General features: G+C 46.3%; 1 protein-coding gene and 1 pseudogene across 1 annotated transcript; both read left to right on the top strand.

Moving 5' to 3' along the window:
- Positions 1–30,052: 30,052 nt before the first annotated feature.
- On the top strand, positions 30,053–54,578 carry LOC123405725 (probable fucosyltransferase 8). The gene is made up of 3 exons (XM_045099306.1): positions 30,053–30,347; positions 52,584–52,907; positions 53,009–54,578. Exons 1-3 carry the CDS (start codon positions 30,053–30,055, stop codon positions 54,505–54,507), a joined length of 2,118 nt encoding a protein of 705 aa, XP_044955241.1. The 3' UTR covers positions 54,508–54,578.
- Positions 54,579–55,738: 1,160 nt separating this feature from the next.
- LOC123405724 lies at positions 55,739–57,637 on the top strand (annotated as a pseudogene).
- Positions 57,638–72,089: the final 14,452 nt, after the last annotated feature.

Here is a 72,089-nt window from a genome sequence, read left to right as displayed (position 1 = left end):
TAACCTGAATTTATCCAAGCCTTGCAACATTTTTTTAAAAGCACTTTGTGAACTGTTTTAGTAAAAGCTAGTATTTATTTATTCCTTTCTCGAAGGTAGAATTACCGAGTGACGGAGGATCCGGAGCGGAAGACCTCGAAGACCCCGGATACCTAGCTGACCAAGGCAAGCATGCCCTTTTGCCATGACTTAAGTAAATAAAATGATGCATGCTAGAATAGCAAGTATTTTTTGTTGCATGTGATCACGATGCCGGTTCATGACCGATGTGATGGTACCGAAGGCTTCTTTGAAGCACTTGCATTATAGTTGTGATAGTCACATGGCTCCTCGGAGCACAAACATGATGAGCTTGATCCTACCATCTACGAGGATCTTGCTACTGTCATGTTGTCTAGTAGAGTTAATCACTGCATTGAGCTTGACCCCGTGAGGGTCATGATATTATCATGTTGACAAGTAATAATAAAGCATTTTATCATGAGCATGATGATGAGTTAAATAAAGAGTTTACGAAAACCCCGTCGGGTGCCACTAATGCCCGAGGGTGATGATGAGTTGGTGATCACTTTTGGTGAAGTGATGCACCGGTGATTTTGGTGTGAGTATGGTTTCGGAAATGGATTAGATTTATGATGTGTCGACCGTCCCAACCTTACCCAGTACGACCACGATACCCCTTTATGGGACGGGGCTTTGTTGATTACTCTGGTCGGTGCTAGCAAAGAGCCACATTACTAGTGGCGCGAGTGATCGGTGTCACTCTCGTGATGGGGTCGTGCCAGGTAGGACGACTATGCCATTATTATGAGTTCCAGGCACATCGTTGGTCCCTGCATGGTTGATACAGTCCAGAGTTGGTGCTCGTAAGACGTACAACATGTGGGCTGGGTACCAATCGAGTGGACCTCTTTGTCTAGTATCGTCAGGGGAAAGATGATGATCGGGTACTTACCTCGGGTATATGTGATATACCGCGAGTCGTGGATGACACGGAAGTATTCCGTTTCTCGTGGGTCCAGCGTACTACCTCTGCAGAGTGTAAACTATTCGAATAGCCGTGTCCATGGTCAAGGACAGTTGGGTGGTGCTGCTTAAACTACGTCCTGAGTTTCCGCATAAACCAAGTGTGTGTGCGTGGTGTTAAAAAGGTGTTATTATAATCATGATAATCACAATAATATGATCAAGTTCGGTGACTTGACATATAGGGTAAACCCGGATGGTTTAGCCCTCATTAATACATTGAGGTTATGACAAGTCCGATGACTTGGCATTTAGGGTGAACCCGGTGTGTTCAACCCTTAGCAGATATGATGATATCTGTAACCTGTTCTTCAAAAGTAATTCTTTAACCTGATGCATATACCTGATCATTCCACTCAGATGAGTTACACTAAAGATGCATGTTACTGTTAGTCTTCGCTATAAATGTTCATGTCATGGGCTGTTTGCGAGTACATTCAAAGTACTCATTGGCTTGCCACTGGTTATGTTATTGACCAGACATGGAAGGACCGGAGTTTGGCGATGAGTACGCCGTCAGAGACGGACCTGCGATCTAGGACGCTTCCCAGTCAGAATGCCTGTCGGTGTAGGCTTGATGGCATGGGCACCGCTTAGCCCTTACGAGTTTCCGCTACTCGATGTATCCCTTTATTTGGCTTTAGGCCTTGTTCTTGAACCCGACCTTCTGGTCATTTGATGTAATAATTTGGTACTTGGATGTAAGACTCTATTATTCAGTATCTGTGTTCAGTGAACATTGATCCTTGGGGTCACTGGGCACGGCGAACTCGACTTGCTAGTCGGGGTCCCCACAGAGGCGGAGGCGGCGGACGGCGCCAACATTCGTGCGCCGGAGTGCAGACGAGGCCAGAGACAACGACAGTCCGCTTTCTCGAACGGGAGCTGAACCACCGATCGAAACTACCGAGGAGATCGTGTGCTCCCTAATTTTCAATATGAGTATTTTTCCTTTTTCTCTACTTCATGATCGATTCATGTATTAATGCGTCTGTTCCTACAGGAGAAGACAAACTCATTGTGAGACAATTCATTGTCGAACGAATATATGGAATGGATACTTCCCTGATCCTTTTGAATGGCGCGAAGGTCGGAATTCCACCAGACGATCTCTCTCGCGAGTGTCGTCGATCTGCTGCCAAAGATTGAACAAAAAACGATTTGCATCATAGCTCAATAGACGCCATGCCCCACGGTGGGCGCCAACTGTCGTGGTAACGATTCCGACAATAGAAAGGGGGTGAGATAACGGAGCATGATCTATCAAGATGCACATGGGTGACACGGTGGTTTTAGCGAGTTCGGGCCTCTCACAGTGGAGATAACAACCCTAGGTCTCGTGCTCTGGAGAGGCTTTATTTTATCAGTCATGGACATGAGTTACATGGTATAGAGAGAGCTAGAGCTCCAGGGAACGAATGAACCCGAGGGGGAGAAGTTGCCCCTTAGCTATGTGGAGGGGGGGTGGCTTATATAGAGTGAGCCACCTCCTCACCTCTTATGTTACAAGATGGGGCATTGATGCCATAATGTCAGCCCACTACAGATGTCTTGCCGACTGTTGGTATTTGCATGACCGAGTGAGTCATACGACCGAGTGGTTGACTGTCATCCGAGTGGATGGAATGTACTTGTCTGAGTGGATCCGTACCTAGTGGATTAGATGTTGTCACGATCCAGTAGGAATTTCCCTTATAGTCCTTGAACTAATAATGAGGTGCCCTTGGGTAGGACGTATTGGTCAGACTTATGACCCTACCCTAGGGCTATATCCCCGTCAGGTTACATCATGCTGTACAAACAAAATTGTTATAATTAGTATCATACCGTGGATGTTCCTTGCCTGATTATATGGTTGTATGTGGATCGTATGCATGCGACCAAGGAAGATCAGCGGTAGCCTCGCCGCTACTCCGTTGCCACGACAAGCCGGCAACTAAAGAGGTGTTCGGTGATCCTCCAGCTCTCTGAAATCGAAGGATCTAGGGAGCACCCTTTCCCCTGCTCCACGGTTTTTAACTGCTGCTCCACCAACTCCGGGAGTGGGGTTGCGGAGCCGGAGGGCCTCCGAACAGACCCTAAGTTCAAGGTCAGCGACCTAGGACCTAGCGCGATGGCGGCGAGATAGATGGATCTACCGATATGATCGTGAGGCGAGAATAAACCAAACGAATGACCACATAGATATCTGATGATGGTATGAGGTAGATGGTTTTTTTTTCATCGTGGGCTTCGGTGTGTGGACAACTACGTCACTTTGGGCTTCTAATTAACTTGATCATGCAGTTTTCTCCAGCCATTAGCGCATACACATCCACGTATTAGTACTGACACCTATTATATTTCTTTGAAGGGGGCCGATTGTTGGGGGGAGGGGGGTCTAGCCCCTACTCACCCTCTCTCCGTCTCTCGAATCCAGGATGGCCTGCTGCTCCGTCTTCTTCTTGGTTTGGGCGACGACAAATTGCTTCGGTTGCTCCTCCTCCTCCTCCTTCGTTTTCGATGAGTCCGGAGGAAGAGCCGCAGCGATGCGGGCGTGGCGTCGAGCCAGGATCTCCGCCTTGATCTGGATCCCACGCTCCAGCATGAGCCGAGCATAGGCGGTGATCCTACGACGGACCATACTGAGGACGGTCAGCGGGGGAGAGGATGCGAATGGACTTGGGTTGCGGCAGAGGGAGGGAGGAGGTGGATGTGTTAGGGCTGGGGGATGCTGACCGGCGTAAAGAGCTGGTTATGGCCTCGGGCAGCGAGCCGGAGCGGCGCCACGCGACATGCACACCGCGGCGACGGTCGAGGCACCTATCGGATTTTTTGCTTTCCTTGCGAGTCCGCGTGGGGCTACACCATCATGCCGATGTGGCGGACATGCCAGTTAGCTTAGGAGCTTGAGACCCATTTGAGGCGTCCGGTTGGATCAATTGTTTTTGACCGGTCAGTGATCGGACGACCTGTCCACACGTTTGAGGCGAGTATAAAGGGTCCGACTGTAGATGCTTTTACCAAGGTGACTCCTTGTTTCCATGTTGCAATCATAATAAATCCTAAAGAAACTATTGCAAATTTATGACAATCTTTTTACACAACATGACAATTTTATTTTAAAACATGGAAAATCTTTATACAACAACATGTTAAATTTACAATGTCAAATTTAAGCTAAAATTATGTTGAATTTATCTCTTTCGCATGGCAATTATCAAGGGTTCCCTTGGAATGTTTTCTTTAGCGAACAAAAATGTTTGTTCGTTCCTACTTGACTGGAAAATGACCCACTCGCTCGTTTTACCCCAGGGAAGATCGCATTGGCGAATCTAAGGGGGTGCTTCAACAAGCTTGAGCCCCCCTCCACACATTTCTTCCCTTTCCTTTTGGTTTCTTCCTCTCCTAGTTGTCTCCTCCCCCGATCTCTACGTCGTGTAGCTCGAGAGGAGAGGGCTTCATGGATACGCGACCATACACCACTAGTTGTTGCATCCTCATCATAGGGAACACTGCCCGTTGCTGCGAACAGGAAGAGGCGACGTCTGCCACCCCCGTCCACCATCACCGTGATGCTGCTCCTAAGGAGGAGGCCGGAGGCTCGCGCCGCTCGTCTCTGGTGTTGTAGCACAACATGGGGAGGCCGGAGGAAGGCGTCGCTTATCGTCGGGGGGAGCATCGTTTCCGTGGATATCGCCACAGCGGCGGAGCTACAGTGCAGCACAAGAGGCGTCACTACCCCCATCGAGTTCGCCGGAGGCGGTGCTGCAATGGATCTCTCGCAAGCGGCTTTGCCGACGGTTGTCGAAGCTCCACTGCAGCGCTCGATGCTCCTATGGAGCTCGCCAACGGCTCTTGGAGCTGTAGTGCAGCGCTCGGTGCTCCAATGGAGCTCCCGCCGGCGAACTCGAAGCTCGGTGCTTTAATGGAGCTCTCGCCAGCGGCTCCCGGTGCTACGTTGCATCACTCGTCAACGGGCTCGAAGGTCCAGCGTAGCATTTGGTGCCCTAATGAAGCTCTCGGCGGTGATTCCTGATGCTGCGTTGCAGCACTCGTCGGCGGCTCTGGTGTTACAATGTAGTGCTTGCCGAGGGCGGCCATGAAGCGTTCGAGTGGCAGCGCGTTGCTGCCTTGCTAGGGCTAGACAGGGAGCAAAGCAGGGGATGGCTGAGGCGACGTGGGAGAAGGATATGTGCGTTGACTTTTTTCCGAATGGCTGAGATAAACGTTTGATCTCGCGAACCGACTGATTTCTCTTAGAAATCAGCCGATTGATTCGTAGCAGCCACCAAACACAAACCATCGTAGAAGTTTCTAGGACGATATCAGAATCACAGCTATTCTAGCAAATTTTGAGTCACCACTACTTGTACGTACATGAATCGTGCAAACTCGGATATATGGTGGTTAAGTCGGAAGTCTACTTTGCCACCGCATTCTTCCTCATGCCGATGTATCGGCACGAGCTTCACATGGTTGTTCCGAAAAAAGGAGGACGTGTTCCACCACCTCTCTCGAACCTCTATGTCTTGTGCATTCTTTTTCTAGAAAATTCTTGGGAACTAAATTCTATAGCATTATCTATTCTAATAGATTTATCCCATACTCAGGATGATTTGTTGTCAAATTAATGATTCGATTTCAATATGGTACCCATCGAGACAGAATCCTCATCTCCATCGTTCAACCATATCCTTCAATTTCCGTCCGTGAACCAAAGGCGCATCCAAAAAGGGGGTTTATCCCCATTCCCAATGGTGATAATAGTGAAGGCATAGAAAAAATCGTTATCCTCTTAGTCACATGGGTTGCTCAAGCCCACCCACATGTTAGATGGCTCCATCCGTTCAAACCATATCCAACACAAGCGTAGTGTGCACACGTGTTAGCTTGCCGATGCCTCCATGCTCGTAGTGATGATAAACCAAGTCCCAGCTGGCCTTGCATTTTGTTTCGGTGGTTTTGTCTCAGCGAGACCACATAAAAAAAGCGCGTTGAAGGTTGCTTGTGTTATGAGGGAAGAGATGTGATGTTGTGACAGCCCGAGACCGACGCCCCAGAAGATTTCCCCTTTAATTCGTTTTCGTCGTGTGGCTTATTTGTCTGTCGCATTCATCATCGAATCATTCGCATCATCTGCATTGCATCGGCATCCCGTTGCCGCCAGTTTTCAAAATTTTCATACGTTATTAGTTGTCGATTCTCTCCGTGTTCGTCGTTGCCCGTTCTGAGCCCAACCACACACGCACGCGCCCGCAGCGTCGTCAAATCCTTGTTTTTAAAAGTATGTATAAAACTTTCTCTGATTGGGTTGAAAGTTGGCGTGCGGTCTTATTTTAATATAGGTAGGCCGCCTGTCAATTTTCGTCGCAATCGGAGTCCGTCTGGTACCCGAACGATCGACCGTAGCGGCACCGTCTTCGGTTATTCGCCACGCGTTTTTCGGTATTTTAATTCGCGTTGTCACAGGCCACACGATTTCCCTCTCGTCCCTACATAGCCCAATGACACATCCCACTAGACCCATCTAGCTACTTCCTTCGTTCGTGGTCGTCGGATCGCGATCGCACGGAAGAGGTCCAACCCACCATTGCCCAACCCTATGTAAGAACCACCCCATGGAGAGACCTCTCTCACTCCACTAGGGTTTTCCCCTAGCTATTTTGCAGCCACCCCCCTAGAAAATCCCACCTTCTAGCCCAAACCCTTAAAATCCCGCAACCCTAGCCTCATAGCCATTTCAGCCATCAGATTTCGATCCAATGGCCCCAATTCGTCCAAAACCCCACCTACCGGACATGTCCATGGCCAACTCGGACATGTCTGGGTGACCGCAGTGCAACCGAGTCATGGCCGCACCGCACCGCGCCCGATCCACCCATCGTTGACGCGCCACCGCTCGGGGCACGGCTGCAGATCGACGCTGGTCTTCCCGCGCCGTGCCTCTCCTCTCCCCGCGACGTGCCTCGCCTCTCCCCGCGCTGCCCGCCGCCATGGACGCCGGTGCCAGCTACCGTTCCGCCCCGGTTCTATTCCCTCGTCGCCGGCCGTCCCTCGGCCAGATCCGGCCCTGCGTGACCGGATCCAGCGTGCCACCGCCGGACGGCCTCCCTGCCGGCTGCCTGCCCCTTCTCCCCGCCGACGCTCGCCTCAAGTGCCCCCGCCGGAGTCTGCGCTGCGCTGCGTGAAGACGACCGTGTGCGCCGCTCGCTCGCGACCGCGTGGGCTGCCTCGCGCCAGCAGCTCAGCGCCCAGGCCAGTGCGCAGCCGGCTTACCTTCCCCGACCCGATTCCTCTCCACGCCGCCCTAGGCCCAAGGTGAGCAGCCCCCCTTCCTCTATCCCTCGCTCCCGATGAGATTAATTATTTAGCGCTGCCCGTGTTCGGCCCACTAGCTGCAGATTCGGCCCGTGAATTTTTTTAGAATAATCTGCGATTTAATATATTTCAGGATTTTGCTAAATATTAAAACACCCGTAACTTTTATTTTGTGTATCGGATCAGAACGAATTATATATGAAACTTGTGTAGTTTTTCACGTAGATTCATAATTTGCAAGTTGCATACATGTTTTAAGTGATTTGACTTGCCATATGCCTAGAAACTCGTGCTGTCCTAATAGGTTGCTTTTCCCGTATTAATTTTTTTGCGTGTCCGGATTGCTCAAACCCCGTAAATGAAATGCTCATGTTTTTACGGACCTTTTGCCATGTATTTTAGAGTAGTTGTTTGCATTTTTGCATGTAGGTTCCGTCGCTAGTTTGTTATATCGTGTTTAGGACATATTCTCGCATATACGTGTGGCGATATTATTATTTTGCAACCCCGCATATTATATATGTTTTTGGGGTAGAAAAATCCATAGAATTTAACTATGTATTTAGTTTTAGCTTTTGAGCAAGTTAGTGCGCGTGATATTTTGCCATGTTGCCCTTTTGTCTATTTTGTGTGATTTAATCCATGCATGATATGAATAAGTTGTCAACTAGAGATATGCCCTTGGATATGTATGCTAGCCCCTGGTAATTTTGGTTGCAATAGAAATCAATGTTTAGGTGTTATTTGCGTGCTCTTAACATGCTAGAAAATATTGCTGATTTGGAGATGCTGAAATATTTCTTAAGTCTAAAATCTGTTATATTTTGTTGTGGTCTTGTCATGAGTTTATCTGGTGATCTGTAGCTCTTTTGAGGTTGGTGCAATGGAGTTAGTTGTAGTCCTTGAGATTCTCTAGAATGCTGTCAATTTTCATGCCATTTGGAGACCTGTAGCTTATAGTTTTGCTGCTGTAAACATGCCTTCAGATTGAAAACTGCACTGTCATAAACTGATATTTTCACTAAGTCTGAAACTGTGTGTGAGATGCCATTTTGTGAGTTCTTTTCCTAGTGATCCATGCTTTCATGCAAAATGTTATTAGTAGTATGTTGTAGTGCATCTTGCCCTCTACTGTCTGATGCCTTGGTGGAGCATTTTGGATTTGTGTAGCTAGTTGTTCGAGGGCGTATAAAATGCTATGTGGCTGATTTTGGCAGATTATAGTGATTTCTTGTTTAGCTTGTAGTTGTTGAACCGTTGCTCCGTTTTGATCTTGTCCTATATGAAACTTGCTTAGAATCTCGTGTAGTTTCATATTATCTTGCTGGTTGCAAGTTTGAGATGCTTGTGACTGTCGTTGCACACATATTGCATGCATGCCATCATATCTTGCGGTGTTCGTATCTTTTGAAACGTAGCTCCATTGGAGATGTTCTCTATGTGTAAGTTGATTGTAACGACGCGTATAATCATATGAACCTATTTATTTTTCTGTTTAAAAAATATTTAAATGTGTTAATTCAGATCTGGACAGAATTACAACTTAACATATGAGGTCAGTTCGGAGATGCTATATGTCGTGTCCGACCTCATTTAAAATGCCTAGATAGATAGTTTAATTACGATTCACCTTTTGCCATGTTTAACCACATTTAATATTGCCGTGTATCTAATCGGGGTAGAACTAAATAATTCGTATGTGGAGTTTCGTCAATATGCAACTCGTTGAATATTGAACTTCACTTAACGTGTAGTGTTTGATTGTTGTGAATTGTCATGCCATGTCTTGCATATATTCAACTGATCATGCATCATACGTGGGTTTGCATCTTGTCGTGCATGTGTGTGGTGTATATCGTGTGCTGATACTTGTTTCCAATTTTGAAAGTGCAGTCATGCCCTTAATCGTGTTTTGGTGTTGCTGACACTTCGGAAATCCGAAACCTTATACCAGAGTCAAAGTCTCGGACATCCGGCTCCCTCCGGACGTCCGAGGGCCGGACGCCCGACCACTTCGGAAAAACGGAACCTTATACCAGAGTCAAAAGCTCGAACATCCGGCTTCCTCCGGACGTCCGAGGACCGGACGTCCGACTCCTTTCGGATATCCGGAGCCTTGCACCAGAGTCAAAAACCTCGGACTTCCGGCCTCCCCCGGTCGTCCGAGGGCCGGACGTCCGACCGCTTTCGGAAATCCGGTGCCCTTGAACAGAGCTGAACTCTCGGACATCCGACCCTCTCTTCGGACGTCCGGTCCCTGTTCGACTACATAGTGGCCAACTGATATGAACACTCCTTCGGTCGTCCGACGCCTGTCGGACGTCCGGAAACCGTCGCACGTCTGACCACTGTCAGACTTAAGTGACCCCAACGGTTACTTTAGTCTCCCCACTATATATACCCCTTCCCACTTCGTGAGAGGGGGTCCAACACAACCATATCTTCATAAGAACACATTTGTACCTCACACACATTTGCTCACAACAAATCTTAGATCCCAAGAGCATTTGTGAGCCCCTTTGAGAGTTGTTCCAATCAAAAGATAGATCGTCTCCCTCTCCTCCTCTCAACCCAAGCTATTTGAGATTTGAGCAAGTTTTGAGCACTCCCCGTGATCTTGTTACTCTTGGAGGTTGGAGACTCCTAGGCGGTAGGAGTTCTTCGGAGAGGAATCAATCCGTGTGATTACCCTCGAAAAAGTTTGTGAGGGTTTGGAAGCCACCTCAAAGGCTTACCACTAGTGGTTGAGAAACGCCTTCGTGGTGTTACCTCAAAGGGAGAATAGGGTGAGCTTTCGTGGCGTTGGTGTGCCTTCGTGGTAACATCCACCTCTCTAACAGTGACCAGCTTCCCTCCAAGGAAGTGAACATCGGGATACATCTTTGTCTCAATGACCTTGGTTATCCCTAACCCTAACTCCTTACTTGTGGTTTACTTGTGTTACTTGAGCGAACATACTTTGCATATTGTTTGTGCTCATTATATTGTGTTGGCTATTTCTGTGTACAAGATTAATCGTTCAAGCATACCCTCTATATCCACACGTTCACACTTGCAGCTTTTCATATATCGTGTGCTATAGTGTGATCTAGTATCTTGTGTCGTTCACCTACTCGTCGTGTGATATAGCTCAAGTAAGTTTGTGTAACTTACTTGTGCTTGTTAGTAACTGTGTTGTGTCCATCTTGGTAGATCGTGTTGTTGGTGCACGTTGCGGTGCCTATTGCATTAAGGATTTGTGCTTGAAAAGTATCCTCTTAGTTTATTTCCGCATTAGGTTTAAGCCAAATCCAAAGAAGTTTCTAAATAGCCTATTCAGCCCCCCTCTAGGCGTCATCGTGGTCCTTTCAATTGGTATCAGAGCAAGGTCTCTCTTTAATTAGGTTTCACGACCTAGAGAGTATCGATGTCGACTATTGGACTAGTGCACAATGACACCTTTGACTTTGATGGCACAAATTATACCCGATGGAGAATTCGTATGCTCCATCACTTTTGGGCCATGGGCCCAAATACTTTACGAATTGTTCTTGTAGGGATTGCCGACAAAAAGGATGATGCATCTTCATCTACTAATGAAATGTATCTTGATTGTGAGGCTTTTCTTGCCATTCATCGAACCATAAGTCCTGAAGTGTTTAAGTCTATCTCGACTTGCAAGTCAGCTCATGAAGTTTGGACTAAACTTGAAGATATATATGGTGGGTCCAATCTTGATGAAGACGATATTATGATGAAGGAGTTGGTGCATGAGCTCTTCACTCTTTTTGATCATAAAGAATCCACCACTACTTCCATATCCGATTGCTTGCACACCTCAGCATCTTCAATCTCACAAGGTAATGACATGGTGAGTGAAGAAATATATGTTGATGAAAATGTCATAGCCTCTATGGACACGAGCATATCTAGCACCACACATAGTGTAAATTATTGTGCTGATAGGTCATGCATTTCACCTAAAGATCCCTCGACAAATGTCTGTGGTGATATGCCTGCTTTCTCGTGTCCTCTTGATCAAAATATCTTGTTTCTCCCTAGTTGCTCTATGAGTAATCATTTAGGGGAAATCAAGAAATATGAAGTACTTTTGACTAATGAAGAATCTGATTCACCAAAAGAATCATCATCAACTCCTCCAGTTCACATGTGCCTCATGGCAAGAAGTAATAATGAGGTATCATCTTCTCTCTGCAATAACGATGATATTTGCGATGAGGATGATGATAATGACTTGACTGAAAATATATATGTGATCAGTAAAATTCTTCATAAAGCTAAAAATAACGCTCTTCAAAGATTCCAAGATGTTCTTGCTTACTTTGAAAATTGTAATGATTCACTTAATCATGAACAAGCTAAAAGTGAACAACTTGAACATGAACTTGAGAGGAGTCATCAAGCATGTAGAGACTTAAGATCTTCAAAAGGAGAGATTGAAGTTGCTCATGATAAACTTAAAAAGGATTTTGAGGTCCTTCTCCTTGAATGCAATAATGTCAAGGGAGAGCTCATCAAAACCTCTAAGATCTATGAGGAGCTTCAATCTACTCATGAGAAGTCTCTAATTGCTACTTACTCCTCTCATATTGTTGATGATACTTGTACATCTAACTCTACCTCATTTGAAGTATCAACATTGAAGGAGAATGTTGAGCTACGTTCTCAACTTGATCTACTAACTAGCAATTATGGGAAGTTGGAAGAAAACCATGTAATGCTCACAAGCTCTCATGCCGATCTTCTAACATCCCATAATGTGCAAAAGTTAGCTCATGAGGCTATCATCACCAAGGTAACATCAAGTGAGCCTCATGTGGACAAGGGAACTACTTCTAGTCAAAGTACTATATTTCCATGTGCTAGTCCTCGTAATTCGTCTACTCATAATGTTGCTACCTCGTGTGATGAATTACTTTCCTTGCCTTGTTGCTCTAACATTGAAGCTTACACTTCCTCTAGTACTTGCGTTGATACTAACCGTGTAGAGGAAATCGAAGAGCTCAAGGCCCAAGTCACTTCTTTGAAGAAAGACTTGGAACAGTGTCATGAAGGGATGTCCACACTCAACAACGTCCTGTGTGAGCAAACATCTCCGAATGACAAAAATTATGTTGGAGTAAACTCAAACAAGAACAAGAGGGGCCTAGAACAAGTCAAGAATTCGGCCAAAATCATTTGCTTTAAGTGTAAAGTTAAAGGGCACCATGTTAGATCTTGCCCTCTGAAGACGAAGTCTCAAAGCCACAAGCAACAAGGGAAGCGGCCACAAACTCAATCACATACTCAGCTACAAGTTGAAGGAAGGCATCTTCCCAATAAGACCCAAGCCAACACTCCCCGAGGTGAGAAATCAACTGGGAAGAAAGCAAAGGGTAGATGTTGCTACTTATGTCATAAGAAGAGTCACGTCACTTCGTCTTGCACGAGAGGTAACTTATCCAACCCAATCACTATTGATGATATCTATTCCCTTGGGAAGGATAAGGTTGGCAATGTGTTTGCCAAGTTTGTTGGTACTCAAAATGGTGCCAAGAAAAGAACCTTTTGGGTTGCGAAGCCTATTGTGACTAACCTCTTAGGACCCAACGTAGTTGGGGACCAACAAGCTCAAACTTGATCAATAGGTGACTTTGGAGGACATTGGAGACTTGGATACACAATGAAGATTTGAGGACTCTTCATCATTTGTATTATCTCAAGCCAAGTCATTTGGATTATCGAGCTCATATCCCATATCCAATGTGCCTCTTTGCGGTAACTTGTACTTAAATTGTTTACATTGAAAGTTGCCTGCCCCACTCCTTCTCATGTCTAGGTTTGCTACCTAGCATGTACTTTGACATGTTGCGCCTACTAGTATGATTGTTATGTGTTATCTATCATGTGTAGGTCGTTATGTATGTCATATAGTTGTGTGTAGTCCTAATCATTACTTGCATCCTAGTTGCACCGTTGCGTGAGTCTTTTGAGATGTTAATGGCTCATCACATTAAGGGGGAGTGTTCTGCTCTACCCACATCACTAACCCAAAATGTGTATATATGTATTGGACTCCATCTAGTATCCATGGCGCAAGATTATCCAATCATTTTGTTTGATGTCAAAGCCATCCGAAGTTCAAATTGACATCCACTTATCAGCTTAGTTGGATGATTGATTGCCTTGTATGGTAAATACATGGATTATCACATTAAGGGAGAGTGATATGCTTTGTGCACGTTACAACCCTTGGTAAGATAAACGTCCGATGTATGCCACTCAGAATCTACCAAATGGGGTTATTCTATAACTGTGTGGCGTGTAGTGCTCCACGTGACTTAATTCGCATAATAACCCTTTTGGTGTTTAAATCTCTTAGATGTGCGTGAGTATGACATTCTACTACACCTATACTCATGGCTTAGTCGCTAGATCGTACTTAAAGGAAGGGCATATATGATGCAAGCCTTTCAAATTATTTCTCTACACTATGATCTAGCTAATTGGGATGTTAACGTATGGTATCTAAACATTATGCTTATGGCTAAACTCCCATACCACACTTGTGTGAGTATAAAACGATCTGTGTGCTCGTTTGGCATCTACCACCACTGATAATTCCAAATACCATTGTGTTCACTCACACATGGTATCTCTTGCTTGGTAGTGTTTTCATGGTCATTCTATTTCGGTCTTTCCTCCATATGACCTACATAACTTGCCAAGAAATTCATGTGTCTTCCGGTAATATCCCATGCATGTGTTTGAGGTTGTATTATTTACTTTATAATGTTGTGGGAGTTATAATCGTATTACCTACACTGATATATCTACTGGAGTGAGACATGCATGTAAGTTTATGCAAAATGCATACCTTACATGGTTTGATGCTTTGACCGGTTCATGTGTTGAAGTTGGGGTGCTATCATATGTTGATTTGTCACCATGATCCATCTTGGACAACATGAATGTTGTGTAATTAACAATTATGTGTTCATTTGTCCAATTTGTATATTCTTGGTTTTTGATAGGCTTGTGTAGGCATATTTACTATGTGTAGATTCACATGCCTTGTCTATCGTATCTTTGATCCAATATATGTATATGGTAAATCTGACATATCCATTAAAAGGTTAAGGTGTGCATGAAAGTAAAAGTTATATCTATATGCACATAATTAAGTGATTTTACCCTATATATATTGTAGTTGGACTAACTACTTCGGACCCAATGAGTTTGGGGACCATATTGCACTTGAATGGTGGTTTAGGTACTTTGGAGAAGCATTGCTATCTTGACTTATTCTCAGAAGAAGTTGGTGGTGCTGGTCACGAAGAAATTAGAGTCAAGGCAGGACTCCGCTACTTCTACGCCATATCAATGCTTTTCGGTAACAAGTATTTACTTCATGCATGTATAACATTAGAGTCAACCCTGTGTAGGTTGCATCATCGCATGAACATAATACTTTTTCCACTTTGTAATTTCCTGCATGTCCTTGGCAATCACACTGATGAAATGCTTAGTGTTGGTGCTCTCTTAGATCTGCATGGTCATATGTATGCGACAAATTTGTGCCATGGCCCTTGTTTCATGTGCCTTGCTCTTATAATAGGTTAACATGTGCATAACACTATGCACTCATGCGTCTGACCGCATTTTGGACCCCACACTTATCATAGTAATCGAGTGAGAAGATTTATAGCATACCATGTCGAAAATATGTTAGTTGTGAGGCTCTTGGTTGCTACACACGCGAAAATGCTCCTTATCACTTCACCACCATTAGCATGACAGAAAATGCTTAAGTGTCCCTGTCTTGATGTAGCACTTTGAAAGTGCGTTATATCAACTAGAGGGGGGTGAATAGGAGATTTTAAAATTTTCATCACTGAGGAAATTCCTTTCGAGGAAATTTCTCACTGATGACTAACTTACAGTGGAAACAGTATAGGATTAGAAGTGCAAAGTTTCACAACAACAGTTTTTTAGTGTGAGGAATGTGAAAACAGATTGCACAGTGAGCAGGCACGCAGAAAACAGATGAGGATTAACTAGCGTGAAGAATTTGGGGTTGAGGAATTTCAGAGAAAGTCTTCAGCAAATTCCTCAAACAGTAACAGTGAAAGTCATCAACACATAATCTGAGGAAAGTAAGGAGTTGAGGAATTAGAACCCGTTTCACAGGGAAGACAGTAGTTGATGACCCAGTTCCAACTGCTGTGACAGTTGTACATCTGGTTTGGAGCGGCTTGGTATTGAAACCAAAGGACACACAGTCCCGGGACACACAGTCCCTACCGTGTTCTCCTTGGACTAAGAACACACAATCCTCGCCCAACACTCGTGGTAAGTCTTCAGGGCAGACTTCCAAACCCTCACAAACTTGGTCACCCGGCGATCCACAATTGACTGCTGGATTGCTCTAGACCATGACGCCTAACCGTCTGGAGGATGCACAGTCCTCAAAGGAAAAAGGCTTCAGTCCCACACAGGAACAACTTCTTCAGTGATGCTCAATCACTTGGTTCTATGTTTGTGGTTTGGTGTTTGGGGTATTTCCTCACTGATGAATTACTCTCGAAGACTCTGAGGAATTGGGTTTCTCTTATGACAAGTGTCAGTTTCTAACGGAGCAGCCAACCCCCAATGGTTGTGGGGGCAGCTATTTATAGCCTGGGAGCATCCCGACATGATTTGACACTAATGCCCTTAAATAATATGACCGTTGGTGTGGATCAGACCAATTATGTGGCGTGGCTATCGAAACGGTCGGAACCCTCAACTGTGAGAGTCCTCATGTCACTCGTATTCCTCACTTGAGGCTTTTGGTAGGATTAGGCTTGGGTTGAGCATCATGAGGAAATTCATTCCAAAGTGTAACTTCGACCCCCTTTAACAGTACGGTGTTCCTATTACTCAAGTGTGAAGAAAATAAAACAGAAATAGTAAATCTTCATGCTTCAAAGTCTTCAGAATGATTTTCATCAGGACACACCGAATTCCTCAATTTCAATATCTTCATGAGGAATATCAATTTCATCGCAGATTCTTCGCGATTCAATTCTTCAGCTTCAGATCAATTTCTTCAACCGAAGATATATATTTTTAGGGGTCGATATTCATCAAATATTTCAAACTCCTCAGTGACTTATAGATCCTATGTACACTCAAGAACACATGAGATACTTAACATATAAGTCTTCAAACCACCAAAATCACTAAGGGGCACTAGATGCATTTACAATCTCCCCCTTTTTGGTGGTTGATGACAATTAGGTTAAGTCTTCAACAGGGATCAAAAATATGAAGTGTAAATACTCATTTGAGGAATTTGAAATCAAGATTTAGAGAGACTCCCCGTGAAGATGTGCATATCTTGAGGATTTTGCTTTTCACAGCAAATGCACATTGATGATTTATATCATGGAGATCTCCCCCTAAGTCTTGTAAATCATGCATACATGTAACATATAGTATGAAGAAAATGAAGATGCATGATGACAAATGGTATCTGACGAATTCCAGCATGCGTGCATTAAAAACTTGAGGAATAAGCATGCGAAGAAAAACGTTCAAAAGCGTTAGAGTACCATCGGGTTTAAGTTACAACTCATTACATAAAAACTTCAGAAGAGCCAAGAGTTTGTAACTTAAATATAGTTCATAAGACCCAAAATATCCCGCTTGAAGACTAAATCTCAAGTTTCTCCCCCTTTGTCATCAAGTGACAAAAAGGGACAAACTGAGAACTAACGCCCGTGAAGACTTCACTTCTTGGCGGTTGATGTAGAGGCGTGATGCTTCTTGGGAGTAGTCTTCTTCCTTGAACCGGTGGCAGTGTCGAGCTGTTCTTCATCAGATTCAGCAGTGCGGAATGAAGAAAAGGAACTGTCTTCAAGGTCTGGAACTGGAATTGGCCTGAACTTCTTCTTGGGAGGCCACGACCAGTCAAAGTCTCGCTCAAAGTCCAATTCTTCAAGTTCTGTCTGAGTCTTCAGATGAGCAATTGTGGCCCAGGTGCGATCAAAAACCTCATGCAGATAGTGATGGTTAAGCTTCACAGAGTTCTGTGTTTCAATGAGGGTTTTCACAATGGCGCCGAACTGGCATTTGACCCACTTGTGATTGCGATCCACCTTCTGGTGAATACTGAGGAGAAGCTCTCTTGTATTCAACACACGAGGAGCAACACGGCTTGGCGGGTGAGTCTGAGTATCATCCCATGAAGAATAGGCTTCCGGCTCTCCGAACTGGCCATCAAGGGGCCTACGGCCTTCATCAATCACTGACTTGCCTTTTCCTTCAACTGGCTCAAAGGTCTTTTTGTCGACCCTGATAGGAGGCATATAACCAACATGGTTGTTGAAATCAGCGTGGAAGTTGATGCCTGTCCTTTTCCTGATGAATCTCATGATCCATGGGGCATATATCTTGTGATCAAATGGACACATAGCATTGTCGGCTAAAGTCCTCAAGAAGAAATCATGTATGTTGATAGGAATACCATGGATGATGTTGAAGAGGATATTCTTCATGATGCCTACGACATCTTCTTCATCATCATGGCCTTTGATTGGCGCAAGCACACTGCAAAGGATTCTGTAAATAGACCTTGGTGTATATTTGAGCTCGTGGACGAGGAAGGTTTTTCTCGGTGGTTGCCCTTTAGCCAAAGGCTTCATGAGGACTTCCATCATCCCGTTGGGCAGCTCACGTTCACCGTAAAGCTTCACAGCCTCCTGTGAGGGAATTGATACTGGCAGTTCACGCAGTAGCTCAGCAGCAGGAGCCTTGTAGTGAGTGTTTTACGCCATCCAGTCAAAAACCCAGGTGTTCATGTCTTCAGGATCGTCAGATATGTGAAGAGTGGCATACAACTGAAGAATGAGCTCACTATCCCAATCAGAGATGTCTGAGCACATTGGCAGCAGTCCAGCTTCATGAAGGACATTTAGGACTGGAGCCAGCCATGGTATTGCTTCAAATTCAACATGAGGAATATGCCTGTGCTGGAATATCTTATTTCTTCCACACAGCACAGAGGCATAGTAATTCAGCTGTGTCCTCGTCCAAAACTTCAGATGCCTGATTTGAGGTTTATCATAGGGATTTTCTCCAATGAAGTACATGCGTTCTTCAAAGAAGTTCTCCTTTTGAAACTGCGATTGCTTGGAGAACGACTGACGTTGCATTGGCTGAAGATTTTACTGAGGAACTGGAGGGGAGACAACAATTCAGTCTCAGGGTTCAACACGACAAAATCATTTTCTTGGTCTGGTGCATTTTCCTCAGCGTTGTCCTCAGGGTGAGGAATTTCATCTGCTTGTGCTTCAGATTGAGGAGCTTGCTCATGTTGTGCTTCATGTTGAGGAATGAGATCTGGCTGGGCATCAGGCTGAGGAATTTCATCAACTTGAGCATCCTGTTGAGGGTTCTGCTCCGGAGAAGGAATAGGTTCATTCTGAGCCTCAGTGTGAAGATCTTGCTCAGGTGGAGGAGTTGGGTCAGCCTGTTCCGCATCTCGAGGATTTTTCTCAGGACTTTGAATTTCATCAGCTTCAGGAATTTCACTTTGCTCTTCCTCAGCTTGCTTGGTGACAGAGGCAGTTTCATCAGCTGGTGCAGCTGATCCTTGTGCAGTGTCTTCCTGAGGAATGGAGGGCTGAGGACTGTCGTCAATACGAATTTCTTCGTCAGTGTGTTCCTCAGATGCGGCATCCTTCATTTCCTCATCTGTCCCTTTCTCTTGGTCTGCAAAGGTGATCATTACATAAGACGGAGCGACATTGAGGGGCACAGGGTCCAGTGGAGCATTGTCTTCAAGCGCTTTGAGGTGCTTGGCCTCAGTTTCTTCTTCTGCTGAGGAGGCCTATCTCTTTTTTGGCTTCCTTCTTAGCAGCCCTCGTCTTCTTCACGTCTGATGCCGACGGAGTCATCTTCTTCACCTTTGAAACTTTTGGTGAAGGGGTTCTCTCGACAGATTCATCAGCTGGCTTTGAGGAACCAGCTGGAGCAGAGTCATCAGCTTGCTTTGATGCAGCAGCTGGATCAGGGGCAGCCTAACCAGCTGTAGCAGAGTCATCAGCTGGATTTTCCGTGGTGATTTCTTCAATAGCCGGTACATTCACACGGCTTTCTTGGGGTATTTCCTCAGCTTGAGGAGTTTCATCAGCTTGAGGGGATTCATCAGCTGGCTCTTCAATCAGAGGCTGAGGAGTTGGTGCTGGAGGGGCAGCCTTCTTGTTGTAGTCGTCAAGAACTTTAGTGGCAAATTTGATGAAACTGCTTTTGAGACTCTGACGATCAGATAGCTTGGAGTACTTATCTGTCAAAGTCTTCAACTCAGCCTGTCTTGACACCAGTGCATCACGCTTCAAGTTGAGGAGATTCTGCTTGAGGAATTTCTCCTTCTTGAGCTTAGCAACTTTGGCCTGTTTGGCTTGCTGCTCCTTCCACTTGGCCTCGTTGATGAATGTGACCCCATGTGGCTGATGCCAGGGGGAAGTTTCAAATCATCAAGCGGAGTGTTGGGGTCCTCATACCAGATGTTTATGTAGTCTAGGAGGACCTTGGGGTCCATGGCCAGAGGAATGGCGCTACCAGAAGCTTGAGCTACCCTCTCCTGCTTGTTTCTGATTATAGCTTGCAGGGTTTGATCATCATATTCATCACTACCCTCTGAAGCAGACGGGACTGTAATGATTTTGCTGGGGCTTGGTTGTGTTCCTCTTTCAGCAGACACCTGAGTCTTCACAGGAGGTGGTGAAGACTTTGTCTCCGAGCTGGTTGCCGGTGGGAGTGAGGAGCTGGAGGTAGCGGGCAGTGGCTTCACGACTGGCTTCAGTTCTGGTTTTGAAACCTCTGGTGGTGCTGAGGATTTTGGCGCTGAGGGTTTTGTAACTGATGCCTGAGCTAGTTTCTCTTGAGGCTTTGGAGCCCTTGGTTTAGACGGCACAGACTTTGATTGAGGAATTGCTGAACCAGAGGTCTCAGCAGCAGAGGAAGTAGCCGCAGTTGAAGCAGCAGCTGAGGATTCATTGAATTTCCTCACCGCAACATCTGCCTGCTTCTTAAGCTTAGCCAAGTGCTTGTCCTTTTCATCAGGATAGTCATCAAGGGTCTTGAGGCTTGAGGGGTGTGCTACTTGATGAGCCTCAAGTGGGGCCCGTTTGCCAGGAGGCTTCAGGGCGAATTTCTTCGCATACTTGGCAGTTACAAATCTGTATTCTTTCCATTCCTTAGCCCATCGGCGTTCTATCTTCTGAAGCCGAATCTTTCTCTTGGCCATTGTTTCATTTTCATCAGGTGTGCAATAGTCCAAGTAAATATCCTCAGGGATATCCAAAGCTGTGTTCTACTCAAGTTTCTTCCCTCCCTTCTGTTTCCTGTCATCCTCCATTTTCTTCAGCTGAGGATTTTGCTGATGAGATTGAATTCTTGAGGATTCTGATGAGACTTGAAGATTTTCTTCAAGAAACGCTGCAAATGAGTTAATGTGATGAGAACCGAGAGATTCATCAGCTGATATGCGTGTACCTGTGAACAGAGTATAGTTGCGAGGAATTTGGATAGGTCATATGCGTTCTCAGATTTGAAGAAAATGAAGAAGTTTGACAGTTGAGGAATTTAACAAGTGGTTGAGGAATTTGCCTAAGCATACTGTTCTTGGGTTCCAGAGTTGTAGAGATCCGAAAATTCGCGCAATTGAAGGAATCTCGTGAAAATCTTAGATGCTTAGTGAAGTTCATCAATGGTGTGGTGATAGGCAGTGTTTGAGGAATCAGGTGCATATGGATTCTTGAGGGAAAACAGATTTCACATCACAGATGTAAAATAGTAAATCTAACTTGCTGTAAAAATAGGGTTTTTATTTACCCTAGATGGCGCGCACGAAGAACACAGGAAAGTTGTCGGGAGAAGCTCTTCGGTGCGTGTCCAATGCGCCCTAACCCGGCAGCAGAGGACGTCTATGGCGGCGGCGGACGAAGATGGTCCGACTCTGGCGTGGTTCCAGCGACGGAGAAGTCGAGGCAGTAAAGCTCTTCTTCGCCGGCGACGAGACTTCCAGCAATGGCGCTAGGGTTTGGTGCTTTTGCTGTAGCAGGAGAACGATGGGGCGAAGAAGTGTTTGCCGAGGGGGATAAGGACATATTTATAGCCAGGCAGTTACTGTTGGCGCGAAGAATTCGGACCAAACAGCCCCTGCCTCCACGTCTCCGCAGGACACGTGTAGCTCCCGAGCAAGGCGGTGGAGATAGTGGAGATCGTGGTTATGTGAACGTGGGAAGTGGGGTTCAGTTACTGTGCATTAAAGAAACATTTTTGAAGAGTTGAGGATTTTGTTACATAATCATCAGCTGACAAGGACACGGTGAGGATTTTGACAAAGTTTCAAGTAGAACGCATATGAAGAATCGAATAGACTGGATGAGAATAGCATAGAGGGAAAGTAGGGTCCGATCACATTCACTTAGATGAAATATCAACTAGAAGAAATAGCTATAAGTGAATGTTGTTGAGGACTTGAAATCACAGTCTGTCTAGTCAAACGAAAGTCATCAAGTGTTTTTGAAGATTTGAGTAACTTGAGGATTTTGTGATAGATCGTCACAATGAAGAACAACTGTTTTGAGGAAAAACGCATTTTGTGAAAATGGAACATTGAAGAAAATCAACTTGAGGAATTTCACGTTGGGCGGTGGCGTGACCCACCATATAAGAATGTTGATTACAGACGCCGCGTACAATTGTCGTAGGGCCGTGAGAATCAATTTCTTCGTTGATTTCTTCACATTCAGAGTGATATTCTTCATCAGTTGAAGAAAATCGATTCATCATGTGTTGCACATCTAAGTCATCAATTTTGCATAAGTTTTAGAATGTGTGCATGTTTTTACAAAACATTTGAAGATTCTAAGATATTTAGCTCACACCGCAACTTGCAAAATCTTTTCTCATACAAGGGCTTAGTGAAGATATCTGCCAGTTGATCATCAGTCTTCACATGGTCGATGAGGATATTGCCCTTGAGGACATGGTCCCGAAGAAAATGATGACGAATCTGGATGTGCTTAGTCTTCGAGTGTTGTACTAGGTTGTATGCAATCTTGATTGCACTCTCATTGTCGCAGTAGAGAGGCACATTCTTGATGTTGATGCCGTAGTCCTTGAGGGTTTGCTTCATACATAGTAATTGAGCACAGCATGAACCAGCAGCAATGTACTCAGCTTCGGCAGTGGAGAGTGATACGCAGTTTTGCTTTTTGAGGACCAGCAAACTAGTGATCTTGCGAGGAAATGGCATGTACCAAAAGTTGACTTGCGATCCACACGATCACCAGCATAGTCAGAATCAGAATATCCTACCAGATGAAGATTGGAGCCCTTGGGATACCATAATCCTAGTGTTGGTGTGTGAGCTAAGTATCAAAGAATATGCTTCACAGCCTTATGGTGTGATTCCTTCGGTTTTTCTTGAAAACGTGCACACATGCAAACACTAAGCATTATATCTGGCTAGATGCACATAGATACAATAAAGAGCCAATCATAGAGCGATATACTTGCTGATCAAATTCTTTACCATTTTCATCAGTGCCGAGATGGCCATTGGTAGGCATTGGAGTCTTGGCACCTTTGGATTCATGCATGTCGAATTTCCTCAGAACATCCTTGAGGTATTTCTCCTGTGATATGAAGATTCCATTGCGTTGTTGACGGATTTGAAGACCTAAGAAGAATTTCAGCTCCCCATCATAGACATCTTATATTCTTCACTCATCATGTAAGCAAATTCATCACTGTATTATTTGTCAGTACAGCCAAATATGATATCATCGACATATATTTGGCACACAAATAGCTCATTATCATAGGATTTAGTGAAAAGAGTTGGATCGAGTGAACCAGGTTTGAAGCCTTTCTTCATGAGGAATTCCTTCAATGTGTCATACCATGCCCGAGGGGCTTGCTTGAGACCATAGAGCGCCTTTTTGAGTCTGAAGACTTTGTCTGGATTCTTTGGATCCTCAAAACCTGGGGGCTGAGCAACATATACTTCTTCCTCAAGCTTACCATTGAGGAATGCAATTTTCGCATCCATTTGATATAAGATGATGTTATGATGATTAGCATAAGCAAGTAGTATTCGAATAGCTTCAAGTCTAGCAACAGGTGCAAAAGTTTCATCGAAATCTATTCCTTCAACCTCGGTGTAGCCTTGGGCTACAAGTCGTGCCTTGTTCCTCACCACTTGACCATCCTCATCTTGCTTGTTTCGGAAAATCCACTTGGTACCGATGATGTTGTGTTTGCGAGGATCTGTTCATTTGACGAGCTCCCATATGTCATTCAGCTTGAATTGAAGAAGTTTGTCTTGCATAGCTTGGATCTACTCCAGTTCCAGGAAAGCCTCAGCAACTTTTGAGGGTTTTGTGATAGATAGAAAGGAATAATGCCCACAAAAGTTAACTAAGTGTGAAGCTTTTGAGCGAGTGAGAGGACCTGGCGCGTTGATGTCGTTGAGGATTTTGTCAAGTTCTACTTCATTTGCAATCCTCGGATGAGCTAGTTGAGGATTTCGTCTAGGCTGAGGAAGTAGTTCTGGAGCAATTTCCTTAGGAGCATCTTCCTGATTTTCATCAGTGATGGGGATGGTTTCTTCATCAATTTCCTCAGTGGGAACAATGTCTTCAGTAGGTTTGAGCTTTATTGCTTCCTCAGGAGACAGCTTATGTGGATCAGAAGGCAATTGCTCTCTTTGCGAGCCATTAGTTTCATCGAACCGCACATCTATAGTCTCAACAACTTTGTTATGATAGTTGTTGAAGACTCTGTAGGTGTACGAGTCCTTTCCATAACCGAGCATAAAACCCTCATGTGCCTTTGGTGCAAATTTTGATCTATGGTGAGGATCTCTAATCCAACATTTTGCACCGAAGACTTTGAAATAACTTACATTGGGTTTCTTATCAATGAGGAGTTCATATGATGTTTTCTTGAGGAATTTGTGAAGATATACCCTATTGATGATATGACATGCAGTGTTGATTGCTTCAGGCCAAAAGCGACGAGGAGTCTGATATTCTTCAAGCATAGTTCTTGCCATCTCAACCAGAGTCCTGTTCTTCCTTTCGACGACACCGTTCTGCTGAGGAGTATAAGGAGCAGATAATTCGTGAGTAATACCAAGTTCATCAAGATAATCATCAGGAACTATGTTCCATTATCACTCCTGATATGTTTGATCTTGATGCCAAAGCTCGTCGAGGCCCTTGAAGAAAATCGTTTGAAGATTTCTTGCACTTCAGTTTTATATACTATGATATGCACCCATGTATATCTAGAATAATCATCAACTATGACGAAGCCATATAAAGATGCTGCATTGGTTAGTGTGGCATAGTGAGCAGGTCCAAATAGATCCATATGAAGCAATTCGAAGGGATGTGTAGTGGTCATGATAGTCTTCGAGGGATGCTTGGATCTGGTCATTTTCCCAGATTCACATGCACCGTAGAGATGATCCTTGAGGAATTTGACTGATTCGATGCCGATGACATGCTTCTTCTTCGCGAGCGTGTGAAAATTCCTCATGCCTGCATGACCTAGTCTTCAGTGCCACAGCCATCCTTCTGAGGTTTTTGCTAGTAAGCAAGTGGCTGGTTGAGGACCTGTAGAGAAATCAGCAATGTACAAATCCCCTCGTCTTACACCTTCGAAGACTTTGGATCTGTCAGATTCCATGATGACTACAGATCTATATCTACCAAAGATAACAATCATATCAAGATCACAAAGCATCGAGACTGACATGAGGTTAAAACCAAGGGATTCAACAAGCATCACTTTGTCCATATGCCTATCCTTGGAAATAGCCACTTTGCCAAGTCCCAATACCTTGCTTTTACCTTTGTCAGCATAGTGGCATATTCATCAACAAGCTTTTATCACCAGTCATGTGATGTGTGCAGCCACTATCAAGAACCCACTCAGTATTCTTGGGTTTATCATCCTGCAGATGAATTAGTACAGCTTACCATCTCATCTGCTTCAGATTTGAAGAATATGATATCAATTTCATCAGATAAGAGTTTCATCATAACAGAATTAAAGGACGTGTGAAATATTTCTATTTCATCAATATTAGCTTGCGTCCTATCAAGCATTTCTTCAGGTCTCCAGCAAATTCTTCAGATGATGATTTTCATCTGGAGACCTGACCTGCAGAAGTGATTAGTTCGATTTCTTCACCACCCACATCTGAAGGGGTGGTAAAGCATTCATCATCCTACGAGCACCATATGAGAAAGGTGGCATTGACGCTAATCCACTTCTCTTAATAGTAGGAGGGTTAAAGTACTCATATGAATATGCAGAGAACTGGTTTGAGGATTTATGAACATAATGATTTGAAGAGTAACGATCATATTCATATTCCTTGTAGTTTCCCTGCATGTTAGACGCATTAGCACGGGTATGAGCATAATTTTGACCACTTGAGGATTTTGATTCTCTTGAAGACTTTGGTCCTCCTGAGGATTTTGATCTAGGGTTCAGATTCTTCATTGGTGGTTTCATGAGGACATTCACCTGAAGATTTTCAAGACAACTTTTGGGAACCCAGATTTTCCTCAAAGGAGGGCCATTCCTGCAGTTAGTTCCAACATATCGAGCAAATACTTTACCAGATTGATTTTTGAACAGTTTATAGTTGGAGTCAAATGACTCATCTGAGGAATAGGATATTTCACATGAAAAGCCAGTTAGATTGGATGGGTCAAAAGGAGGCCCAGTAGCAGCAACCCATGAGGTTTTGGGATACTGCTAAGGTTTCCAATAAGATCCATCTGCATTTAATTTCCTCTCAAAGGCAATTCCTTCTTTCCTCGGGTTCCTGTTCAAGATATGCTTTTTGAGCACATCACAAAGGGTTTGATGTCCTTTGAGACTTTTGTATATGCCTGTCACATACAATTCCTTCAACCCTGCATTTTCATCAGTAACATTTGTGTTTTCCTCAAGTGAGGAAATAGACACTACATGTGCAGTTGAAGAATTTGTAGCGATAGAAGCATTGGATGATTCTAGTGGAGAATTAGCAGTTTCGCGTTCAATGCATTTAAGACATGGAGGAATGAATTCATATTGAGCATCACTGATCTGTTGAGCTAGAAATGAATCATTTTCCATACGAAGATCATCATGAGAAATCCTCAACTTCTCTAGATCAAGCTTCCTTTGAAGAAATTCATAGGAAAGTTTCTCATGATCAGCAAGGAGGGTATCATAACGATCTTGAAGATTATCAAATCTAGACTTAAGACTTTTCACATCTTCAGTGAGGATTTGGGTAAGATTCATTTCATCATTCAAAAGATCATCACTTCTATCTAGCAGTTTCTGAAGCTTTTCCAGGGCAGTTTGTTGGTTAGTGGCAATGTTAGCAAGTTTAGTGTAACTGGGTTTTTTATAATCATCAGGTTCACAGTCACTTGAATCAGAGGAGGAAGCATCATTCGGTACCTTTGAACCTTTTGCCATGAAGCAATAGGTTGGAGCGAAGTCATCAGCACAGTCATTAGTGTGGATGGTGTTATCATCTTCTTCAAGGTTGAAGATTGACTTGGTGATGAAAGTGGTTGCAAGTGCAAGAGTGGCCTGTCTGGATTCTGAGTCTTCATCAGAACCCTCTTCTTCATCACATTCCACTGATTCTGGCTCGGAATCCATTTCCTTGCCAATAAGTGCCCGAGCCTTTCTGAAAGTAGTCTTCTTGTGTGATGAGGGCTTTGAAGATGAGGATTTTGAAGATTTCTTCTTCTTCTTCGAGTCATCAAAACACTCATCCTTGTATTTCTTCTTCTTTGATTCCTTTCCCCAACGGGGACAGTCATCAATGTAATGACCTAATTTCTTGCATTTGTGGCAGGTTCTTTTCTTGTAGTCCTCAGATGAAGATTCTGATTTCCTCATGCCTCTTCTTGAAGATTTACCGAACTGGCCACGTCGTGTAAACATCTGAAATTTCCTCACGAGCATTGCAAGCTCCTGTCCAAATTCTTTAGGGTCACCAATGCTATCATCCGAATCTTCTTCTTCAGATGAGGAAATTGCTCTAGCCTTCAGTGCACGTGGTCTAGAATAGCTTGGTCCATATAGATCTATGTTTTCTTATAGCTGGAATTCATGAGTATTGAGTCTTTCGAGTATATCAGCTGGATCAAGCATCTTGTAGTCTGGTCTTTCTTGAATCATCAGAACTAAAGTATCAAATGAAGAATCCAAAGATCTTAGCAGTTTCTTCACAACTTCGTGATCAGTAATGTCTCGAGCTCCCACTGCTTGCAGTTCATTTGATATGTCAGTGAGGCGATCAAAGGTATCTTGGCAGCTTTAATTGTCATGTCTCTTGAAGCGATTGAAGAGATTGCGAAGAATATCAACACGAGAGTCACGCTGGGTTGATACTCCTTCATTCACTTTGCACAGTCTCTCCCAGATGAGTGTTGCTGAGCCCAAAGCACTCACTCTTCCAAACTGGCCTGGGCTCAGATGGCCACAGATGATATTCTTCGCTTGAGAATCAAGTTGCTTGAATTTCTTCACATCAGCAGCACAGACACTAGCAGAGATGATGGGGACTCCATGTTCCACAATATACCAGAGATCATTATCAATAGCTTGTAGATGCATTTGCATCTTGTTCTTTTAGAAGGGAAAGTTCTTTCCTTCGAAAGTAGGACATGCTGCAGTAACCTTAAACATGCCTGCAGTCGACATAACTAAAACTCCAGGTGGTTAAACCAAAATCACACAGAACAAGGGAGTACCTCGCTCTGATACCAATTGAAAGTGCGTTATATCGACTAGAGGGGGGTGAATAGGAGATTTTTAGAATTTCATCACTGAGGAAATTCCTTTTGAGGAAATTTCTCACTGATGACTAACTTACAGCGGAAATAGTACAGGATCAGAAGTGCAAAGTTTCACAACAGCAGTTTTTCAGTGTGAGGAATGTGAAAATAGATTGCATAGTGAGCAGGCACGCAGAAAATAGATGAGGATTAACTAGCGTGAAGAATTTGGGGTTGAGAAATTTCAGAGAAAGTCTTCAGCAAATTCTTCAAACAGTAACAGTGAAAGTCATCAACACATAATCTGAGGAAAGTAAGGAGTTGAGGAATTAGAACCCATTTGACAACGAAGACAGTAGTTGATGACCCAGTTCCAACTGCTGTGACAGTTGTACATCTGGTTTGGAGCGGCTTGGTATTGAAAACAAAGGACACATAGTCCCTACCGTGTTCTCCTTGGGCTAAGAACACACAGTCATCGCCCAACACTCGTGGTAAGTCTTCTGGGCAAACTTCCAAACCCTCACAAACTTGGTCACCCGACGATCCACAATTGACTGCTGGATTGCTCTAGACCATGACGCCTAACCGTGTGGAGGATGCAGAGTCCTCAAAGGTAAAATGCTTCAGTCCCACACATGAACAACTTCTTCAGTGATGCTCAATCACTTGGTTCTATGTTTGTGGTTTGGTGTTTGGGGTATTTCCTCACTGATGAATTACTCTCGAAGACTCTAAGGAATTGGGTTGCTCTTATGACAAGTGTCAGTTTCTAACGGAGCAGCCAACCCCCCAATGGTTGTGGGGGCGGCTATTTATAGCCTGGGAGCATCCCGACATGATTTGACACTAATGCCCTTAAATAATATGACCGTTGGTGTGGATTAGACCAATTATGTGGCGTGGCTATCGAAACGGTCGGAACCCTCAACTGTGAGAGTCCTCATGTCACTCGTATTCCTCACTTGAGGCTTTTGGTAGGATTTGGCTTGGGTTGAGCATCATGAGGAAATTCATTCCAGAGTGTAACTTCGACCCCCTTTAACAGTACGGTGTTCCTATTACTCAAGTGTGAAGAAAATAAAACAGAAAGAGTAAATCTTCATGCTTCAAAGTCTTCAGAATGATTTTCATCAGGACACACCGAATTCCTCAATTTCAATATCTTCATGAGGAATATCAATTTCATCGCAGATTCTTCGCGATTCAATTCTTCAGCTTCAGACCAATTTCTTCAACCGAAGATATATATTTTTAGGGGTCGATATTCATCAAATATTTCAAACTCCTCCATGACTTATAGATCCTGTGTACACTCAAGAACACATTAGATACTTAACCTATAAGTCTTAAACCACCAAAATCACTATGGGGCACTAGATGCACTTACACACTTGAACTTGGTGGTTAAACCCACCTCATACTCCACTGTTCGAGCGATGGGAAGGTATAGTTACTATATGAAATAACTGTTCGATGCTACCTCCGCTCGATTCACTCAAATCACCTCATCATCAAGATTCCAGAAATTGCCTCTGCCTACTTCCCTCTCAGACGTCCGACGCGTCTCGGACATCCGACGGCTGACACACTCCGGACGTCCGGCACCTGTTGGTCGTCCGACGGCTGATGCCCTCCGGACGTCCGACGCCCGTCGGACGTCCGACACATCGGGAGCCTCTATAAATGGAGGGGCGGCGGATGGGCCTTGCCCTAGCCACCACGCGCCCTCTCTCTCTCCCTCCACAACCGCCGCCAGCCGCCATCGGAGCTGTACCCCATGATTTCTTCTTCCGGTTGCCCTCTTTCTCCATGGGATCCTTCTTCCGGCCATACCCTTGGCTGATTCCATCCCTTTCTCCTTCCGATCTGCAGGCCTTCCAATCATGCCCAAGATTAAGCACACTGCCCAGAAGGACTCTGCTGTCTCATCCGCTCATGCCGCTCTTGGCACGGGGTCGGATGACACTGATGTACCACGCCGTCCCTTCAAACGGGTCACCTGCCGTTCTCCTCCACAGCCCAGATCCTGGTCTGATGGCTCTGACTTCGAGGATGAGCTTGCAGCGGAGGAACGTGTTGAATACATTGCTGTTCGGAAAACTGTGCCGAAGCCGGGGACTCGCAAGCCCTCATATATGCCATCCCCTCCTCCAGAACAGCCAGCAAGTGATGCTCGATGTATCTCCTTAGAGCCTCCTCCCTCCTTGGATCGTGAAGTCACGGACTTCACCAAAAAACCCAAATCCGCCTATTTTACTTTCCCTAGAGATGTCAACCAATTCGATGTTGAACGTGATGCTCTGGATTCATGGTTTCGCACAAATGTCCAAGCGGACATTTTCTCTACTGTCATAGTTCCTAAAGGTATTTCAGTTCATCATTGCATTGACCTTGAGCACATTCGCACTCACCCGGCGAAATATCTAGGTGCCATTGGGCTTCTTGAGTCCTCGGGGATCGCTGCTCCCCTTGCCTTTAAGTGCGATTTTAACAGTGGCGCCATCCACCAATTCTATGCCACTTGTTACTTTCATTCTGATGAATCTGTTAGCTGGCTGACCTCTGATGTGGAGTTTAGGGCCACTTATGGGGAGTTTGTTGCCTCTCTGGGTTTTCCCGACACCGGTTTCAAAATTCACAAAAGTGACACTAACCATGCTCCCAAATCCATTGCGGCATGTGGTTCTCTTCTCAAACCACGTCATGAACTTGATACTGATGAAAAACAGAAAGATCTCAACCAAGTGTCTATCTGGCGGTCTCCATACTTTATCATTTTTCAATGCCTTATCCGCACCATCTACCCCAAGATGGGTGACAGGGGAACCTGCAGCGGATACTGCATTGATATCATGTCACACTTGCATGATTTTCCCAAGCGCAACATAAATGTGCCTCATTTTCTGTGGCATGAGATTCGGCTCGCTAGTCTTCAATACAAGCGAGCCTTCCCTCATGCCCCCTTCATCCAGGCCCTCATCAACCATATTGCTGCCTTCCAGCTTGCTCCTACTCACACGCACCACAAGTGGGTCATCCCCGCTCATATGGCGGATGACTATGCTCCTAGGAAATCCTCTTCCACCTCCACTCGTCGTGCTGCTACCCAGTCAGTCACTCCTTCAACTAGCTCTGCTCCTCTCAGTCACTTTGCCAAATTCATTAGCAAAGCACACTCTGCCATGATGAAGGCGTTCTCCTTCCAGTGCGCTCAGAACCACGATATGGTTTCGCGCCTGATCACCTCCAAGAATGCCCTCAAGGCTCGTCTGAGAGACTCAGGCACTCTTGATGTCAGTGACGATGAGGCTCTTCCTGCTATTCCTCCTTCTGATTTTGGCTTCCCATCTGGTCCTGAGTGGGCTGATTTTCTTGACGAGGCTGGTGGCAGTGGCTTGCCTGAGGATGAGGATGATGAGGATGATGGTGCTGATGATCTCTGAGCATTGTGGATGTTACTGATGCCTCCCTTTTCGGTACTTGATGCCAAAGGGGGAGAAATGTATCCTAGTTTTAGTCTTTGGAGTTTTAGCTTTTGAACTCAATTTGCATGGTGGAACTACGATAATGTATGGATAAACGACTATGATGTACTATGTATGAATGTCGTGCATCATCGTATGCTATTATGTTTTGTTCTATAACTCCATGTGATGATCTGTTGCCATATGATTTCTTCGATACACATATTAAGGGGGTGCTCCCGCATTTACCTGTTTTACCATGCATATAATCAGGGGGAGTTTCGACAAAACTCTCACTCTCCCATTCATTCTTACCATGCATATAATCAGGGGGAGCCTCGTAACAAATCTCTCCTAAGACACACATGTTTATTACTATTTTGGAGAGCTATATGTATGTTGTCATCAACTACCAAAAAGGGGGAGATTGAAAGTGCAGTCATGCCCTTAATCGTGTTATGGTGTTGCTGACAACACACATATAGATAACTAATCACTAATCCCCTTTAAGATGTTGTTAATGATCATGTGTTGATAAGGACAAGCTCATGTGCTAACAAGGACAAGATCAAGATAAGCATTCCTGAGTACTACATGCTTGAATCTTGTGGATGCTCACATGGTGGACAGATGAAGATGAATACACAAGCTAGGCTTTCCACATTGTGTATGGGAGAGCTTCTTGAGGACTTCATCATGTCTTGCTTTCAACTTGAGTCAAGAAGGAACAACAACTCCAAGCTCAAGTGAAAGGCTAACTCAAAGGTATCAGTTCCTTTGACGTTAGTGGTGCGGAGTGATGATCAGCGAATAAAAGTATACACGCAAGTATAGATCATCGGTACCCCTTCTTTTTATGATTCTTGAGTCTTTAGGGATCCCGCACTATTAAGAGGGGCTCACTGGGTATTGCGATAAATTTTCTCAAAACTACATCTTGTTGGAATTATGCCCTAGAGGCAATAATAAATATAGTTATTATTATAATTCCTGTATCAAGATAATCGTTTATTATCCATGCTATAATTGTATTGAATGAAGACTTATATACATGTGTGGATACATAGACAAAACACTGTCCCTAGCAAGCCTTTTGTTGGCTAGCCAGTTGATCAAAGATAGTCAGGGTCTTCTGATTATATACAAGGTGTTGTTGCTTGATAACTGGATCACGTCATTAGAAGAATCACGTGATGAACTAGACCCAAACTAATAGACGTAGCATGTTGATCGTGTCATTTTGTTGCTACTGTTTTCTGCGTGTCAAGTATTTGTTCCTATGACCATGAGATCATATAACTCACTGACACCGTAGGAATGCTTTGTGTGTATCAAACGTCTCAACGTAACTGGGTGGCTATAAAGATTCTCTACAGGTATCTCCGAAGGTGTTCGTTGAGTTAGTATGGATCGAGACTGGGATTTGTCACTCCGTGTGACGGAGAGGTATCTCTGGGCCCACTCGGTAATACAACATCACACACAAGCCTTGCAAGAAATGTAACTTAGTGTAAGTTGCGGGATCTTGTATTACGGAACGAGTAAAGAGACTTGCCGGTAAACGAGATTGAAATAGGTATGCGGATACTGACGATCGAATCTCGGGCAAGTAACATACCGAAGGACAAAGGGAATGACATACGGGATTATATGAATCCTTGGCACTGAGGTTCAAATGATAAGATCTTCGTAGAATATGTGGGATCCAATATGGGCATCCAGGTCCCGCTATTGGATATTGACCGAGGAGTCACTCGGGTCATGTCTACATAGTTCTCGAACCCGCAGGGTCTGCACACTTAAGGTTCGACGTTGTTTTATGCGTATTTGAGTTATATGGTTGGTTACCGAATATTGTTTGGAGTCCTGGATGAGATCACGGACGTCACGAGGGTTTCCGGAATGGTCCGGAAACGAAGATTGTTATATAGGATGACCTCATTTGATTACCGGAAGGTTTTCGGAGTTACCGGGAATGACGAATGGGTTCCGGGTGTTCACCGGGGGGGCAACCCACCCCGGGGAAGCCCATAGGCCTTGAGGGTGGCGCACCAGCCCTTGGTGGGCTGGCGGGACAGCCCAAAAGGGCCCTATGCGCCAAGGATAGAAAATCAAAGTGAAAAGAAAAAAAAAGAGGTGGGAAAGGAGAGAAGGACTCCACTTTCCAATCCTAGTTGGACTAGGATTGGAGGAGGACTCCTCCCCTTGGTGCGCAGCCCTTGGGGCTACTTGAGCCTCAAGGCAAGCCTCCCCTCCCTCCTCCTATATATATGGAGCAATTAGGGCTGATTTGAGACAACTTTTCAAAGGCAGCCCGACCACATACCTCCACGGTTTTACCTCTAGATCGCGTTTCTGCGGAGCTCGGGCGGAGCCCTGCCGAGATCAGATCACCACCAACCTCCGGAGCGCCGTCACGCTGCCGGAGAACTCATCTACCTCTCTGTCTCTCTTGTTGGATCAAGAAGGCCGAGATCATCGTCAGGCTGTACGTGTGTTGAACGCGGAGGTGCCGTCCGTTCGGCACTAGATCGTGGGACGGATCACGGGGCGGTTCGTGGGGCGGTTCGCGGGGCGGATCGAGGGACGTGAGGACGTTCCACTACATCAACCGCGTTCACTAACGCTTCTGTTGTGCGATCTACAAGGGTACATAGATCGGAAATCCCCTCTCGTAGATGAACATCACCATGATAGGTCTTCGTGCACGTAGGAATTTTTTTGTTTCCCATGCGACGTTCCCCAACAGTGGCATCATGAGCTAGGTTCATGCGTAGATGTCTTCTTGAGTAGAACACAAAAGTTTTTGTGGGCGGTGATGTGCGTTTTGCTGCCCTCCTTAGTCTTTTCTTGATTCCACGGTATTGTTGAATTGAAGCGGCTTGGACCGACATTACTCGTACGCTTACGAGAGACTGGTTTCATCGCTACGAGTAACCCCCTTGCTCAAAGATGACTGGCAAGTGTCGGTTTCTCCAACTTTAGTTGAATCAGATTTGACCAAAGAGGTCCTTGTATAAGGTTAAATAGCAATTCATATATCTCCGTTGTGGTGTTTGCGTAAGTAAGATGCGAGCCTACTAGATACCCATGGTCACCACGTAAAACATGCAACAACAAAATTAGAGGACGTCTAACTTGTTTTTGCAGGGTATGCTTGTGATGTGATATGGCCAACGATGTGATGTGATATATTGGATGTATGAGATGATCATGTTGTAATAGATAATATCGACTTGCACGTCGATGGTACGGCAACCGACAGGAGCCATAGGATTGTCTTTAAACTAACGTTTGTGCTTGCAGATGCATTTACTATTTTGCTAGGATGTAGCTTTAGTAGTAATAGCATGAGTAGCACGACAACCCCGATGGCGACACGTTGATGGAGATCATGGTGTGGCGCCGGTGACAAGAAGATCATGCCGGTGCTTTGGTGATGGAGATCAAGGAGCACGTGATGATGGCCATATCATGTCACTTATGAATTGCATGTGATGTTAATCCTTTTATGCACCTTATTTTGCTTAGAACGACGGTAGCATTATGAGGTGATCTCTCACTAAAATTTCAAGACGAAATTGTGTTCTCCCCGACTGTGCACCGTTGCTACAGTTCGTCGTTTCGAGACACCATGTGATGATCGGGTGTGATAGACTCAACGTTCACATACAACGGGTGCAAAACAGTTGCACACGTGGAACACTCGGGTTAAGCTTGACGAGCCTAGCATGTGCAAACATGGCCTCGGAACACATGAGATTGAAAGGTCGATCATGAATCATATAGTTGATATGATTAGCATAGGGATGCTTACCACTCAAACTATACTCAACTCACGTGATGATCGGACTTGAGCTAGTGTAAGTGGGTCATGAACCACTCAAATGACTAGAGAGATGTACTTTTTGAGTGGGAGTTTAGCAAGTAATGTGATTAAGTTAAACTCTAATTATCTTGAACATAGTCTAAGTCCACTTTGAATATATTTGTGTTGTAGATCATGGCTCACGCGACAGTCACCCTGAATTTTAATACGTTCCTAGAGAAAGCTAAGTTGAAAGATAATGGAAGCAACTTTGTAGACTGGGCTCGTAATCTTAAGTTGATCCTACAAGCTGGGAAGAAGGATTATGACCTTAATGCTGCGCTAGGAGATGAACCACCCGCTACGGCTGACCAGGATGCTAAGAACGCTTGGTTAACACGTAAGGAGGACTACTCAGTAGTTCAATGTGCAGTCTTGTATGGCTTAGAACCGGGACTTCAACGTCGCTTTGAGCGTCATGGAGCATATGAGATGTTCCAGGAGTTGAAGTTTATCTTTCAGAAGAACGCCCGGATCGAGAGGTATGAGACCTCCGATAAATTTTATGCTTGCAAGATGGAGGAGAATTCATCTGTCAGTGAACATGTGCTCAAAATGTCTGGGTGCTCAAACCATCTAGCTGAGCTAGGGATTGAACTCCCGCAAGAGGCTATCACTGACAGAATTCTTCAATCACTGCCGCCAAGCTATAAGGGTTTTGTGTTGAACTACAACATGCAAGGGATGAACAAGTCACCCGGCGAGTTGTTTGCGATGCTGAAACTCGTAGAGTATGAACTCCGTAAAGAGCATCAAGTGTTGATGGTGAATAAGACCACTAGTTTCAAGAGAAACGGCAAAGGAAAGAAGGGCAATTCAAAGAAGAGCGGCAAGCCTGTTGCCAATCCGACGAAGAAACCCAAAGCTGGACCTAAGCCTGAAACAGAGTGCTACTATTGCAAGGGTATGGGTCACTGGAAGCGCAACTGCCCCAAGTATCTGGCTGATAAGAAGGCAGCCAAAGAAAAATCAGGTATATTTGATATACAAGTTATTGATGTGTACTTAACCGGCTCTGGTAGTAGTGCCTGGGTATTCGATACCGGTTCTGTTGCTCATATTTGCAACTCGAAACAGGAACTGCGGAATAGGCGAAGGTTGGCGAAAGATGAAGTGACGATGCGTGTAGGAAATGGTTCCAAGGTTTATGCAATCGCCGTCGGCAGAGTTTCACTTCAGTTACCATAGGGATTAGTTATGAACTTGAATAATTGTTATTTAGTGCCTGCGTTGAGCATGAACATTATATCTGGATCTTGTTTATTGCGAGACGGTTACTCTTTTAAGTCAGAGAATAATGGTTGTTCTATTTCTATGAGTAACATCTTTTATGGTCATGCACCCAATGTGAGAGGATTGTTCATATTGAATCTTGATAGTGATACACATATACATAACATTGAGACCAAAAGAGTTAGAGTTAACAATGATAGCGCCATGTTTTTGTGGCACTGCCGCTTAGGTCATATTGGTGTAAAGCGCATGAAGAAACTCCATACCGATGGACTTTTGGAGTCACTTGACTTTGATTCACTTGACACGTGCGAACCATGCCTCATGGGCAAGATGACTAAAACTCCGTTCTCCGGAACAATGGAGCGTGCCAGTGACTTATTGGAAATCATACATACCGATGTGTGCGGTCCGATGAGCGTGGAGGCACGCGGCGGATATCGTTATTTTCTCACCTTCACTGACGATTTGAGTAGATATGGTTATGTCTACATAATGAAGCACAAGTCTGAAACATTTGAAAAGTTCAAGCAATTTCAGAGTGAAGTTGAAAATCATCGTAACAAGAAGATCAAGTTCCTACGGTCTGATCGTGGGGGTGAATATCTGAGTTTCGAGTTTGCTGCTCACTTAAGACAATGTGGAATTGTTTCACAGTTGACACCGCCTGGAACACCACAGCGTAATGGTGTGTCCGAACGTCGTAATCGTACTTTATTAGAGATGGTGCGATCTATGATGTCTCTTACCGATTTGCCGTTATCGTTTTGGGGTTTTGCATTAGACACATCTGCATTCACTTTAAATAGGGCACCATCAAAATCTGTTGAGACGACACCATACGAACTGTGGTATGGCAAAAGGCCAAGGTTGTCGTTTCTTAAAGTTTGGGGATGTGATGCTTATGTCAAAAAGCTTCAGCCTGAAAAGCTGGAACCCAAAGCGGAAAAGTGCATCTTCATAGGTTACCCAAAAGAGACAGTTGGGTACACCTTCTATCTCAAATCCGAGGGCAAAGTGTTTGTTGCTAAAAATGGAGCTTTTCTCGAGAAGGAGTTTCTCTCGAGAGAATTGAGTGGGAGGAAGATAGAACTTGGTGAGGTTGTCGAACCTCTCATCCCTCTGGATGGTGGCGCAGGGCAAGCGGAAACCCCTGTCGTTGCGACGCCGGTTGAGGAGGAAGTTAATGAGGATGATCATGAAACTCTGGTTCAAGTTCCTATCGAACCACGCAGGTCGACGAGACCACGTGCTGCTCCAGAGTGGTACGGTAATCCCGTTTTGTCAATCATGTTGTTAGAAAACAATGAACCTGCAAATTATGAAGAAGCAATGGTGGGCCCAGATTCCAACAAATGGCTGGAGGCCATGAAGTCCGAGATAGGATCCATGTATGAAAACAAAGTGTGGACTTTGGATGTACTACCTGAGGGCCGCAAGGCTATTCAGAACAAATGGATCTTTAAGAAGAAGACGGATGCTGACGGCAATGTGACCGTTTATAAAGCTCGACTTGTGGCAAAAGGTTTTTCACAAGTTCAAGGAGTTGACTACGATGAGACATTCTCACCCGTAGCGATGCTTAAGTCCGTCAGAATCATGTTAGCAATAGCTGCATTTTTCGATTATGAAATCTGGCAGATGGATGTCAAAACGGCGTTCCTTAACGGTTTCCTTAAGGAAGAGTTGTATATGATGCAACCCGAAGGTTTTGTCGATCCTAAGAATGCTAACAAGGTGTGCAAGCTCCAGCGATCCATTTATGGACTGGTGCAAGCATCTCGGAGTTGGAACAAACGCTTTGATGAGGTGATCAAAGCATTTGGGTTTATACAAGTAGTTGGAGAATCTTGTATTTACAAGAAAGTGAGTGGGAGCTCTGTGGCGTTTCTAATATTATATGTGGATGACATATTGCTGATTGGAAACAACGTAGAGTTTTTGGAGAGCATAAAGGATTACTTGAATAAAAGTTTCTCTATGAAGGACCTAGGAGAAGCTGCTTACATTCTAGGCATTAAGATCTACAGGGATAGATCGAAACGCCTGATAGGACTTTCACAAAGCACATACCTTGATAAAGTTTTGAAAAAGTTCAAAATGGAATAGTCCAAGAAAGGGTTCTTGCCAGTTTTACAAGGTACGAGATTGAGTAAGACTCAGTGCCCAGCAACTGATAAAGATAGAGAGCATATGAGCACCGTCCCCTATGCTTCAGCCATAGGATCTATCATGTATGCAATGTTGTGCACTAGACCGGACGTTAGCCTGGCCATAAGTATGGCAGGCAGGTTCCAGAGTAATCCAGGAGTGGATCACTGGACGGCGGTCAAGAATATCCTGAAGTACCTGAAAAGGACTAAGGAGATGTTTCTCGTGTATGGAGGTGACGAAGAGCTTGCCATAAAGGGTTACGTCGATGCAAGCTTTGACACAGATCCGGACGACTCTAAGTCGCAGACCGGATACGTATTTATTCTTAATGGGGGTGCAGTAAGCTGGTGCGGTTCCAAACAAAGCGTCGTAGCTGATTCTACATGTGAAGCGGAGTACATGGCAGCCTTGGAGGTTGCTAAGGAGGGTGTCTGCATGAAGAAATTCATGACGGATCTTGGAGTGGTGCCAAGCGCACTGAATCCAATAACCTTGTTCTGTGACAACACGGGTGCCATTGCCTTAGCAAAGGAACCACAGTTTCACAAGAAGACCATACACATCAAACGACGCTTCAACCTCATCCGCGACTACGTAGAAGGGGAGGATGTAAATATATGCAAAGTGCACACGGATCTGAATGTAGCAGATCCGCTGACTAAACCTCTTCCACGGGAAAAGCATGATCAACACCAGAACTGTATGGGTGTTAGATTTATTACAATGTAATTCGCATGATGATGTGAGGGCTAGATTATTGACTCTAGTGCAAGTGGGAGACTGTTGGAATTATGCCCTAGAGGCAATAATAAATATAGTTATTATTATAATTCCTGTATCAAGATAATCGTTTATTATTCATGCTATAATTGTATTGAATGAAGACTTATATACATGTGTGGATACATAGACAAAACACTGTCCCTAGCAAGCCTCTAGTTGGCTAGCCAGTTGATCAAAGATAGTCAGGGTCTTCTGATTATATACAAGGTGTTGTTGCTTGATAACTCGATCACGTCATTAGAAGAATCACGTGATGGACTAGACCCAAACTAATAGACGTAGCATGTTGATCGTGTCATTTTGTTGCTACTGTTTTCTGCGTGTCAAGTATTTGTTCCTATGACCATGAGATCATATAACTCACTGACACCGGAGGAATGCTTTGTGTGTATCAAACGTCGCAACGTAACTGGGTGACTATAAAGATGCTCTACACGTATCTCCGAAGGTGTTCTTTGAGTTAGTATGGATTGAGACTGGGATTTGTCACTCTGTGTGATGGAGAGGTATCTCGGGGCCCACTCGGTAATACAACATCACACACAAGCCTTGCAAGCAATGTAACTTAGTGTAAGTTGCGGGATCTTGTATTACGGAACGAGTAAAGAGACTTGCCGGTAAACGAGATTGAAATAGGTATGCGGATACTGACGATCGAATCTCGGGCAAGTAACATACCGAAGGACAAAGGGAATGACATACAGGATTATATGAATCCTTGGCACTGAGGTTCAAACGATAAGATCTTCGTAGAATATGTGGGATCCAATATGGGCATCCAGGTCCCGCTATTGGATATTGACCGAGGAGTCACTCGGGTCATGTCTACATAGTTCTCGAACCCGCAGGGTCTGCACACTTGAGGTTCGACGTTGTTTTATGCGTATTTGAGTTATATGGTTGGTTACCGAATGTTGTTCGGAGTCCCGGATGAGATCACGGATGTCACGAGGGTTTCCGGGGTCCGGAAATGAAGATTGATATATAGGATGACCTCATTTGATTACCGGAAGGTTTTCGGAGTTACCGAGAATGTACCGGGAATGACGAATGGGTTCCGGGTGTTCACCGGGGGGGGGGGCAACCCACCCCGTGGAAGCCCGTAGGCCTTGGGGGTGGCACACCAGCCCTTGGTGGGCTGGTGGGACAGCCCAAAAGGGCCCTATGCGCCAAGGATAGAAAATCAAAGAGAAAAGAAAAATAAGAGGTGGGAAAGGAGAGAAGGACTCCACTTTCCAATCCTAGTTGGACTAGGATTGGAGGAGGACTCCTCCTAGCCTTGGTGCGCAGCCCTTGGGGCTACTTGAGCCTCAAGGCAAGCCTCCCCTCCCTCCTCCTATATATATGGAGCAATTAGGGCTGATTTTCAAAGGCAGCCCGACCACATACCTCCACGGTTTTACCTCTCGATCGCGTTTCTGCGGAGCTCGGGCGGAGCCCTGCCGAGATCAGATCACCACCAACCTCCGGAGCACCATCACGCTGCCGGAGAACTCATCTACCTCTCCGTCTCTCTTGCTGGATCAAGAAGGCCGAGATCATCGTCGAGCTGTACGTGTGCCGAACGCGGAGGTGCTGTCCGTTCGGCACTAGATGTGGGACGGATCACGGGACGGTTCGTGGGATGGTTCGCGGGGCGGATCGAGGGACGTGAGGACGTTCCACTACATCACAACCGCGTTCACTAACGCTTCTGTTGTGCGATCTACAAGGGTACGTAGATCGGAAATCCTCTCTCGTAGATGAACATCACCATGATAGGTCTCCGTGCGCGTAGGAAAATTTTTGTTTCCCATGCGACGTTCCCCAACACATCTCTACTTCTCTGCTCAAGCCACATCTCCTCTGCTCTTGTTTGATTCCAAAACAGAACCAATGCCTCGGACATCCGGCTCCCTCCGGACGTCCAAGGGCCGCACGCCCGACCACTTCGGAAATCCGGAACCTTATACCAGAGTCAAAGTCTCGGACATCCAGCTCCCTCCGGACGTCCGAGGGACGGATGCCCGACCACTTCGGAAAACCGGAACCTTATACCAGAGTCAAAAGCTCGGACATCCGGCTTCCTCTGGACGTCCGAGGACCGGACGTCCGACTCCTTTCGGATATCCGGAGCCTTGCACCAGAGTCAAAAACCTCGGACTTCCGGCCTCTCCCGGTCGTCCGAGGGTCGGACGTCCGACCGCTTTCGGAAATCCGGTGCCCTTGAACAGAGCTGAACTCTCAGACATCCGACCCTCCCTTCGGACGTCCGGTCCCTGTTCGACTACACAGTGGCCAACTGATATGAACACTCCTTCGATCGTCCGACGCCTGTCGGACGTCCGGAAACCGTCGGACGTCCGACCACTGTTAGACTTAAGTGACCCCAACGGCTACTTTAGTCTCCCCACTATATATACCCCCTCCCACTTCGTGAGAGGGGGTCCAACACAACCATATCTTCATAAGAACACATTTCTACCTCACACACATTTGCTCACACCAAATCTTAGATCCCAAGAGCATTTGTGAGCCCCTTTGAGAGTTGTTCCAATCAAAAGATAGATCGTCTCCCTCTCCTCCTCTCAACCCAAGCTATTTGAGATTTGAGCAAGTTTTGAGCATTCCCCGTGATCTTGTTACTCTTGGAGGTTGGAGACTCCTAGGCGGTAGGAGTTCTTCGGATAGGAATCAATCCGTGTGATTACCCCCGAAAAAGTTTGTGAGGGTTTGGAAGCCACCTCAAAGGCTTACCACTAGTGGTTGAGAAACGCCTTCGTGTTGTTATCTCAAAGGGAGAATAGGGTGAGCCTTCGTGGCGTTGGTGTGCCTTCGTGGTAACATCCACCTCTCTAACGGTGACTAGCTTCCCTCCAAGGAAGTGAACATTGGGATACATCTTTGTCTCAGTGACCTTGGTTATCCCCAACCCTAACTCCTTACTTGTGGTTTACTTGTGTTACTTGAGCATACATACTTTGCATATTGTTTGTGCTCATTATATTGTGTTGGCTATTTCTTTGTACAAGATTAATCGTTCAAGCATACCCTCTATATCCACACGTTCACACTTGCAGCTTTTGATATATCGTGTGCTATAGTGTGATCTAGTATCTTGTGTCGTTCACCTACTCGTCGTGTGATATAGCTCAGGTAAGTTTGTGTAACTTACTTGTGCTTGTTAGTAACCGTGTTGTGTCCATCTTGGTAGATCGTGTTGTTGGTGCACGTTGCGGTGCCTATTGCATTTAGGATTTGTGCTTGAAAAGTATCCTCTTAGTTTATTTCCACATTAGGTTTAAGCCAAATCCGAAGAAGTTTTTAAATAGCCTATTCACCCCCCCCCCTTTAGGCGTCATCGTGGTCCTTTCATATTTCCTTCGTCTCGATAGAGTTCCGCAAGCGTGTCGGAATGTGAGGACCCGTTCGACTACATCGGTTCGTCTACTTCACGGAGTCGTTCTTCTTCCAAGCGGGATCTCAGGCAAGATGACCATTTCCCCAGATACCATTACTATCATTGCCATGCTAGTATTATCGTTTCTATCGCTATGTCTCGATGCCTACCACATGTTTAATATCAGCCTCGCAACATTGCCATGAAAACCTTCAACCTGTTCACAACCTAGCAAACCACTGATTGGCTATGTTACAGCTTGCTTAACCATGTGTTAGCGTTGCTAGTTGCAGGTGCGGTTGCTTCCATGTGATAACATGGGTTCCTTGTTATATCACCCTATAAAATGCTATTTAATATCATGCACCTATATACTTGGTAAAAGGTGGAAGGCTCGGTCTTTCTAGCCTGGTGTTTTGTTCCACCTTTGCCCCCCTTAGTTTCGGCTATCGGTGTTATGTTCCATAATTGAGCGCTCCTAACACGATCGGGGTTGTTATGGGGACCCCCTTGATAATTTGTCTTAGATTAAAACTGGTCTGGCAAGGCCCAACTTTGGTTTTACATTTGCCTAATAACTAAATAAATGCATATGGACCGGCGGCACCCGCGGAGTAATTAATCAACCCCCGGGCTAGTGCTCCGCATGAGTGTTGGTCCAACCTGTCAACCGCTGGTGGCTACCAGGGGCAACTCTGTGATTGGCCTACCGGAAGTTTGGACAATCCATCGTGTCCTGAGAACGAGATACGCGGCTCCTATCGGGATCGTCGACACGTCGGGCGGCCTTGCTGGATTAGTTTTACCTTTTACAAAATATCTTGTGCATCGAGATTCCGATGAAACTTTGGGTAATCTCAGAGTTGAGGTTTTCCACTAAGGAATCCGACAAGATCGCGAGTTTCGTGATCGAGGATTTCTATGCGGCTTTTGGTAATTTGTGATGGACTAGTTGGAGCACCCCTGGAGGGTTAAATCTTTCGGAAAGCCGTGCCCGCGGTTATGTGGCAACGTGGAAAATTTGTTTAACACTGGTTCTAGATAACGTGAAGTTAACTTAATTAAAATATGCCAACTGAGTGCGTAACCGTGATTGTCTCTTTCGTGAGCTCCTTCTACGATCGAGGACACGGTGGGGTTATGTTTGACGTAAATAGTTGTTCAGGATCATTCATTTGATCACCAGTAGTTCACGTCCGCTATGCGTAGATCATCCCCTTCTTTATTCTTGTACTCGTAAGTTAGCCACCAAATAAATGCTTAGTCGCTTGCTCCAACCTCACCAATTAACCTTACCTCTCATTAAGCTTTGCTAGTCTTGATACCTTTGGAAATGAGATTGTTGAGTCCCCTGTGGCTCACAGATTACTACAACACCAGTTGTAGGTACAGGTAAAGTGCTATTAAGACGTGAGCGCGATGATTGTTCATTTGGAGTTTCTTCTTCTTCTTCTTCTTCATCGATCTAGGATGGATTGCAGGCCGACAGCCTGGGATAGCAAGGATGACGTCGTTCCTTTCTCGTTTGTTTTTCGTCCGTAGTAGGACCCTGCTCTGCTTCGTGATATTTTTGTATTGTACTGATGTGACTCTGATGTAGCTTGTGGCGAGTGTAAGCCAATTCCATATAACTCATCTTTTCAGTACATGTACTTGTAACGATATCCATTCTTGCGAAACGACGAGATACGCTTCTATCCCTGACGAGGCCCTCGTGCCAAATTAAGGATATGGTCGCATCTTGGACGTGACAGATGTAATAAACCAACAAGGACATATCATTTATTCTTCATCAAATCATGCATGGAGTTATAAGTTAATTTTTTCATTAATCTCTTCATGCAAAACATACCACCTCATGCATTATTTATTTCAGGAAATTAATTCATGTAAGAAAGTTTTATATTTGTTTTTTCATTAATTTTAATCTTCTACCACTTACTAGTTTGAAGCGTGTGCGTTGCCATGGGATAAAAATATATTCATTGAAGAAAATGCTTTAACAAGAGAAATAATGTTCATCCATCCATATTTACTAATAAATCAAAACCAGATGTAAATGTTAACAAAACACCTCCCTAACTCCGACCCCCTCGGCTATGACAATTGATCCTATTCTTCAATTCTTAAGCTACCTTCTCATGGCCTTCCACAAGGGTTGGCAAAATAGAGTGAAGATGATAATATTCTCTTGGGGATGAAGGGTTGTCCTTTAACAAGGAACATAATATGTTACTCTCCATCCCAATTTACACATCAAGCTTGTTTTTCATGATTAAAAGGTAACCACCAATCTTACGAACAATAATTATGTGACATACCTGAACAATAATTATATCAGCTACAAGTAATTCCGGATGGAGCTAGTACATTTTAATATGAATCTTAGTTTCCTCTATTTGGAGGATAAAAATAACGCATACAATATCTTTACGAGAAGACATAGTTTCACACAGACCAATATAGATAGCATGATTCTTGCAAAGCGTGAAAATAAACAAGTTTAAATGTCCTTTTATAGTTCAATTCCCTTTATAATCGCATAATCTCATAATCAATGCGAGAACATACGTGCAAATCCTTAATGTTCTTTTACCGGTTAGAGATTTGTCAAGCCTCATGGCTGAGACTGCTTGGGGTAAAGACATATAGCTTACTATGCATTTCTAAATGTCGGGAGAATTTATCATTAGTTTATTATCTCAGATTATCTAGTCACTTATTGAGAGTTTTCCAATTGTAAACGATGGGGACTATTACCACCTAGGTTGTAGCATATCTTCCACCTAAATTGTTGTCCACACAAATCATAAAAGAATATATCTGCAGACAGATAGTAATGCAAGTACCATCACAACAGAACAATTAAGGATATGAACAAATGCCTTGTGTTAACTATTAATAAATTGCAAAGGATTAATATACAATTCATAAATAGTCGTCACCAATAGTTGTTATTCTCAAAATTAAGTCGACTGCATTTTATTTCTCTATAGGAAAGACACTTAAACATATACAGGTGAAAATGCCGCCGAAGACTGCCATCACCTCACAAGCTATATGGATTTGAATCAAACACCTCGTCAAATAAATTGCCATCGGCAAACACAAAAATACACAGAATTTCCTACTTGATAACAATACAAAAAATAATATCGGAACACTTTAACACAAAACCATAGAGATCATGAGTGCATTCACATCAGTAAGAAAAACTACTCCCTCCATCATAATTACATCATGAATAAGAAATGTTGTCATATCAATTAGAAGCAGAGCCGTTGGATCAGAAGAACGCGACAAGAGCCATGTGTATAACACTTAAAATCAATACATGTATTTGAAATCGAATCCATATTACAATACGTAAGCAAGGAAGTGGAAGATACGTCAATACTTGTCAGGAACAGAGAAGTCGACTAACGGTAAAGGCAGAGCTACAGAGGTTATGAGGGTATATGTAACTACAAGAGAGGAACATCATGATGTTTACGTGAACTTGCAGATCTCACATCCACTTTTGTGTATGACAGCCAAGACACGAAGAACAAAAAGCATACATTCCCGCCGTCTCCCATCTGGTCACTGCCACCGTTTCTCACCTTGCTCTAGTAAATATCTCCACCCATGGCTCACATTTTCTTTAGCTCATCCTCAGCCTATGTAGTACCATATCAATGGCTTCCCAAAGAGTATACAACGAAACCATCAGTTAACTACTTTACATTGGTAAAGAATTATAACCAATGGAAATTCAATGTATTGGAGGCATACCTTCATGAGGTAGGTACAAGAGAGGCCTGACATGGTGGTGAACCTGTGCCATTGACGCCTTTCACACGACCATCTCCGTCTAAAAGGGGCAACATCGACATGGCAACCCATGTGAAAAGGATCGAGATGGACCTAGAGGGGGGGGTGAATAGGTACAGTTCCAAATTTTAATAATTACTTAGCAATTTTAGGCAAAAGTGCAGAATATGAGTGTAGGCCTAATAATTGCTACGACAAGGAGGAAGCTATTTAGAGTGAAGTAAGGCAAGCGGTAAACAATAATCAAATACAAGTACGTAATAAGGATTAACACAAGTAGAGAGTTAGGGTTAGGAATAAGCGAAACTCCAAGAGAGACAAGGATGTATCCCGATGTTCACTTCCTTGGAAGGAAGCTACGTCACCGTTAGAGGGGCGGATGTTACCACGAAGGCACACCAACGCCACGAAGGCTCACCCTATTCTCCCTTTGAGATAACTCCACGAAGGCGTTTCTCAACCACTAGTGGTAAGCCTTGAGGTGGCTTCCAAACCTTCACAAACTTTCCGGGGGAAATCACAATGGTTTGATTCCTCTCCGAAGACTCCTACCGCCTAGGAGTCTCCAACCTCCAAGAGTAACAAGATCACGGGGATTGCTCAAAACTTGCTCAAATCACAAATCACTTTGGTGGGAAGGAGGAGAAGGAGACGATCTATCTTTTGATTGGAACAACACTCAAAAGGACTCACAAATGCTCTTGGGATCTAAGATTTTGTGTAGACAAGAGTGAGTGAGAAGAAAGGTGTTCTTGGATGTGTTCTAGCTGTGTTGGACACCCTCTCACGAAGTGGGAGGGGGTATATATAGTGGGGAGTGTAAAACAGCCGTTGGGGACACTTTAAGTCACACAGGGCTCGGGCGTCCGACAGTTTATGGAAGTCCGGGCGTCCGCAAGGGGTCGGACGTCCGACAGGGATCGGTCGTCCGACAGGGATCGGTCGTCCTCGAGCTGTAGATATGTCTGGAAACACTGTGAGTTGAACAGGGACCGGACGTCCGGAGAAGGCCGGAAATCCGAGTTATTCGACTCAACTTCTTCTGGTGCAAGGTTCCGGATTTCCGAAGGGTCGGACGTCCGGCCCTCGGACGTCCGGAGGGAGCTGGAAATCCGAGTTATAGAGCTCACGTTCTTCTGGTGCAGGGCTCTGGATTTCCGAAGCTTGTCGGTCGACCGGCCCTCGGATGTCCGGAGGGAGCCGGAAATCCGAGTTATAGGGCTCAAGTTCTTCTGGTGCAGAGCTCCGGATTTCCGAAGCCTGTCGGTCGTCCGACCCTTGACCGGCCCTCGTACGTCCGGAGGGAGCCGGAAGTCCGAGGCATTAGACCTGTTTTGAGATAGAAGCAGGGTAGAGAATATGTGGTATTGAGCAGGATAGTGAAGATGTGGTATGAGCAAGTTCATTGCAAAACCTGTGATCCCCTCTTAATAGTGCGGGATCTCTATACTCAAGAATAGTAAATTCAAAAGGATAGTCTACATCATCTTTTCTCTATCCCGAGCCTTCTTGACATATAAATCCCGATCTTCTCAGACCACTTTTGGCACATAGTTCTCAATCTACTAAAGTACTTGCCATCGTGAGATACACTCAACAAATAGGATTAGTTTCCTATGTATGTGTTGTCATTAACACCAAAAGTCGATTAGGGGCATAGCATGCACTTTCACCATGAATCAGCATTAAGAAGCTAGCATTGTTGGCTCCGGCCTTGTGTCAAACATTTAAATTATGAACAATGAAAATTTCATCTCGCAGTCAATACCTGCAGTTTATAGACGTGGAAAAGAAAGAAAAAGAGAGAGAATCACTTACATATATAACTTCATGCAAACAGGGTTAAATAATCATTAGCTACAAAATTTTAAACATTTACATAACTATGAAGCTTTCTTGAATGATTTCTCTCAAGAATGAGAGAAAAAGCATGATAAGGAAAAACAAGTTATAACATTGAAACCTCACATCAATTTCTAACTAAGCCATGAAAAGCTAAACATTTAAATCCTCTGGTATAGGTAGCACATTATTTATTATTAAGATTATTCATTAACATCAGACTGTAAAGATGGTTCTAGGGTTATTCGTATAGTTCTGCATTATAGAAAATTATCTCGCATATATGGAACATCCTTTGTACATCACTCAGTTTATATGTTGGGTAGATATCCAAGCCCAAAAATTGAAGCCAAACACAAGGATTTACTCCAACTTCTTCTTGTAAACCTCAAGCAAACGCCGAACAACTCAACATGAGCATTACACTGAAGGACAAATAGTAAATCATTAAGGGGGAAAAGGGGCATCAAATTCTATTTTTTTCAATAATTAAAACATGGTAAAACCACACAAAATATTAGTTCTAGTTATGTTCCACCACCAAGAAAAGTATATATAGAAGTAAGTCATATCTGAAGATCAAGAACACATGGAATCATTGTAACTAAGCCCAGATATGCAATTATGTATTTTTTTCTTTCTCTCCTACTTCAATTGGCAATGACTCCATTGGAGTAAAGACCTGCCAAACAAATGATGTGACCGATTATTTAACACCAACATAACTACCAAATCAAATCGAATGGAACCAAATCAAATAACACCAAGTTCTTCCGAAGCTAAGAATATGCATGACGGTGGATGACCTCCTCAACGAGCAGATTATGACCGTCAGCCACCATCGTCTTTAACCCGGAGCTCCTTGCTAGCCGAGTGCGTCACCTCTAGAACATCTGACATTCCCCTCCTTTGACATGTGACGTACACCAACATCTATACAACAATCAGTACACAAGTCAATTATATCTTTCTTTGCCCATACAAGAATTTGCATCAGCAGAACACTTCCATTCACAACAACGGCAGGTCACTTCATTCAGACAACAATAGAAACACATATCAATATTGCGACAAGGATATAAAAACAAAACTAAGGGAGGGAGAATGTCAACCTTGCTGACGCCGGCTCTTTCCCTTTGTCTAAGAAAAATGCGGTGTGGCGGCGGCGCCAACTCAGAGAGCGGCGGCAAGAGGACGTCGACTAAAGACTGATGCGGCGGCAGGTGGGCGTCGACCAAAGACTCATATAAGCTAGCGATGAGCTTTCGCAGTTGTCGTCCGACCCAGCGTCCGCGCCAATGACATACTTGCGGCCTTGCGGGAGATGAGTCAGAAAGGGGATCGAGTAACTGACCCCCTGGAGCGAGGCCGCTGACGCCGGCGAGGACGAGGTACAGGATTGGCTCGAGGAACCCCTCGATCTCCGTCTTTGCGTGGGTGGCATGGGCTCCTGCAGCGTCGCGACGGTTCGGGCTGGACAACGAAGGGAAGAGGGACAAGGTTGTCGGCGATGGCAAGGGCGCGGATTGGATCGAGGGACTCCTCGGTGGCTTGGTGTGGGTTCCTTAACAGCACGGCAGTTCGGGCTGGACAGCCGAAGGATTTTTCTCGGTAGATAGATGGGATCGGGAGGGGATTCTCCTAGTGAGTGATGGGGCGCGGGACGTGTGCCTGATCGTGGCTGATTTTTTGTACGTGGGTTTTCTTTTCTTTTTATCTTGCGATGGAAGTGGAAAAGGAATCGTTTTTATCGTGGGGTAAGTTGGAATCATAAGAGGGAGGTAGACGGCCTTTTTAGTGAACCGGTTGTTTTCTTTATTTAATCGCCTGATTTATGGAGGGATGGAAAATCGATGAAAGAGCTAGCGGTTGTAGCGGGAGGAGATGGGGATCGTACGAGGTCGAACCATCATGACGACGACAGATCCCCTTTAATAATAGAGATTTATATATATTTTAACAAGATTTCCACCGCAACGCACGGGGCACTGTTCAGTATAGATTATGACAAAGGACATATGACAACTCTGCTAAAGTTTCATTTTGACCCAAAATCACCATTTTAACGACTATTATGGCAACCGGGCCTACATGACCACTCCGTTGGAGATACACTGACCACCCAGTCCCACCCAAACATGACTAGCAGCAGAACCATCCATTTGGAAGAACATGGGGAATCTTCTGATTAAAAGCAGCAGCAAAGACATCCACTTAACATCTATTCTAGTATGGTAATTAAGCTCCCTAGTACTAGACGAAAAGAGCTCAAGCAGCTCTTAGAGCATCTTCAACGGCCGCGCTTCGCGCCACGTTCAAAAAATACGTTTGCCGCGCGCGCTTCGGCTGGTTTAGCACGGGGTTAGGCGCATGCTCCAGCAGCCGCACTATAATGCAGCGCGCGCGCCGCTCCAGCCGTGCCCAAAAATGCAGCGCGCGCAAACCATTTTTTTAAATAGATTGCATTCAAATAAAAAGCATACAAAGTTATTTTACATAGATTGCAACTTGATAGGTAGTTCGAGAACATAGATAGATAATTCGGTGCTAGATAGTTTGAAAACATAAAAACTAATATCTCAGTCGCTCCAATCATCTGCACCATCATCATCGTCGTTGGTGTCGTCAGAGGTTGACAGCCAGACGTCGAACCAACGCTCGTCTTCTTCAGTGAAGAAGGAGCTCCCGCCTGCATTGACGAGGTCGGCCTGCGCACTCCCCAATGCCTTCCGCCGACGCCTGTCCAACCGCTCCTCGCGGCGCCTGTGCGTGTCCTCCTCGCGGCACCTTGCCCAATATTCCTGCTCGTAGGCGACGTCCTCCGGGTGGCGCCGGTGCCACTCCGCCATGACCCGCTCGTCCTCCTGGGCGACGAGGAGGCGGCGCTGCCGCGCAGTGTGCTCCGCACGGTCTTGTGCGGAGTTTACACGAGGCGGCGGGGCGACGTCTAACGCCTGGTGGAGCGTGTAGACGTCCTGGAAGTTCATTTGACGGCGCGGCCTGCTTAGGCGCCATGCCGCCGCGTCGAACGCGCGGGCGGCCTCGTGCGCCGTGTCGTACGTGCCGAGGCTAAGCCGGAGATCGCTGGAGCGTATCTCGGCGTAGAACCCGTCGTTGGGGCGCTCGCGAACGCCGCGGTAGCCGGACGCAGAATGGCGGCGCGACGACATGGTGGCGCGTCGGGGGCGGGACGCTGGAGCGGTGGCGGCGCGCTGGAGCGGCGGTGACGCGAGAGGCAGAGGGAGAGAGAGTGGAGCGGTGGCGGCGCGAGGGAGCGGCAGCGCTGCGCTTTTATAGACGCGCGCGTAGCGGCGCGACAAAAATGACGCGCGAGCTGCCGCCTTTTCGCGCGTGCAACCGGTTGCGCGCGCGCCGTTTTCCCGCCGTCGCTGGAGCGCGTCATTCCGTCATGCGCGCGTTAATATGGCGGTTTACCCCGCGCGCCTTTTTTCGCGCGTCTTTTGGAGATGCTTTTAGAAGTGACTTGCGAGGACGAATGTACACCGATCTAGCAGCCATCTGCGTTTACCTGAACTGTGCATTACGACAACACCACCATTACCATCAGCGTACGAACGATGCACATAAACAAATCTCGATAGCGTTATCTTGACATCTCCGTGCCGTGGGCGTTCCTGCCCTCCAGCAGCGACGTTGCCCACGCGCGGCCCAGCCGGAATGGCCCTGAAATACGTACGTCTGCATCCATCTTACTACTACGTAGTACTGGCCTGAAAGCTAGGGGACAGGGGGCGCAGTTGCAGAGGCAAATTAACCGGGCGATCCCCTTGCAAGGCATTGACTCTCGAAAGCGTGGACCGAGCGCGAATCCAAATCATTCTGTTGTGCCGTACTACGTGGCGCGCGATGTACTGTAGTATGCTACTGGCTGTATGCGTCCGGGTCAGAAGCTGGCGTGGGCGTCCACGGAGCGTCGGGCCAACACCAAGAGATGGAGGCCGAGAGAGCGCGTGCTCCCGCGCACAAGGCCGCGGCGACCGGCGGGGAGTTCTGCTGCGTCGGGACGTGGGGTGGTGGCACCGGGAAGCCGGCGAGGCGGGGATGGCGTGCGCCCGCGGCCGAGGTGGTGGTCGTCGCGCTGCTGGCTACCATGGCGCTGCTCGTGCTGGCGTTCGGCGCCGGCGGCGCGCGCGGCCTGCTGCCATCCTCTTTGCAAGGAGTACAGTTCGTGCGAAAGCCAGGTAACCAACAACAACTATCGTGTTCATCCTTTTTGCGAGACGAGCCCGTGGTGCAAGAGCGATTGTAAGCTTAACATTGGAGCCGTGATTTAATCGTGCAGTCCACGCGACATCACCCGTGCGTGCGGCGGCTGACCGTGACAAGCCGGCGTCGTCGCCTCGGCGCGACCAGGACGACCGCCTCCTCGGCGGGCTGCTCTCCCCGGCCTTCGACGAGCAGTCGTGCCGTTCCCGGTACGCGTCGCCGTCCCTCTACCGCCGTCCGTCGCGGTTCCGCCCGTCGCCCTACCTCGCGGCGCGCCTCCGGCGGTACGAGGCCCGGCACAGGCGGTGCGGCCCCGGGACGCCGCTCTTCGAGGAGGCCGTCGAGCGCCTGCGCTCCGGCCGCAACGCCGCGCGCTCCGAGTGCCAGTACGCGGTCTGGACGCCGTTCAACGGCCTCGGCAACCGCATGCTCGCGCTCGCCTCCACGTTCCTGTACGCGCTGCTCACCGACCGCGTCCTGCTCGTGCACGCGCCGCAGGAGTTCGACGGCCTCTTCTGCGAGCCTTTCCCCGGCAGCTCCTGGACGCTGCCCGCCGGCTTCCCGATCGCTGACTTCGACGGCATCTTCACCATGTTGTCGCCGACGAGCTACAAGAACATGAAGAAGGCCGGCGCGATAAACGGCGGTGACCATGTCAATGTGACCGCCGAGACGCTGCCAGCCTACGTGTTCCTCGACCTCATCCAGTCCTACACCGACGCCGCCTTCTGCGAGGCCGACCAGCGCGTGCTCGCCAAGTTCAACTGGATGGTGGTCAAGTCTGACGTCTACTTCGCCACCGCTTTCTTCCTCATGCCGGCGTACCGGCGCGAGCTCGCGCGGCTGTTCCCGGAGAAGGAGGCTGCGTTCCACCACCTCGCGCGGTACCTCTTCCACCCGTCCAACGACGTGTGGGGGATCATCCGTCAATTCCACGAGGCCTACCTCGCCGGGGCAGACGAGCGCGTCGGCCTCCAGGTGCGCGTGTTCCCGGAGCTGCCGGTGCCGTTCGAGACCATGTACGGCCAGATCATGCGTTGCTCGGAGCAGGAAGGGTTGCTGCCCAAGGTCGCCCGGCAGGATGCCGCCGCGCCGTCGCCGGACGGCGGGAAGATGAAGCTGACATCGATACTGGTGACGTCCCTGTCCCCGGAGTACTACGAGCGCATCCGCGGCGTGTACCACGCCAACCGGACGGAGAGCGGGGGATACGTGGCGGTGCACCAGCCGAGCCACGACGGCGCGCAGCACACGGAGGCGCGCGGCCACAACCAGAGGGCGCTGGCGGAGATATACCTGCTGAGCTTCTGCGACCGCATCGTGACGACGGCCGTGTCGACGTTCGGGTACGTGGCGCACGGGCTGGCTGGGGTGAGGCCGTGGGTGCTCCTGCGGGCGCCGGCGCCGGAGACGCCTGCGGAGCCGGCATGCGTCCGGTCGTTGACCGTGGAGCCCTGCATGCAGGCAGCGCCGAGACAGATGTGCGGTGCGGCGAAAGGGAGCGACATTGGTGCTCTCGCATCTTATGTCCGGCACTGCGAGGACGTGCATGGAGGCGTCAAGCTATTCAGCTAGCGCGCCCATTTGTTTTTTTCTGTGTAGATACCTTAGCTGCCGATGGGCGAAACGTTGGGTTATTCGGTGTAGCTATACCTACTAGCAAAAGGCCTATGTGTTGCAACGGAAGAAAAAATATCACATGACACATGCTCTTAATTTATAAAAAATGTCTATAATTTGAGAATTTATAGTTACGATACAAATAAAGATGGTCTTATCCTACAAAAATGCAGTTCAAAATTTCACAGGTCTTCTATTTTAACACGGCTTGCATGTAGATTTAATACGTACAAAGAATCAGTCAAGTGACCTTCAGTTTCATCTCTAATCCTGATTTTGTTGACGTGTTCATCCCCAACCCGGATGAGTACCGGTATGAAAGAAAGACGAATAATGACTTATTTATTAAGATTGCACCCTAGATAGTATTTTTATTAAACGTTTAACAGATAAAATAATATCATATTTAAATTCTACATATTTTTCTAATCAAATTCCATGTATAATATGTTAAATTTGGAGTTACGGTTTAAAAGATATGAGTATTTAAAAAAATATTTAATATATACTACGAGTTTAATGTCATAAATAGTAAGGGCTATTTTGTAAAATCATCTCGGTGGATTTTCCGACGGAAGCGATAGCCTCTTTATTATTAGGTAAAGATATGAATTGTTAATTTAGCAATTCAATAAATGGTGAAGAAGTTCTGAAAATAGTTTTGAAATAAAATTGGCATCACATTATACTTGTGAAAAAAGTTTCAAAAAAATAACGATTTTGCTAGAATTCATCTAGCTGAGTTTTAGTTATGTCTCATTCATCTTATATAGCCATTGAATGTGATATTTTAAGATGCGTGTGTCCTGAAGTGGTTGTAACTGTTTTTGTGTTTCATGTGAATGAAGTCAAATTATATCTCTACTATTAAAGCAGGATGTGCCGTCGTGATGGTTCAACCAGCGATGGTTCGACCTCTCGATCCCACATTCGATCCCACCTTTCCCGTGCGGTAAAAAAGAGGAGCAGCAACCCTCGTTGACCCCGCGCGCAAAAAGATCGCAGGAGCACCCCACGTTCCCACGTTCCCTCGCAACCTTCCTCCACACGATTGAAAAAAAGAAACAACCACGACCCAGTCCCGTCCCCCGTCACACGTCCTTTGTCTCGGTCTGCCCCACTTCTCGCTCCCGATCCCTTCTCTCTCTCGATCTCGCCGCCGCCGCGGCCACAGTCGTGTTCCACGATGAACTGCCCATCCCATCGCCATCGGGCGCCCGCCTCGATCGCCGTCACGCAGCCCGTGCACGCCGCCCTTGTACGACCTGCTGGCCTCCACCACCGCAAGAGGCGTCTCTTCCAAGGCGTCGCAGCAGCACCACCATCAGCTGTTCGGCGAGATCGCCGACCAGGCCGTCTCCAAGGCGCCGTAGCAGCAGCACCAGCAGCTGTTCGGCGAGATCCCCGACCGCACCGGCCACGCCCGCTTCCGCCGTGGCCCCATCCAGTCACCGCCGCCGCCGCCTCCTCCAGCTCTGGTCGCTCCTCCTCCTTCCCCACCGCGCCCTCTCGCCATCGAGTCGTCCAGGCCGGCCCCTTTGACCGTCGTGGCGCCGGTTTCGATGGCCGCCCCGGTCCCGCAGCCGCAGAGCCTGACGCTGGACTTCACCAAGCCGAACCTGACCATGTTGGGCGCGACATCCATGACGTCCATGTCCTTCTTCTCGTCGGTGACCGCCGCCGAGGGGAGCGTATCCAAGGGCCGCAGCCTGGTGTCCGCCGGTAAGCCGCCGCTGTCCGGGCACAAGAGGAAGCCCTGCGCCGGCGCGCACTCGGAGGCCAACACCATGGGCAGCCGATGCCACTGCTCCAAGAGAAGGAAGAACCGCGTGAAGACGACGGTGAGATTAGCTCGCGTCCATCCAGATCCAATGAAGCGCCGCCGATGTCTGGGCAGTAGACGAGTGCGAGCTTCGGGGGCCATAGTATCACTGGGGAGGAGGGCAGACAAATGAGAGGGAGGCTGCTCGCCGAGAAGAAAGCCAACCAGCTTCTCACCAGGGTACGTAACTGATTTCCCCTTTGCAATATTAGCTGATCATTGCTTTTGTCATCATATTCCTGAAGTAGAATAGTTTTTTGTGTCCATATACTCTTTTTATTTTACTGCTATGGATTGGAGTAAATCTGATTTTTGATACCTTGATTTAGTTTGCTTCAGGTTCATGGATTCGTTCTTCGATGGTGACACTATCCATGTCAAGCGGCGGCATGATAAGAGCTCCGGCGAGGTCGTCATGTGCCGATGCATCTTCAAGCACATGCTGCCGACTCTGGGTGGTGTGTCTCTATTCCTTCCCCGTCCTGTTTTTCTTCACTCTCCCTTGGTTACTTTTCGCCTTAATCTTGATTTTTTTGTTGGTTCATGTTGTACATTAGTTCTTTCTGTGCTGGATGTTCAGCCCGTTGATGCTGCATGGAAGCATTGGAAGCAAAAAAAAGTCACATACCTTCCTGTAAGTGCATTTCCCCATCTTAATTTGGGTTGCTCTCGATGTCTCGCTTATCTATTCTTCTCCGCCCATCGTTCAGTGCAGGGTTGGTTCATGAGATGAGATAATGTGCTGTCATTTAGTTTACCCAACTGCTACATTGAAGATCGAGGAGTACAGGTGTGTATTAATTTGAACACAAAGTGTTACAATCTTCATTTTGAACTTATCTATGCAAGTGGATAAATTGGTCGAAGGAAAATGAAACCCCACCTGAACTTTTAGCACCCCGTATGTGTGTGATCACTTGTTGAGTTTTCCAATGTGATCAGTTTTCTTATGAATTCATGGGATTTTATATTCTAATCAAGTCCCGCAGTTCTGAGTTTTAATTCATGTGCAATAGTCACAAACAGATCTGCCTTGGATTCAAAATATTGCAGGCTTGAACTTATTTACATTTCAGTCAACTTCTGTTCACCAATGTCAGCCAGTGGGAGAGCCAAGTTTTCCTTCGACTATTCAAAAAATTTCTTGGACTATTCTCAATTTGTAAATTGCAGCTGAATTCTGAGTACATTTATGCCATCTATAGAAATAGATGGCCTGATGTGCCATTGTGCAACATCACGACGACGAACATCACCCAGTGAACACTGAAAAATTCTCGGATCAATATGCATTTGCGACTTGTTGTTTTGTCTTGTTTTAGTAAGGTTGCATCTCTTCTCTTCTATAATATTTTGGTAATTTTGTACATTAGGAAGTTTAATTCTTTTCTGATGATAGTTTAACTGTAGTCAAGATATGGAATCTGCATGTCCATTTTCCTGTATGTATCTGTTTTTACACTTCTATTATAGGTCTCGGAGTATTATGCCCGTTCAAGAAGCACAAGACCGAGCCTCTTCAGCAAGATTTTCAATATTAAGGGGGAAATCTTAAGGTGTACAAGTAAACACAGAAAGCTCTAGATATATTTAGTAAGAAATTTTCTTTGTACCTTGCATTGTAATTACACATGGGAAATACGGATGAGGTTCTCCATGTGAGCTGCAATCATAGATCTAAGAACCACCTTTTTAATGTAATTGATAAAATGTCAAAGAGTAACCGTGTGACCCACTATGCAGAGAAAGTGTAAGAACGACACACCTATTAACCCAGAATGTTATCAAGTTCAGGTATTACCATTATTGTATATATTCAAGCAGTGTGATGTAGTTACCATGACACATATCTTCACGAGAGAAGTTTTTGTGAAGCTGTAGCATAGGATAGCTTTCCTTCAGCACAGTTCAGATCATCATTGAATGAAATAAGAACATACCCATTACTTGTGTGAAATCTTATAGGAGAGGAAAGAAGTTTATGCAGACTGAACTTGACATTTTGCGAACTTATGTTGACACAAACTATAGACTGGGTCTCTAGCTTGGTGCTACCTTTATGGTGTTGTAGGTGCCATTCTTATTGGCCTGCTGGTACATATTCAGTTAATCACGCAGAGTTATAGGAATATAGGCAAGACTGGAATGTGTTCATCTGAAAACCTATAGACGCTTAACAATATATTAGTGATCTTGGATGCTATCACCTACATAGACTTTTTTCCCGCAATAGTGTGCTTCCAGTTTTTTTGTTCATGGACGATCACACCTAGCTCTTCGAGTATGTTGGTTCATGAACAGTCAGAAAGGGGGATCTGTCGTCTTCGTGATGGTTCGACCTCGAGCGACCCCCCTCCTACCGCTAGCCTTCCCACTGTTCCACCAATTTTTTTCAATCCCTCCATAAACCAGACGATAAACCAGCCGATTATAGTTCAATAAAAAACCTACATCGCACCTGGAACCACCACCCTTCGGTTGTTTCTTATGCCATTTTTGTTGTTGTTCTTTTTTTTATCTTTTTACTGATAGTTCTTTTTATGAATAGGTTGGGCCAAAGCAAATATCATCTATGATGTCATAGCAAAGGTTATCTGTCATGTAAGGTTGCTTCTGCCTTTTTGCGTTCTCGAGTAACTCGTTGTTATCCTGATTCCCACACAATCAAGGATACTAAATTTGGAGCAAAGTACTTAATGTGCAAAATAATTCAGATATCATTATTGTCAATGTACATACTTTACTTCAGATAGATCATATATTCTTGTAAGTACAAGATGTAGGCACTAGAAAAAGAATGTAATAACATGTAGCCATCTAGAATTATTCAGAGCATTCTAGAATAATATGCCCACTTCCATTATTCAGCTGATTATCTGTTCTGCTTATATAAAGAAAAAATATCCAAGGATTTCAAACAACAGTGGAAAAAGTCGAGGTGATCTAAGACCAGTCAATCCAGTCTTGTTTTGCGTACAGATTTGACTATGGTTTGGGTCTGGAATTCAAGATTGAGCATGAACCAATCAGATTTTGTTTCCGTTTTCAAGGGAAGATGTTATACATGTCATGATTGTTAGTATTGGCTCAATTTCTACTACAGTTATACAAAAAAGGATATGTAAAGATGAGGAGAGTGAGTAATCACATGCTTTTTGTTACTCAGTTGTTCATATTTAGAACTAGATAGAGGGAAAGAGAGTTGCTAGCTCATACTACTTGAGAGTGAAGGTCATTAAGACTTCAATTTTTTGTATAGTACCTTATATGATGGCATGTAGTTTTCATATATACATATACTTGAGATGTTTCTGGGTAAATCTGGAGCTATGATGAGTTATCACAATAAATTGTGTATATACATATGATGGCATGTAGTTTTCGTATATGCATATACATATACTTCTCTTTTTATCATCTTCCCAAATGTATGTTCTTTTGCCTTACTCCCTTTGATGAGTTATCACAATAAATTTAGGTTTGGAAAATACATGAAGCATTGGTTTGAATTGTTTGGTTAATACAAATTATGAATTTTCAGGGAAACAACTCACCATTCATGAGTGTTATTAATCCATACAAAAAGCAAGAGACACAACATAAACGCGGTAACATATCATGTCATCGTAAATGTTAACATACCATATAAGAGAAACGCACACCTACGCATGAGCGTTTGTCCTGTTGGTAGGGTATGATGTCCCGTGGCCACGGACGATCAACTAGTCTGATTTAGATGAGTTCTAGGCACTCCCAAATTTATTTGCTACTCCAAGTCAAAAACCAACTAATTTATAAACATTGAGTAGGTTACTATTTACAGTATTTTGGCTAAAAAATTATTATTTTGAAAAGAAGTCAAATGTTTATTTCTTGGGAGTGCCTACTCAATGTTTATATATTAGTTGGTTTTTGACTTGCAGTAGCAAATAAATTTTGTGTTTTTGCCCGGAAATCATTGTTGTTGTTTTTTTGTGAAAATTATAATTAGTGAAAAACAAAATTAAATTTAATCTGAAAATACTTTTGAACTATTCTGTTTTTTATTTAATTAATAAAATAATTTTTCATATAGGATGCATCTACAATGAGAAACCAATGTGTATTTCTTGCTGTCGATACATCATATTGAGTGTCTATTTAGCACTGATTGAAATTAAAATGAGTAGGATCCATCTAAGATACATCTAGGTAAAACATAAGTATGTCTCACATCTAAGGTGACATCATCCTTTATAATCCCGTTCCACCTCCCACCTTTGTCCTTGTTTGTTGCCGTTGTTGCTAGGGTTTCACGTGAGGGAAATACAAAAGAAAGTGAGTGCAAAATTGGTCCAATTATTCATCCCGCCACGGATCGACCCTAAGCTACCTTCTGGCCGGTGTCAAAGCAAGCCACGGGAAGCGCTAGGAATCAGACTACTGATTCCTAGCCTCCCATCAGACCAGTCTGCTGCCGTTGGATTATAGCGAGGTGTACCCTTAGATGCAGAATTAATTTTGGTAGGAAGTTTGTTTTGATATAGAAGCATGTAATTTCAGGCAATTAATCCCAGACATTTATGAAGCTGGTCGAGCAGTTTGAGGAAACTAATTATAGAAGGATTGATGTGGCATAAAGACTTTCCAAATGAAATTTCTTCCTTATGAATCACATTTTATTTCTTTTCCAATATTCCTGAAAATTGCATTGAGCGAAAATATTTTGTTAGGAAGCACTTCTTGTTTCCAATATTCCTTCAAATTGCATCAAGCGCCAAAAAATATGCTTCGGTCTGAAAGATCGTGTTGCTAGTTATTAGTTGCTTGCTTCTCACTGAAATTTGCTTCCATGTTGAAGTAAGATTTGCTTCCACGTATGTGGACTCCAAATAAATTTGATTACATCATGAACAAATTTCGTGCCATGTTGACTGGAAATAAATTTTCTTACATGTTGACTGGAAATTTCGTGCCATGTTGACTGGAAATAATAGAAAAATAAAAATGCTCCATGTGTTCATCTTACATGATTCTGACAATTTGCAAACGTACTACCTTCAAGTTGTTGATATTATGTTCATATGGCATGCTTCTTAGGTGATACATATTTGCATCAATTTGCTTGTAATTTTTTTCCTTTAATACTTCATACAAGCACTAGGTTCACTTGTTTGAGCAGTGCAAGTATATCTATCTATCTAAAAGTCTCCAACGACTTGAACGTCGTGGCCACACAGGTTAATCACATAGTATAGTTGGTCCTCATCGTCTCTTATCAATTTTACTGCTTCTTTCATCTGCTTGGGTGGTTCCTTCACATGCTTCGATTATTTATGTGCTCTTTTGCTACGTATTTGAATTTGAAACACTGCATTTGTTTGAAACAAACTAAACTATTTGATGGGGTTACAGTCCTAGGGTAGGGTCATAGGCCTGCCCTATAGGTCCTACCCAAGGACTACCCTTCATAAGGGACAATGCCCCTAGTCAGTTCCGACTGAATTAAGGACTTCCCATCATCCAGTCGGTGACGATTCCTCCATCATCCAGTCGGAGATGAGCATTCGGAGCGTATCAAACTTACCGACTGGATTCCACTCTGTACATCGTAACCCCCTGGAGGGCAACGGTCATACGTTTTCATGTACCTTTATTAGCATTTAAGGCATACGTTACCTATAACGTAGACATTTAATGGCCACTACTCCACCCCTGTGCACCGAACCGTTGTGAAGGGCAGCGCACTCTATATAAGTCGCCCTTCCCCACTGGTGCAGGGGTTAGCAATTCACTGTAATCCATATTCCACTCGACATCAAGCTCCCAAGAGCACTGAGACGTAGGGCTTTTACCTCCACCATAGAGGGGCCTGAACTCATACAACCTCGCCGTAGCTAAGGCTCTGCCCATCCTTTCGTACCCTACACATCTACTGTCAGACTTATACCCACGACAGTTGGCGCCCACCGTGGGGCAGGCATCTAAGCGACTTTCGGCGAGTTTGCGACTACATCTTTTCATCATGTCGTCCGGTGGAGATTTGTGCATGGGTCATGAGATCCTCTTCGGAGCCCTCTCCTTCATCGTCGACGATTCGGCATGGCTTCGGGATGCTCCTGTCGACGTCGAGGCGCTCCCCAGTCGCGGGGCTACGCACTTCTGTGTCGGCGCCCGCGGCATCCTTCTTCTCCAGCAGTCGGCTCCGGTGTCGACCTTCGCCCCCGTCATGCGCAACAACAAGCGGTCTCGCTGTCCGCGGCTCCAGCGTTGGGTGCAACACGCCCAGGCGCGCCAGAGCGCGTCTTCACAAGTGGCGGTCCTCGAGTCGGTTGTAGTTGCGCCGCCGTCCGAGCGCTCGGACTCAGTTCCGACTGAGTTTCCTTCCGAGTACTTGGGTCGCGGGCCTGCAGCCGAAGTGCACATGGCCAACTCCCATGAAAGTCCCCGCCAAACGGGCCTAAACAAGCACGAGGTCGGTGAAACATCCGGCGCTCGCTGTCAGCCCCGCCGTTCTGCCAGTCGGCGCACTCGTCAGAGCAAAGTGGAGGTGTTCCGCACACCCGTCCTCAACCTGGCTGCCGCCGCCAAGATAGCCGATTCCCTCCAGCCGACTGATTCAGAGGCTGGCAGAGGGATCGAGAAGATCCATGCCCTGCTGCACACGGCGCAGCAGCAAAATTTGGCGGTCTCCCAGTCGCACAACAGGATCCACAATAGTTCTGTTCGGCGAACACGCATCGGTCGGTTCACAGCCCCGGTTCTCATCAGCGACATAGGGGAGGCAGCCGTTCCATGAATCCCGAAGATCGTCACCGTTCACGCAACCCTCCGCGGGGTGGGCTCTACGGGCCCCGACATCATGATGATCGGCGTTCGGTTGGTGACACTTATGATCCAAGGCCCGACGCAAGAGGATATATCGCCCAGAGGAGGGTCGACAGGGGCCGGGCCCACCGCGATGGTCATGATATAGACCGTCCGAGTGGAAGCAGGATCATCGTCTCTGGCCCCGAGTGCTTCAGTCGAGCCATCCGTTCGGCTGGCATCCCTCCCAACTTCCGATTGGCGACGGGGATCAGCAAGTTTACAGGAGAATCCAAGCCAGAAACGTGGCTGGACGACTACCGAGTGGCAGTCCAGATCAGCGGTGGGGACGACCAGGTCGCCATGAAACATCTCCCCCTGATGCTCGACGGCTCGGCACGAGCGTGGCTGAACCAGTTGGCTCCTTCAAGCATCTACAGTTGGACAGATCTGGTCCGAGTCTTCATCAGGACCTTCGAGGGGACGTGCAAACACCCTGCTGGTCTCGTGGAGCTCCAGCACTGTGTCCAGAAGCAGAATGAGCCCCTGCGCGATTTCATCTAGCGTTGGACAACCCTCTACCACACGGTGGAGAACGTCACAGAGCACCAAGAAGTTTGCGCCTTCAAGGCAGGCGTGCGGTACAGAGATCTGTACCTGAAGTTCGGTCGAACAGGCGACATCTCCATGAGCAAGATGATGGAGATAGCGGCACGCTATGCAAATGGCGAAGAAGAGGACCGCATTCGTAGCGGAAAGCACAAAGCAGTCGCCGATGGAGATGGGAACAGCACTCGGAAGCAGAAGCAGAAAGCTCCGTCCACTCCGCAGGCAGAGGCCGCAGCCGTTACCAATGCCAAGTTCAAGGGCAAGGGGAAGGCTCAGTTCACCCCCAAGAAGAAGCAGTTCGGAAACCACATCCTGGACCAGCCATGTCCAATCCACACGAAGATGGATGAAGAGGGCAACGCCATATTTCCGAAGCATACCACTCGTCAATGTCGCCTCCTGATCCAGGGGTTCGGCGAAGGGCAGCCGAGCGAAAAGGACAATGAACAGGATGAGGAGGACAAGGAGGATCCGTTCCCCCAAGTCCATGCCACACTGATGATTTTTGCTGACGTTAAAGCAAGAGTCGACTGAAGTTGGTGAACAAGGAGGTGAACATGGCCACCCCGACCAATCCCACGTTCCTCAAATGGTCTCAGACTGCGATCACCTTTGACCAGTCGGATCATCCAGCACACGTACCCACCACAGGGAGGCAGGCCCTGGTCGTCGACCCGGTGGTGGAAGGAGTCCGACTGCGCAAAGTCCTCATGGATGGCGGCAGCGGCTTGAACATCATGTATGCTGACACTCTCAAGGGGATGGGCATTCTGATGTTCAAACTTAGCGAGAGCAGCATGCAGTTCCATGGAGTCATCCCTGGACGAAAGGCCAAGTCACTCGGCCAGATCACGTTGGACATCGTCTTCGGCTCCGACAAGAACTTCCGCAAGGAAAAACTGACGTTCGAGGTGGTGGACTTCCAGAGTGCGTACCACGCGATTCTGGGCCGCCCGGTGTATGCGCGTTTCATGGCCTGTCCATGTTACGTGTACCTGAAGCTGAAGATGCCAGGCCCAAAAGGTGTGATCACTATCACAGGCAATCGGCAGCGGGCCGAGGAGTGCCTGCAACAGGGATCGAGGATCGCCGATCAGCAGATGGCTGTCCTCGAGCTTGACGAGTACAAGAAGACAGTCGACCCCGCTGACTTGATGCATTTGAAGAAGCCAGCTTCGGAATCCGCATTCCAGTCGGCGGGAGAAACGAAGAAGGTCAGCATCCACTCGACAGACGACGCCGCTGCCCCGACGAACATATCCAGCACCCTCGATCCTAAATAGGAAGCCGAGCTCATCCAATTCCTCCGTGAGAACTGGGACATTTTTGCATGGAAGCCCGCTGACATGCCAGGTGTACCCAGGGCGTTGGCTGAGCACCAACTGCATGTGGATCCTGCTGCTCGGCCTGTCCGAGAACGCCTGCGTCGGTCCGCCGCGCACAAGAGGAAGGCAATCGGAGAAGAGGTGGCTAAGCTTTTGGCAGCCAACTTCATTCGCGAGGTACACCACTCCGAGTGGCTCGCCAATGTTATCATGGTGCCCAAGAAGGACAAGTCTCTCCGAATGTGCATCGACTTCAAGCATCTCAATAAGGTCTGCCCGAAAGACCATTTCCCGCTCCCCCGCATCGATCAAATTGTCGATGCGACTGCGAGTTGCGAGCGTTTGTCATTCCTTGATGCCTACTCGGGCTATCATCAGATCCGTCTGTATGGCCCCGATGAATTAAAAACAGCCTTCATCACCCCATTCGGGTGCTTCTGCTACATCACTATGCCATTTGGTTTGAAGAATGCAGGAGCAACATTTATGCGCATGATCCAAAAATGCCTCCTTGACCAGATCGGTCGAAATGTGGAGGCGTATATGGATGATATCGTAGTCAAGTCACGCAAAGGTTCCGACCTGCTGACTGACTTGGCAGAAACATTCGCCAACCTTCGTAGGTACGATATCAAGCTCAACCCAGTCAAGTGTTCATTCGGTGTTCCCAGCGGAAAGTTACTCGGTTTCTTCGTTTCCGAACAAGGGATCGATGTCAACCCCGAAAAGATCGGGACCATCGTCCGAATGGAGCGGCCGTTCAGAATACACGATGTTCAAAGGCTCACAGGTTGCCTAGCGGCTTTGAGCAGGTTTATCAGTCGACTCGGCGAGAAGGCACTTCCTCTGTACCGACTCATGAAGAAATCAGATACTTTCGAGTGGACAGACGAAGCCCAAATTGCATTCGACGACCTCAAAGTCCTACTTTCCACCCAGCCGGTTCTTACTGCTCCGCTCAGTAAAGAACCCCTTCTTCTGTACATCGCGGCTACAAATCAAGTCGTCAGCACTGTTCTCACAGTCGAACGCGAAGAAGAAGGCAAAGCATAGAAGGTTCAGCGGCCAGTGTATTATGTCTCCGAAGTCCTGACTCCTTCCAAGCAGAGGTATCCCCACTATCAAAAACTTATCTACGGGATTTACATGACTGCGAAGAAGGTGGCTCATTATTTCCAAGACCACTCGGTGTATCTCGTTTCTGATGCTCCGTTGTCGGAAATCCTCCACAATCGGGACGCATCGGGCCGAGTGGCGAAGTGGGCAATGGAGATGTTATACTGCGACATCAAGTTCGAGGCCAAGAAAGCTATAAAGTCTCAAGCTCTGGCTGACTTCATAGCAGAATGGGTAGAACAACAGCAACCGACCCACATCTACTCGGCTCATTGGACAATGTTCTTCGATGGGTCCAAGATGTTGAATGGCTCCGGCGCTGGCGTTGTGATCATATCACCAAAGGTTGACAAACTCAAGTATGTGTTGCAGATACACTTCGATTCCTCCAAAAATGAGGCAGAGTATGAGGCTCTCCTTTATGGATTGCGCATGGCCATCGCACTCGGCGTCCGTCGCCTGATGGTCTACGGCGATTCAGATGTGGTAGTTAATCAAGTGATGAAGGAGTGGGACGTAAGGAACCCAACCATGACCACATGCTGCAATGCAGTGAGGAAGCTCGAGAAAAAGTTTGAAGGTCTGGAACTCCAGCATGTTCCGCGACTGAAAAACCAAGCAGCAGATGAATTGGCGAAACTTGGATCCACTCGAAGACCAGTCCCGACTGACGTCTGCCTCGAGCACCTTCACCTTCCCTCAATTAAAGAAGATCCTTTCATAGAGGAACCAGTACAACCAAAGAGCTCGACAGATCCGACTGAAGTCGAAGTCCCTGCTGTGGTTGATTTGATCATGGAGATTCTTGCTATCATCCCCGATTGGACTGTGCCGTTCATTGCATACATCGCGAGGCAAGAATTACGAGAAGACGAAGTCCAAGCTAGACAGATCGTCCGCAGGTCAAAGTCGTTCACTGTCATTGATGGCCAGTTGTACAAGGAAAGCGTTTCAGGCGTCCTTCAACGATGCATCTCCCCTGAGGAGGGACAATTAATCCTGGAAGAAATTCACTCGGGAACCTGCGGTCATCACGCCTCCTCAAGGGCAATCGTCGCCAAAGCATTCAGAGCTGGTTTCTTCTGGTTTCAGGCGAATGAAATGGCAAAGGATATGGTCGACCGATGTGAAGGCTGTCAGTTTTACTCTAACAAGTCCCACAAGCCAACATCTGCGTTGAAGACAGTTCCTCTTGTTTGGCCGTTTGCAGTATGGGGATTGGATACATTCGGTCCATTCAGGACAGGCCAAGGGGGATTCACACATCTGTTGGTGGCAGTCGACAAGTTCACAAAGTGGATTGAAGCCAAGCCCATCAAGAAGCTCGACGCCCTTACAGCCATCAAGTTTGTCAGGGACATCATCTCCAGATTCGGGGTACCGCACAGCATAATCACTGACAATGGCACAAACTTTGACTCGGACAGATTCAAAGGTTTCTGTACAGGCCAAGGTATCCGAGTGGATTTTGCATCTGTGGCGCATCCCCAAACAAACGGGCAAGCAGAGCGGGCGAATGGACTTATTCTGCAAGGTTTGAAGCCTCGACTCCTGCGAGAAGTGGGACATGCTACCGGCGCATGGGTCACCGAGCTGCCTTCGGTGCTGTGGGGTCTCCGCACAACCCCAAATAGATCTACAGGGCGATCCCCGTTCTTCCTCGTTTACGGAGCAGAGGCAGTCCTTCCGAGTGACTTGCTTCACAACGCTCCACGAGTTGAACTCTTCTCCGAAGCTGAAGTAGAGCAAGCAAGGCAAGACGGAGTGGATCTTCTAGAGGAGGAGCGCGAGATGGCACTGACTCGCTCAACCATTTATCAACAAGATCTGTGGCGCTTTCACGCGCGACACGTCAGGAGTCGTACATTCCAAGTAGGCGACCTGGTGCTCCGAGTGGATCAACAGAGACCTCACAAGTTGGCTCCCGCCTGGGAAGGACCCTTCATCATATCCAAGGTGCTCAACAACGGAGCATATCAACTCTACAACCTCGACAGGGAAACGGACGAGCCGAGAGCATGGAACGGAGATCTCCTGAAGCGCTTCTACACGTGACCGTCGACTGAAGTAATGTAAAGAACAAGTATCGTTGAAGTAATACAAAGCAGATTGAGTTTTTGCAGATGCAAAATTCTTCCGCGTTCGCAGACTCCGGTCTCAAAAAAAATATATTCTCCGAGTGTGCACTAACCGTCGCACTCGGAGACTTAGCTGCGATCCAGAATCTCCTAAGTACAAAATTTCTCCAAGTGTGCACTAAACGTCGCACTCGAGGACTTAGCTGCGATCAAGAATCGCCTAAGTACAAACTTTCTCCGAGTGTGCACTAAACGTCACACTCGGGGACTTAGCTGCGATCAAGAATCGCCTAAGTACAAACTTTCTCCGAGTGTGCACTAACCGTCGCACTCGGGGACTTAGCTGCGATCAAGAATCGCCTAAGTACCAACTTTCTCCGAGTGTGCACTAAACGTCGCACTCGGGGACTTAGCTGCGATCAAGAATCGCCTAAGTACAAACTTTCTCCGAGTGTGCACTAAACGTCGCACTCAGGGACTTAGCTGCGATCAAGAATCGCCGAAGTACAAACTTTCTCCGAGTGTGCACTAAACGTCGCACTCTCAGACTTAGCTGCGATCAAGAATCGCCTAAGTACAAACTTTCTCCGAGCGTGCACTAACCGTCGCACTCGGGGACTTAGCTGCGATCAAGAATCGCCTAAGTACCAACTTTCTCCGAGTGTGCACTACACGTCGCACTCGGGGACTTAGCTGCGATCAAGAATCGCCTAAGTACAAACTTTCTCCGAGTGTGCACTAAACGTCGCACTCGGGGACTTAGCTGCGATCAAGAATCGCCTAAGTACAAACTTTCTCCGAGTGTGCACTAAACGTCGCACTCGGGGACTTAGCTGCGATCAAGAATCGCCTAAGTACAAACTTTCTCCGAGTGTGCACTAACCGTCGCACTCGGGGACTTAGCTGCGATCAAGAATCGCCTAAGTACCAACTTTATCCGAGTGTGCACTACACGTCGCAGTCGGGGACTTAGCTGCGATCAAGAATCGCCTAAGACAAACTTTCTCCGAGTGTGCACTAACCGTCACACTCGGGGACTTAGCTGCGATCAAGAATCTCCTAAGTACCATCTTTCTAGGAGTGTGCACTACACGTTGCACTCGGGGACTTAGCTGCGATCCAGAATCGCCTAAACAACAACTTTATCCGAGTGCGCTCTAACCGTCACACTCGGTCACTTGTTTGCGATCAAGAATCGCCTAAGTAAAAAGCTTCCTTCGAGTGTATCTTAGAGATACACTCGGAGGTTACCAACTACCCTCATTGGGGCTCATGTAGATGTCAAGACAACTGACAATTACATGAGTAGCAGACCCTCATCGAGGCTCATGTAGATGTCAAGACAACTGACAATTACATGAGTAGCAACTCGCTCCGAGTATGACTTTACAGTCACGCTCGAAGACTTAGCTGCGATCACGAATCGCCTAACTAAACAATTGCCTTCGAGTGTATCCTAGAGATCCACTCGGAGACTTAGCAGACCCTCATTGAGGCTCATGCAGATGTCAAGACAACTGACAACTACATGCTCCGCATGTTTGCCACTGGCTTCACCAAGAAACGCCAAACAAAAACCACGAGCCAAAATCGTGTCAACAATTATTTGGCGAAGGAAGAGCAAAATATTAGATTCAAATTCAAAGTTGGTTTAAAGATAGTCGATTCGGTGTAGATCAAGCTTATCCACACCGAACCACGAACCTGACGGCCAACAGCAGCGGCCAAAGTTTGATACAACTACCACTCGGCATACCGAGGTAAAGTTTTTTCAAGCGTCGTCAGGACTGGCACTGGGATTGGCAGGCTCCACGAAAGTGTCGAGGTCGATCCCGTCTGCGATGCGAGTGACGCTCTCAAGGAAGGTCTCCACGAAATCTTCGAATCGAAGCTTCTTGGTGTTGGCAACTTGCAACGCCTTCAGCTTCTCTTCGCGAGCCTCCTTGTAGTGCACTCGGACCAGCGACAGCGCCACGTCCGCACCACAGCGAGCAGCAAACTTCTTCCACGCCTGCACTCGGTTCGAGACGTCCTCCAGCCGAGTCATCAACCCTTCCATCTCCCGCCGGGACTCGTCTTCAGGCCACAGCTCCCTTGTCGATTCGGCCGACGACCTCTCTCAGGCGACCGATAAAAGGTCCCACTTTGCCAAGGCGAATGTGCGCTCGGAGCATGTCTCGATTGGCGTCGTCGCCGAGTGGAACGTTCGGAATAACCGACCGCTCAATGTCAGCTGCTTCAGCCTCAGCGTCCATACAAAAATCTGCAAAGACAAGACGAGCAGACAGTAAGCGCATCATGAAATACAAAGCCAAGAAGCACTCGGAAAAACAGAACTTACCACCGAGAAGCGCAATCATCTTCCTTGCCCAGTCACTGACGTACTTCTCCTGTGATATGCACCGCTTGTTCATCACCTTCATCTGTCCCATCAGCTCGGTTCTTTGTTTCCCCATTTTCTCCATTTCGGCCACCAATGCCTTGTTTGCCTCATGGGACTCCTGCAAGGACTTTTCTCGTTCAGCCAGAGCACCCTTCACACCAGCCAAGTCATGAACAGTTGCCTCCAGTTCCGCAGCAAGCTAAATCTTTTCAGCCTTCAGAGCGTTGTACGCTGATCCCATCTCGCAAGTCTTGTGCAAGTCAGCGCGAAGAAAAGATCAGACAAATTCAACAAGGAAAACAATAAAAGCTCGAAGTTCTTCAAAACCCTGCCGACGCAAGCAGTCGACAGCGGCCTCGGGGACTACACCCAGTGGGTTCACTAAGAGTGACCCCACTGCCATGAAGCTCAAACAGGTCCACCCTATTGAGCTAAATAACAAAAACAAGCCTATGAGGCTACTACTACCCGACCTGAGTAAAATTACTCTCGGGGACTACTTCCAGTAGGTGCACTCGGAGTGCCCCCACCGGTAACATTCGAACAAATTAGTTTTGATCTGATCAAGTTAAAGAAAATGTATATAAAGACAACTGCCGGTGCAAGCACTCGACAGAAGTCTCGGGGACTACACCCACTGGGTTCACTAAGAGTGAACCCACTTCAAAATAATCATACTGCATCCGAGTATATTGCTTAAACACCCACTTGGTTACAAGAGGAACATAAATACTTACTAGCCCACTTACTCGGATATCGTCCCGGAGTTCCAAGCTTCGCTTGTACACAAACGCGATGGAGTCGTACGCAATCTTGGCATCACCCGCCATCAACTCCGCCTGCACCATGGCCCCCTTGGCAGCTCCCACCTGATCTTCTGGGAGGCGTTGGGCGTCGTACTGGACGGTCGACAGACCTGGCACCACAAGAGACTCCTTGGGCATCCCAAGTCCTGCTCCAGTCGGTTCAGCAGCGATGAGCGCCATTTCAGTCGACGACATCGTCTCAGTTGGCGGCGCGTCCATGGCGGGACTAGTAGCAGATGGAACAGCCTCAAGGACAGGCACCGCAGCTTGCTCGGACCTCTTCTGGTCGTCCTCCTCCACATGAATCACCTCTGAAGGAAGCCCGACCGAACGACGTGAGACCACAGGAAAAAGGGCAAGATCAAAGACAGAATTCGTGAAACAATAATGTAAGCTCTCGGAGTCGTCACGACGTACCTTGCTGGGATGTGGCAACGTTGTCCGTATCCATGGGATCGAATTCCTGGCGTGGCGGAGAAGTGGCGGAGGTAGCAGTTCTGTCGAGTAAAATCCACTCGACCAATAAACATGAGTTCAATCAAATACTGAAAGAAGATACGAGAACAAGACACTTACGCTGAGGCAACGGGAACGGCGATCCTCATCCGAGGC

Source organism: Hordeum vulgare, chromosome 6H (assembly GCF_904849725.1).
Source record: "Hordeum vulgare subsp. vulgare chromosome 6H, MorexV3_pseudomolecules_assembly, whole genome shotgun sequence".
NCBI classification, from domain to species: Eukaryota; Viridiplantae; Streptophyta; class Magnoliopsida; order Poales; family Poaceae; genus Hordeum; species Hordeum vulgare.
The sequence above is the reverse complement of the archived record's forward strand: the minus strand, read 5'-3'. Positions and strand labels throughout refer to the sequence as shown.

Coding starts and splice junctions, on each gene's coding strand:
- LOC123405725 (XM_045099306.1), top strand. CDS start 30,053: ATGCCCAAGATTAAGCACACTGCCCAGAAGGACTCTGCTGTCTCATCC. Junction 30,348..52,583: donor GCCAGCAAGTGATGCTCGAT/GTATCTCCTTAG, acceptor GATGTACTGTAG/TATGCTACTGGCTGTATGCG. Junction 52,908..53,008: donor ACAGTTCGTGCGAAAGCCAG/GTAACCAACAAC, acceptor TTAATCGTGCAG/TCCACGCGACATCACCCGTG.